Below are 50,613 nucleotides of genomic sequence, written 5' to 3'. Positions count from 1 at the left end.
CCTCGTGGCCAATATCGGCTGCTGCAAGATCGCTCATCCGCTGAATTTACCCGTCCTCAAGGAGCTCACACTAAAATCTGTTTCCATCTCCGAGGATGTGTTCCATGGGCTCATCTCTGGCTGCCATGCCTTGGAGACTATTTTTGGATGCGGCGCTGCTATACGTACTACGAAAATCGTCGTACGTCGCGTACGACGCTGTGTGGCGTCCATATCGATCTCCTTTCCGTCTGTTTCCCGTTCCCGTACCAAGCCTTCGACGAATTTAAGCACAAGCCCATGACGAATCTAAGGTACCTTGCGCACTCAATCTCTGACCATGATCTGTCCGTGCGGGATTACATTTTCCTCTCCAATTAGAGCTACTGATTGAATGAGAATTTCAGAACATTTTTCAGTCATCAGTTTCGTTCAGTCATATATATATTGAACTAGAGAACATAGTGCAGTGCCATGTAGCATACATGCTAATGTCAGTCATATAAAACCACGGTTACATTAATAAAAATAAAATTAGCATCCAGTGCTATCAATAAGGCTGTCCAATCCATTTAGAAGTACTTTGGAGCATGCATTCTCTCAGTCTTTCAGAGTAGCAGATAGCAGATCCAATACATCTTTCTTTCCCTTAAAAATTTAAATGACATAATTAGCCATCAATAAAACCTTTCTATCAACTATAAATAACTAATAGCATAAGTGTAGCACCTGGAGAATATCAATGTAAGAATTGATCTGAATTGGTGTAGCAGGTTCATTTGTTTGGAGTACCTGAAACAAGCACAAGCAGCAATGCTTGAGTATCGCATATATTAGTATAGTAATGTATAATTGCAACTGCTCAAATCAAAGTACCTGAAACTTATTTGGAAAGAAACAAGCACTTTGAGCCTCATATCCTTCACAGAGAGTATTTCCCTAAAGAAAAAGGTTTGTTCATAAAATGAAATGTGCTAAAACAATTTAGTTGCTACATCTGAATGAAATATCACCTTTGTCTGCTGTGAACTCCCGAGATTATTGTCTTTCCCATTTTTAGATTTCTTGCTGCACTTTTGCTATAAGGTAGTTCTTCACTTTAGCATGTTATAACAGCAAGAAATAATATAACAATTTTTTTTTAAACTTTTCGGTACCTGCTGCTTCTTCGCTCTCAATCGTTTGACCACTTGATCTACTTTAGATTCCTTTCTCTTTGAACGAGGGCGACCTACGCTGCGAGCAGAGATTGGGCTGAGTACGATTTTTTCCTTGTTTGACATTGTTTCTTCATGCTTCTTAGTTTGATCCTCCTCCTGTACTTCCTGGCTAGCACGACGTGCATCAATCTTTATTTGCAACTGACCAAGACCATCCATCACCAATGCATACAATGCATCCGACTCTGCCCCATTCTCTGCCACTTCATGGGAACGCTTGCACAGACTATCATAGCGTTGCACAAGCGGTGTATTCAACATATCATCGTAGGAGCATTTAATAAATGTGTGTTTGCGCTTAAAATCCCATCGCTGCAATATATACCTAGAAGGTACTTCTGTGATCTCCATGAGAGCAAGAACAGAAAGGATGTGGCTACACAAGATGCCTCGAAATTCAAAACGCCTACAAGCACACTGCACATCACATTCCCCTTGGTCGAACAAGACAGTGAACTCTGAAATAATCCTTTTGTCTTTAATCTCACCATCCTCTCCTTCAAAAAAAATCTTGCGGTCCTCTCTGACTCTAAATGTAAAAAGTGACCCTTCTTTGTTCACTTGGGTTGGATAGCAATAGATTTTACCTCTCAATTGCTCTTGAAACTCTTTAAATTTTGCATTGGTATATGTTTCCTGAAATTGCCTCTCGAAGTCGTAGTGAGTAATGCATGGAATGACCTCTTGGAACGACTTAGAATCAGCCTTGTTTTCTTTCTCCACCTTGTCCCTTAGTGCATTCTCATACTGCTCCACAAATTGCTTCAGAGTTGTTCTAGCATTGACATAGCCATCGAAGAAAGCATTCACACTCTCACTCCTTTGTGTTGAAGACATTCCTGCCCAAAAAGTATCTTTTACATACGCCGGTACCCATCGATATTTATTGCTGTATAAACCAGCAAGCCATTCATTGTCCTGAAGCTCATATTTCTTGATCATCTTCAGCCAAGCTTCATCAAAATCATGCTTGGTCAAGGAATCATATACCGCATTTGACATCGTATATTTAATGTTCTCATACTTTTCATACCCACTAAGCTTTTCAGGAATCTTCTTCATGATATGCCATATACACCATCTATGACGAGCTTGAGGGAAAACTTCTTCAATAGCATTCTGCATTGCTTTGCACTGGTCTGTGATTATAGCATTAGGTGCTTTGTTTGACATACAACATAACCAAGATTTAAATAACCAAACAAAAGTCTCAGTGTCTTCATTAGACAAAAGACCACAACCTAATAGAACTGATTCTCCATGATGATTTACGCCAACAAAAGGAGCAAACGGCATGCTATATTTCTTTGTCAAGTATGTGGTGTCAAATGTGATGACATCCCAATAAGATTCATATGTAGCCCTGCTTCTTGCATCTGCCCAAAAGACATTTCTCAGTCGTCCATCCTCAGCGACATCCATAACATGGAAAAAGTCTGGATCTTTTGACTGCATACGGAGAAAATATTTATAAACAGCATGTGCATCTCCGGCACCAAGCTTCAGCCTTCTCTTCTCTTGCAAATAGTTCCTGCACTCCTTTTCACTAAATTCGAGTTGTTCATAGCCGCCAGCTTCCATAACAAGAGAACCAAAATTCTTATTCATACGGATTCCTGCTTGATCATTCAATTCTAGCATTCTCTTGGCATGCAAGTCCAGTTTCTTATGACACCTTAGAAATCTGGATTTGCTTGGACTTGTAGGATGATTGTGGTCAAGCGTAACCGAAGTAATGCAGAACTTTTCTCCATGACGAGCAAAATTAACCTTTGCTAGACATTGCATCCTTGTCGATGGATTAGGATTAAACGAGTTTTTTGATGAGTACTGAGCCTTCCCTTGTCTACTACAAGCAAGAGTAAAATAATTAAGCTTTCTGTCATCACCGTGTCTAGCAGTTCTTCTTACTACACCAAAGCCCTTTGTTTTGGCATAACCTTTGTAGAACCTAATGGCATCATCCTCGCTATCGAACATAATCCCCTTCTTAGGTTGGTCATCCAAAGAATCCCCAATCTCTTCCAGGATAAAAGCATCTTCATCATCTTCGTGAAATACTCCATTATGTTGATTTGCTACTTCATCCGAAGGCAAATTTGACTCCATAACTTACCTAAATTTGCCAATAAAAAGATCAAAGATGCTGCTAGCCGAATCCTATAAAAGTATGAACTTTTATAGATTGGATCAAAATAATGCAAAAGAAATCAGGGTATCTGTGAGGACACAAACATACCTCGTTTTGTTTGATCTTTCGACCTGACTTCTCTGTAGTGCCGCAGATTACGCCTTAGTTAGATTGATATGCAGGTCAGCAAGAGATGGATTGTGAAGATGGACCACCATGTTTTGGAGGGAAGAGGAGGAGGCGTGAAAGTTGTGGATGGGAGAGGAGTCGTGGAGAAATTTCTGTTCGGCTTCTGATGCCGATTTTGGTGGGGGCAGAGAGGCCGTTTGGGCTTTGGATGTGGGCTGGGCCTCAGCATGGTAAGCCTAGCAGCGCACGAAGCCGACGTCGTACAGGTATCGGACAAAAATCGTCGTACGTGAAGCAATTTCGTTTTGGATGTACTAATTCATGATGCGGATTGCCTCCGCGTTAGCTCACCAACTCTTAGGAGAATTGGTCTATGTGCCTGGTGTTTGCGCAAAGGAGAATTGGTCATCGAGGATGCCCCTCGCCTTGAAAGGTTGCTACTACCTCGTCCGGGCTTAGGCTGCAAGATAATCAAGGCACCTCGACTGGAGACAGTTGGACCTTTGTCGCCCTGCGTCTCTGAAACCGATATTGCAAACCAACTCTTCCAGGTGAGCAGCCTCTTGACTCCTGCTTTTGAAATTCTTATATACATAACTAGTGTGGTGGCCCACCCGTTTGCGTAGCTAGATTAGCTACATACTGTCATATTTGGTCTTACTTCTTTGGTTAGTTGCCCTTGAGATCAAATGATTCTTCGCTTTAATTGGCTTTATACTAGCATTGAGATAAAATATAGGAAATTGTTTAGCTAAATTGTATGGAAAATGAAACATGATTGAGTTTTGCAGAATATTTGCATTAAGTTTCCACTAAGTTTATAGGTTTATAACCTTGGTGTTTGACAATGAAAGATCACTGGTATAATTATGATTCGCAGTTAGTCATGCAAAACCACAGAGTTTCATGATAATCTCTCTCTTTCCCTTTTCGACTCATTGTGTATGTTCAACCATTAATTTTATGAGGATTTTTGTTCATAAGAATTTAATCTACATGGTGATGGTTTGTAACTAAACCTTTAAGTTCTCTTACTCCACCTCGTCACCATCGAGTGTATTGCGTTTTTCTTTTCTCTTAGTTAAATAAGTTTCTTTGATGCTTCCACACATATGCAGCTTACTTTAATTGCATGAGTTGCTTGCTCTTAATTAAGGCATTGTAAGTATTTGCATATTTTTGATCAAAGGCTTTTTATGGCCCGGCTTTATTAGAAAGCCAAAGAGGTTCAGCTGGGGATACCAGCGATAATTATTGACATATGTTCATAAGAAATCGGTAAATTATTGTCTCTCCATCATTCTCATCATAGCTTGTTCTTTCTTACCATGTCAATGGTGTAAAATTGATTTATACTTTTACCAGAAATGAGATCACTTATACATACCTGGCATTATTTATTGCTTCCGACCTTTAGTGTCATCTTACAATATTTTTTGCTTCTTTCATTAGATACCTTACACGTATCACACTGACATTGGCCTACTGATTCTTAAGCCATACTCCTCATCATGCATGCCAAGCGTACGCAGAGCTTACTTAATTGATTCTCTATTGCACTTTCTGCATGACACTGTATGCATGTGAGGCAGAAGCAGGACAGAAGGAATGGTATATAAAAATGCGGTCTAACACCTCGACTAACTAAAATATGATGGTTTTAGGGAGATAAATAGGAAAGAATCAGATTTTCTGTCCTTGGTACCACACTTACGTGAAGTCCGAAACCTATTTCCCTGGTCTGGTGCATAACATGGAAATATTTTGGAGTTGTATTTGCACGAAAGAATCAGATTTGCTATCCTGGGTACCACACTTACATGATCAATCTCAACCGTTATTTCTGGACCCACTGTAACCAAACATAGCAGATATTTTTTGAAACAGTGGGCCTCCCCACCGATTTCCATTAAAGAAACCGCCAGTTGTTCTACGGGAAGTTCAGAACCAAACATAGCAGATAATTTAGTTTATTTGGACGAACGTGATGGCTTGTTGTCCTCTTGTTTAATTATATAATAGATGCTCCCTCCGATCAGTATTATTCGTCTCAAATTTGCCCAAATACAGATGTATCTATGTGTAAAAAGTGTCTACATACATGTAATATTTCGACAAGTAATTCGCCGGAGAGAGTAGTATTTTTTATTTCTATTGTTTTCTTTACAGAATAATCCCAGCCAGCTTGGAAAATCCGCTATGCACCGTGAAAGTTTTGGCCCTCCAATTTGATGGCCCTGACTTGAATGCAGTTCTCGACATCCTCAGCTGCTTCCCCTGCCTGAAATTCTCTATGTCATTGTGAGTACCCCTCTTTGCCTGCTTTAAATGTTAAATTTTAATATCTGATTCTCGCAAATAAAAATAATATTTATTTCACATGTGTTCTAGTGTAGTTATAATTCTTCAACATATTTTCTTCTTTATTTCCAGTGGGAGAAATACTGGGGGAGAGACATGAACAACTTGAGTCAGTACGACCTACTAGATCCAGTCAAATGCCTTGAGACCCATCTAAAAAAACTGTTGTTGCTTTGCCAATTTCTTTGTTTTGAATGCGAAGGTGTTAAAAGAAGTCAAATTTGGAGTCGCTCAGAAGATCAACAACAACAAGCCATGGGTGGCTAATCAACATAGGCTTTTGGAAGTGGAAACTAGAGCCTCTCAAGATGCTCAATTCGAATTCAGGCGTGTTTCTTTTTCCAAGTACATGGATACATATGACTTGTCAATGGCCGATCCTTTTTCGACCGCTCTTTGGTAGGCGGGCTAGATGCACTTTCAGAAGAAGCATATCCTTGATTTGTCAAAGGCCGATCCCATTGGCTGCTTGTTCCGTAGACAAGATTGATACCTGAAGATTGTATTGCCCTGGCTTGTTTTGTTGAAGGGGCTGATGCTCGATGATCATGTTTTTTCCATCCAATTCTCAAATTTGATGTGGCTATTCTTTTTCTAGTCTGGAGTTCTTTTGTAATCCCAACAGGGCATGTCATGGAAAAACAGTGTAGTGCTGAAAGTTGTAAGTGGGAGCTAGTAAACTCAGCATCAAACTGCACTGATCCTGTCTTTTGTCTGAAAAAAGGAGTATGTATTGTAACTAGTTTTTGTTGCAGTTTCGGTCTGCAATGCAATGCTTGCATTGAAAGATATTCACCTACCCTTTGGCCTCTATTTCTGGCTTCCTGCCTGTGTTTTGTTGTAAAAGATGGTCGCTCTGTTCTTTTGAGGAATGCAGATGCATTTAGGTGGAATGATTTTGTGTGACCACGAGTGAACTAGAGATGATCGGCCAGGATGCGCTGGGCAAGGCGGACTGTACAACTCCTGACCTCCAAGACGCCGAGTGGCTTCAAGTGGGACTGGGACCAATCTAGCTGCGTCTGGTTGCTGGTGCCAAATACCAAGCCGCAGAATTGCATCTGCATCTTGTATAGGTCTCCGATAACTCTGCATATGTAAATATGATGCATCGTATTTTTGTTCCGGATTCCATAATTATATACTCATATTATAAAACTACTAATAGAAATGTTTGAAAAATATACTCCCTCCGTCCGGAAATAAGTGACTTGGATAGAGTTAAACTTAGAAAGAAAAAAACTTTTTTTTTTCTCCAAAATAAAGAAAACCCCTCTATATCACTGGGACATTTTTATTGACAGAAATGTATAATGTGGTGATGAAAACATAGAGACAAAACGTGAAATAAAAAACATGGGGGTATCAATAAAAAGGAACAGAAAGGAAGAAGAACACAAGTAAAATAAATGAATGAATAAATAAACTACAAGAAAGAAAGAGGGAACTACATATTAAAAGTTGGAAAAATTAGGGGGAAACCCCTTAGCCTAATAAGGAAAAAACTGGATAATCAAAGTTTGTTTTATCTTTAATCAAATATATGGTGGTCATATGGAGTAAAATAATCACAACAAGCCTTGAAAACATACATTCTCTAGGACCAGAGATAAGAGACGTCTCCTCTCCTAGGAACAGATACACTAGTGTAAGAGAGGAAGCGTAAAGTATGGTATCCGCTTCATCAGGGAACAAGAACAAGAGAGGTTCGCCTGGATAATTCGATCCGTCGGTTCAGATTCAATTTCTCAAAACAACGCCGACCTAACCCTGCCCGGCGGCGACCCCTATCACGGCGGCGCGCCATCCCGACCCCCATTCGATTCCTCACAAGCGGCCACCACCCGACCACCGTGCCAGCGTTGGAACCCAAGTGTTCAAAGCGACGCTAAAACCCCCAAATTCCTCACACGGGCATGAGGAAGGCGGCGGTACCTGCTACCAAGAAGAAGAAGGGCTCGTCCGGTGGAAGCCGCCGGCGGAGGATACGGGCACAGGATGACGGCGGAGAAGCGGATCTCATAAGAAACCTTCCTGATGCGATCCTCGGCACCATCATCTCCCTCCTCCCCACCAAGGACGGTGTCCGGACGCAGGCCATCGCCCGCCGATGGCGCCCCCTCTGGCGCCTGGCGCCTCTCAACCTCGACGCCACCGAAATAGGCTTCACCATCGTCACCAAGATCCTCTCCTAGCACCCTGGCCCTGCCCGCCGCTTCCACTACCCCCGCATCCGCCTCCTCGATGACGCCGACGATTTGGCTCACATCGAGAGCTGGTTTCTCTCCCGTGCCCTCACCAACCTTCAGGAGTTGGATATCAGCGCCCAGCTATATAGTCCGAAGTCTATTAGGCTTTGCCCGCTGCCATCATCCGTGCTTCGGGTGGCATCAACCCTTCTCGTGGCCAAAATCGGCTCCTGCGAGATCGCTCATCCGCTGAATTTACCTGTCCTCAAGCACCTCACCCTACAACATGTTTCCAGCTACGGGTCAATAAAATGACAAACTATTTATTTTTATTTTCTGTGTAGGCAACTCATAGCGCTGTCAAGGTCGGCATGCAGGTGTGGTGGCGTCGGTTGTAAGACGGAGTAGGAAAAATCGTGAAAAAAACTGGAGGAAAAAAAAATAACGGACAGTGGCATATTGGTTGTAATTTTAACTGGAGAAAAAGAAAATAACGAGCAGTGGCATATTGATTGTAATTTTAACGAAGTTAACCTACGGCGACTGCGACCGCGACCGTACCATCACCACCAACTCCAATTTAATAGATAGTAATAGATATGGATCGCCTCCGTGTTAGCTCGCCAACTCTTAGGAGCATTGTTCTACGCGCTTGGCTTTTGGGCTACGGAGAATTGGTCATCGAGGATGCCCCTCGCCTTGAAAGTTTGCTACTACCTTCTCCGGCCTTAGGTTGCAAGATTATCCGGGTAATCAGGGCACCTAGACTGGAGATGGTTGGGCCTTTGTTTACCAACGTCCCCGAAATCCATATTGTAAACCAAGTCTCCCAGGTAACAGCAACAGCCTATTGACTCTTGCATTTGGCATCCTTATACTTGTATGTATAATGTTATTTGTTTTGTCTATTGTTTTCTTTAGGAAATAATGCCAGTCAACTTGAAAAATCCGATATGCACCGTGAAAGTTTTGACGCTCCAATTTTCTGGCCCTGACTTGAATGCAGTCCTCAGCACCCTCAACTGCTTCCCCTGCCTGGAAATTCTCCATATCATTGTGAGTAGTCTCCTTTGCCTCCTTTAAATGTAAAAATTGAATATCTGATCCTGGCAAATAAAATAATAGTAGTAAGGTACCTGTGCGTTGCTACGGAATAACACACGCGTAAATGTTGGAGGGGTTTTCACCAATCTTCCATTCCGGCAGCCACTATGTTTACTGCACCGTGCACGTGCGATGTTGAATCAGCCCACATGAACACTTCTGGGATGATTCGCAGTCAAATGCTCGCCTGCTCTTTAGGAAGAAGTCTACTGTTGAGCGAACAGAATTACCATCTATGAGTAAAGTTGTATGCAATATCACGTCTTGCAAATAACCACGCAATAACCAACTCCTTGGATCACACTCCAAAATACATGCAACTCAAAAATAGAAACTGAAATTGATGAACCAATAAATGGGGAAAAGAACGCTATTGATGAAAAACAAATAATCAAGCCAGTCAAATTATACCCAATTGCTTTCTGTACCTGGGAAACTATGCATGGAATGTTATGGTACAACAGAATTTTGATTTGCCTTGAGGCCTGATTTTAAATCTCTATCACATATAAATAATAAATTACACAAAAAAATTCCTTGTCTTCCTGAACTGCTCATCTTCCCTGTGGTAGAAAAAAACTGTCCACCTTCCCATCGAGCAGTACTACCTATCTTCCATCTATAGAAATCCAGGGGAAAACAAATCCCATGCTGCTGCTCTCCCTCTGCTGCTTTTCCTCTGCCGCTGCTCTCCCTCAAGCGAGGACGGAAGGACTCTCATCTCATTCACACAACCACACATAGAGACCAGCAAGAAAGATCTAGGAAGGAGAGGTCGGAGAGATGAGAGAGAGACCATGGAGAGCCCCGCTGATGCACGCCCGTCGGCCACGCTAGCAGGAAAGGCCGCATGGCGAGTTGTTTAATCGATGGATGCACTGGACAGGTAAAATCAGTGGGTAAAATTGGGGAATGGGAAAACACAGGGAGGCCAAAATTGGGTACCCTCCCCATCGGCATCCCTCAGGTGGAGGCGAGGTATTTCAGGGGGAGGCGGATGCGGGAGATCACGTGGGAGATTTTCTCCTTCGGCTGCATGGATTTGCGTCTGGTACGCCTTTTATTTTCTCATACGGGATCGACAAGAGGTCACGTGCGGGTGCGGCGGCATACCGTGGTAATTTTAATAAATTGACCTAAAGCTACGCCCAAACATCACCACTGACTGCAAATTAATAGATAGTATTTTTAATAAACCGACCTAAGATCGACGCACAACCATCACCACCGACTGCACATTAATAGATATCCCCTCCTATCCTAAATTCTCGTCGTTGTTTTAGTTCAAACGACGCGAATTTAGGATCAGAGGGAGTAGTATTTTAATAACTGACCTACGGTCGAAGCCCAACCATCACCACCGACTGCAAATTAATAGATAGCAAAGATTCAATTCACATGTGATCTAGTTTAATTATGAAATTCTTAACATATTCTCTTTTTTATTTTCAGTGGAAGAAACACTTTGATAGACACATGGAAAACGTGAGTCAGCCTGACCCACTAGATCCAGCCAAATGTCTTAAGACCCATCTAAAAAAACTGGTGTTGGAAAATTACGAAGGCAGTGAGCAAGAAGACGTTAACTTTGCCAAGTTCTTTGTTCTGAATGCGAAGGAGCTAAAAGAAATCAAATTTGGAGTCTATCAGAAGATCAACAAGGCATGGGTAGCTGATCAACATAGGCTGCTGGAAGTGGAAACTAGGGCCTCTGAAGATGCGCAGTTCGAATTCAGCCTCGGTTCTTCCTCCAACTTTATGGATGCCTATGGGACTATGGGTTATGACTTGTCAATTGCTCATTATTTTTCAACTGCTCTTCAGTAGGCAGGATAGAATTTCCGAGCCGGAGCAGGAAGGATAGATGCTCTTTCGGAAGAAGCATATCATTTTTTTGTGAAAGTCAGATCCCATTTGCTGCTTGTTCTGTAGACGAGGTTGGATACCTGAAGATCGTATTGCCCTTGATTGTTTTGTAGAGGGGACTGATGCTCGAAGACCAACGTTTTTTCATGTCCAATGCTCAAATTTGATTTGGCTATTCTGTTTCTAGTCTGGAGTTCCTTTGTACTAACTCCCATCAGGGTATGTCAAGCAAAAACAGTTCAGTGCCGAAGGTTGTTACTGGGAGTCTGGGAGCTAGTAAACTGTATCAGCATCAAACTAACTGCACCAATCCTCTGTTTTGTCTGAAAAAGAGTATGTGTTGCAACCTTGTCTGTTGTAGTTTGGTTCAGCAATGCAATGCTTGCATTGAAAAGATATTCACCTGCTGCTTTTGCTTGTGTTCCTGCCTGTGTTTTGTTGTACCAGAGTACAAGATCGTTGCTCTGTTCATTTGAGGATTAGGGTTTATTGTATTTTAGGAGGAATAGTTTGTCTGAGATGACAAGTGAACCAGAGATGATGGGCCAGGCTTCCGAGAGAGGAACCCAGGCAAGGCGGCCTTGTCCAGACTCCTGACCTGCAAGGCGCCCAATGGGTTTAAGAGAGGCCGGGAACCTGGGACCAATCTATTCTCCATTTATTTCTTCGCTCAAAAAAAAAAATCTCCATTTATTTCTGTCTTGGGCTCTTCTAGCACTAGGCAACATAGCGCTCCTTGTAAAATCAGTATCTCTACTACTCATTAGGATGCTAGTAATATCTGAAGGTGGTTGGTTCTCTGATATTTTACTCTGCCCACTGGGCAACATGACAATTTCTCAAGGTGGTTCTCTGACACTAATCTTTTTGGGGCGCATCTCTGATGCACTCTTCTTATTTACTCTGCCCAACGAGCCGAACATGATAAAGCACGCTCATTTGACCGGCCGTTTCATTCATTTTCACCCTTAGCTAGCTTGTTGACCTTGCCTCACTTCAGTCGCTATCCCGTTCTGAAGAACCTCATTTCATTTGAATGTGTGCGACATTTATGTGATCAATTAATCAACAGGGCTGCTGACCAGGCATGTGGCTCACATAACGCTCCACATACGCGCGCGTTGACTGACTAGCAGATGTCAAAGCTGGAAAAAAAAACACAACAAAGGGCCATGAACCGGCCACATCACGTGGCTGAATTTTATCTCTTGGGATTTGATGCTAGTAGCACACAAGGTCTGAATTTCTCTCTTTAATATGGTTCCTTCAATGTTTTTTCCTTTGTTTTACCTTTCTTGAACTCCGCAGCATGTCAGTATGCAAAATTATGCATATATACAAGTAAGTAAACTCTCTCCAGGTCTTCCGTGATGGATTCATGGATCGACACTTGATTACCGGCCGGACACTGGAAAACCGTTAGCGCGCGGCCGGCCGGTCGGTCATCACTGGAGGAGCCGGTTTCCGTGCCTCGTGTTGCGTGCTGCACGCATCATACGTACGTACAGTACTCCGGTGATTGATGGATCCATGTCGCCGACCGGATCACTAAACCGGCGATTGACTGACGGCCGTCATTTCGAAAATCAGAAATTAAGAAAAGCACTTCACAGGTTTTATTTGGACGGCAAAAATACAGCAGCAGCTTTTACTTTCTCCGTCTTAAGTGACTTTTTATTACATGTATCTACGTGCCTTTTAATCATAAATATATACATATTTGATCAAATTTGAGTCACTCGATATGAGCCGGAGGGAGTACAAGTTTTATAAAAAGAAAATAAACTTGACCCGTTTGCTACGAATCGATCGACTGTGCATGTCGGCGGGCTGCATCTTTCACTTGCAACCGACGCATACATAGCTACCGCGCCGAACAAAACCCGACCTGCCCCAAAGTTGACCACGCGCAAATGCATGCATATCGTATCGTACGCGCATGGTTTGATTTGAAGTCCCAACGCGCGCCGGTGATGGCTCAGCCTCAACGTCAACGGCCCAGGATCCGGCAAACTTCCCAATGCGTCGTCGATCAGCGGCCGTCCGTCGGATCTCCACCGGGCGGTCAAAACCAAAAATGGGCAGAAAGCCATCGTAAAACCTCGGGTAGTTAAGCAAAGCAAGCAGTTCCGTTAGCGCTAATCATGATCTGGGCGGCCCGCCAGTGCATGTGATGCATGTGCGGTTGCCAATGCTCGCCGTTTCCATTGGGCGGAGAATCCACGGAGCACGTGCCCCCGCATGATTCTGTTCTCACACCTCCCAGAAAAATAAAAATAAAAATATCTTCTTCTCGTGGGACGTCCGTAACCCTACGCGGTGGTGACCCACCCACCGGTGAGTTCCTACGGGCCGTCCGATGAGGCAGCCTTATCTGATCCGACGGCTGCGGGGCGCACGAGACCAGACCACTAGCCGTCCGATGGCCCTAACGTGCGGCACGCTGAGCACCACCTATCCTGTCTTCCGGATCTTGCCTCCTCTCCCCCACCTTCCTCCTCTTCGTTCTCGATGGCCATGGAGATGGATATATATGTATATATATACCACCGGGCTCCCTTGCCCAGAAATAGCAGCCCCCCCGGTTCTCCCCTCACTCTGCAACAAACTCACACAAATTCATTGGTTCGATACGTCCTAGATACTACTAGTAAATCACATACAGAGAACACGGAGATACTCCTACATTAGCTAGATCAAAGGAAGATGGGTTCTTGGAAGCGCACAATCACGTCGCCGTTCAGGAAGGCCCGGACGGCCATCCTCAGCCCGCAGCAGCAGGGGCAACAGAGCGGCGGCGGCGGCGGAGACACGCCGCGGGCGAGGCGGCACAAGGGCTCATCCGCCGCTGCCGTGGTTGAGGAGGAGAGCCCGGCGGCGACGGCGGCGCAGCTGTACGGGGACGTGATGGCGTGCGCGTACGAGGACGTGCAGGTGATGTGGTCCATGCTCGACAACAAGTCAAGACTAGCCCTCCACGCCCACGCCCACGCCGCCGACGACTCCTCCTCCTGACCGTGGCGGGCCGCCGGCCGCCGTCCAAGTTCATCCGTAGAGTACATACGACCGCCAGACGGCGGCGCCATTGCAGCTAGTTAATTAGAGCTTTCCATGGCAGTCTGAAGGCCAGATGATGCCGTGATCGAAGCGCCTTTTCTTCGGTCGATTGATGCGCGAGTACTCTGAGTTACTGAATCCCCGGCACAGGCATGGCCCTTGATTAATTTAAGCTGGTTGATCAAGGTGCTTGCGAGCTTGGAGAGATTCATCTTAATCTTAATCACTTTTGAGGCCCGTATTTTTTGTGTTATTTTCCTTTTTTCTTTTCTTCAGCTTTGCTTTTGGTGGGTGTCATGTCTCTCCATCGGAGAACGCGATGTACTATTCAATTCAACCGCATGAATCATCCGAACCACCAATCAGTATATGCTAGTTTCTCTCTCAATATGTGGGACCATTTTATACATGTATGTGCCTGTACGTAATACTCACTGCACATGCTTTCTCTCTGTCCTACGTACTGGCTAGTTTAGTTTGTCTACATTTCTCGCTTTTATTTGGCAAAGGATGATGCACATCGTTCTTTTACTGCAAATACGTTTTCAGAAAATAAAATCGGCTTGGTTGTATTTCTCTCAAAGCTGCTACTCGTAGCTACATATAGCCTGTTAATGTTTTGAAAACCGTAAAAGAACTCACACACCACTAGAATTCATTCCGGTACTTACTCTGTCCCGAAATAAGTGACGTGGTTCATGTCTTATTTTGAGACGGAGGGAGTATTTCGCTAGATCTGTTAGGGCTGTTCAAACAGGAGTAGGCATCAAGTATGTTGATCGGTTTGACATTTTGGTTACTCCAAAAAATGAATAAGGAAAAGCCACGGGTTTGGGACGGTTTTGATGAACCGATTATGAACACCCCTAAAAAAAAGATCTGTCTGGCAACCCACCATGTGCATAAGCCAATGTAGCACACAATTTAGTGGACGCCCCTCTCTTAAAATGTCTTAAAATGGCATGCTACGACCAATTCTGAAACGCCATTTAATTCAACTGTCAGTATCTGTAAAAATATCCTCAATGGTCGGCTAGGATTCTATTCGCTGATTTGGCACAGATGTTGTACTATCTGTGCATGTGACAAGGCAGTGAGACACGCCTGTAGTTGCATTGGCTAGCTCTTCCTGTGTACACTGTATAGTGCGTTCTGGCTCTTCCATCCCTGTAGCTTTTCTTTGAGAACAGGGCATCTCGATATGATCGAGTCCTTAAGAGGATGATCGAAGAAGCCCACCACTTCATTAATTTAATCGCTGAGAGCGGCTTCTGGTTCGCAGAGATGAATGAATATTGAAGCGATGCATCACCATAACAAACAAACTCTGATGCCCCAGTAAAAAAACAAAACAAAACAAATTTTGATGTAATCACAATCCTATAGAATTCAAATGGCTCTGTAAAGTTTTTCCTATCCTATGAATCAAAGAGACCCTTAATTTATTTGCTATGTTTGGCTAAGAGGATACTTGTGGCTGTATGCAGAAGAGAATGCAGATCCAGGGGAGACACAAGGCTTGTAGTTGGTAGAAATAGGAAATTGCACGGTGGATCCTTAAACTTGGCACGTATGTTCAGTTTCATCCATTAACTCGCAAATATTAAACCTGCCAAGTTTAAGGTCTCATTTTTGAAGTTTTCAAGTTAATGGATGAAATTGAACATACTTGCCAAATTTAAGGACCCGCCATGCAATTTCCTCCCATATACCTCGTCCCCTCTAGCTTTTCTTTGGAAACAGAGCATCTCAATGCCTCACAACACCCACCACCATGACTTCCAGTCATCATCTTTTACCTATCTTGCGTCCGCTAGGAGGAAGAAAACCACCGCTTTACTTGGATCTGGGCTTGCCAGGTTGTTATTGCTGGGAACTTAAATTGTTCCTCACGTCCCCCCCACAGGGCAGGCACCATATGGCAAAAGGCAACACAATTCCATTCTTTACCTGAAAATAAAAACAGATCGTAATATAAATGCAGCAATCATTTGACGACGAAAACAAATGACTGAGCATTATGAAGTCGCAAAGGAATATATAGAGGCAAACAGGTAACACAGATGCTTTTTTTCACATTTGACAGGACAACTGAAATAGGCGATATCATAGTTTACAAGCATGAACATGCAAAAAGCACTGCGGTAGTTGAAGGAAGCAACCCGGAAAGTCTGAGCATGATCGAATCACAATCTGATTGCAGTCTTACAACGAGTGCCTGTCATGACATTCAAAAGCCACAACCTAAAATCCATGGGAAATATAACACTTCACAAAGAAAACCAATATAGTAGTAATCTGGTAATCGTAGTAGCAGCAACAAGTAGTAGCACGATGGGACCGTACTCTTGTCTTTGACAACAGGCGTGGAGTCTCAAAACACTGCGAGGAACCATCAGCAGTATACATGACAGATACCAAAACTGGATACATATACATGCATACATGCATGTCTCTCTCAAAATAATTAAAATGTTTGTCTTGAAATCAATAACTCATTCGGTCCAAGTAATTTTCTTAACCACCAAATAAAGCATTTTTCTTGTGGCGGCCAAAGCAGCAGCCTGAGGCGAGCGCCAGATATTCCGAGCTCTTTCTTCAGCAGCAGATGGTGCTATATCATTTACCTCGGTAATGACGGCGTCAAACGCTACCATCAGTAATGGTGCTGGCTCGGCATGAGACCGTCAGCGGCTCAGCGCAGCGTATGTCGTGGCCTCCAGGTGATACAAAGCAGTCCGCTTCTCTTTCTTTCCGGTAGCACGATGCAGGGGATACAATAGGCGTGATTGGGAGCTTGTGTATAGTACCTTGTAGCATCGCATCAAAATTATCATCACCTTACCCCTTAGACCATATGCCCTTCAAGCCCAGTCATGTCTGTCCCTGAAAACATAAATCATTTCTCAGCTTCCAAGCACTCCAAAGGACAGCAGTATATACGACATACGAGATGTGTAAGCGCACTTTGTTGCGCCGGAAAACAATAGGTCAACAAGGCATGGCATGTTTAATTTATAACATATAGACCATCTGAAACAACAGAAAGAACTTAATTACAAATTAATCAAGAAACATGCACTAAATTACAAATTAATCTAGGAAATACTTCATATTGATCCCTTCCAGCTCCGGGCTCAAAATGAAAGTGTGGAGCACCAGGCTGCAGAACCAGGGTTGCCTGCCATGCAAAACGCTGAAAACACACACAGACCCAGCAAAACTTGAATTCTCATCAAGCTGTGAGCAAATTTACTTGGCCATCTAACAATCAGTGCATCAACCTCTCTATCCTCTGGCCCAGGCTTCTTATGACCAGAGAAGTCACCGAAACAATAACCTGGACCAGAAATTATACATGATTATAATGTTCCACATTTTCTAAGCTAAAGGTCTCTACATATCTGATGAGAATAGGACACATTAGAGAACATAAAAAAATCCTATAGAGCCACATCCTCCCATGTCCAATCCAGTCCTTGGGGTGCCGTTGCTCCAAGAGGGTAAGCAGCAGCCAGCCATGGATGCAGCCGGGGAGCAGCAGGTGGCTGTTGTCGATGAACATCAGACCACATCTGAGGGTTCTGTTCAAGTCCGCCAAAAATCCAAAAAAAGGGTTATTCTCTCTCTCTCTCTCTTTCTCTCTCTCCTTCAATTAAACTTTCCAGTTTGGTGTCTTGCAACTTAAGGAGCCACTGTGCAGATCTAGGAAAGAAGAGAAAGCAAACAACCTGGAAGAGAAGAGGAGGAACAAACAGGAGGAGAAATAACAAGGAGAAGGGGAAAAACTTGGCCTAACAATGCATTCAGAGACATTCCTTGCAGGAGAACCTAGCCAATGCATCAAATTACACAGTTAGAACCCTCGACAGGGCCATATGAGCAAGAATAGATGGGAATCAGCAATTGCAATACATCATATAGATGAGACTATAGTTCCTGATTCTGGGCAGCTACAAAATAATATAGAAATACATTTTAGGGGCCAAAAAAAGAAGGATATATGAAGTAAGCAGTAACTTTCCTTTCTTTAACAATGTCTGACCCTAGTTACTCTGCATAATACAGAATTATCAATGACGGGTGCAAGCAAGAAGTTACCCTATATATAATGGAGTTGGATACGTGCAGCAATCATAAAATGAATTTAAAAAAGAGGCACTAGGAATCTCATTTCAAATGTAATACCTATAGCGGTCCCTGTATCCACAAAAATGACTCTGCATTCTTGTATGATGGGTCATCAATGAGTAAAATCAACATGAGTAAAGTTTCTCTAGTGTATAAATGCAATTTCCTTAGCCAAGCTTTTAGCAATTGGAAGAAATACTCCAACTAAACTTAGAAATGCAATTTTGCTAGGACAACTCTCTCCATATATGAATATGGTGTGCAACTTAATATGGCTAGTGCCTTTTGATTACTGTTAATTGAACAAAGATTAGAAGCTACAAAGGTAGATGACTTACCTTTTTCTCCTTATTTAGCAGGAGAGATGTTGCCGGATCTCAACTTAGTCCAACAATGGAGATGCTTGATCTCAACTTTAGTGTCAAATTATGTTTTGCCTCGAGAGGGAGAGACTGCAAGTGAACATTTCAGAAGTTAAGCTACAGAGAAAATGTAAATGTAAATTATGCCTTTATATGTTCTTGTAGTTTAAAACATGTCAACTAAAGATTCTTGTTAATGGCTATGAGTAACCACTTGGATGGTTTGCTAAACTAAATAAGATCAGAGTATGCATGCACACAGGAGCTCAGTTAACTGCTTCCTTAACCAATGAAGCTATCCTGTTTAAAGAGAAGAAGACATTTGGCCGTTTGAATCCTTTCTTCAGATAGGTACTCCATTCAGTGTCATGTTTCTGACCGACAAGATGCAGATACTCATCCACAATATCTTCAATCCCATACGCGAGCATTCTAACCTCCTCCACCCAGATTCCATATGTCTGACTGTTGCGATTCGGTACGTCCATTCGGCAGAGATATCCATGCATCAGTCTGAGCTCCCTTCTGATGCGGCCCATGCTACCTTGAAGCTCTGTTAGCTGTGTAATGAAGTTACTGAACTGTGAACTAGCCTGGTTCACTGCTTCATTCCCTAGAGCAACACCAATCTTTGTCACTGCTAAGAGAACCACAGCCTCAGCCATTGCTCCTCAAGTCTGAGCTGAGACATATAGGTTGCAGAGGAGGTAGTCTGTTTATCTTCAGATATTTTCAATAGCATCGGATCGAATCAAATCTACAAATTTCATTGGCTAACGGCTCAACGCTGGCAAACCAGATCTAACAACTCAAACCAAGTAAGTTGGGTGGCTTACCTCGTCGCCGCTGCCGCCAGTCTTCTACCTCGCGGCGAGTGAGAGGAGACTTAGCCGGCAGTTGCAGGGCGGTCCTCTTGCCGCACCGTGGGGCGAGATGGACACGAGGCATTCTCCTGCCTCCGTCGCGAGTGAGCACAACCATCTCCTCTATACGGAACTACGGATGGACGGATTCGCTAAAAAAAAATGCACTGGACGGATCCTCTCAAAGAAAAAGAAAAACTGCACTGCAGACGAGGCATTCTCCTGGTTTCATATGAAAATGTGGTTCTGTCTCAGTTATAACCATTCAATTTCCGTTCGGTTTCAGTAACAACCATATTAACCAAAGTTGATACGATTTTAAGTAACACATAAATTTTTTGTGCACATGTTTTAATGTAGTCTGACTCACTCTGTTATACTAGTACACTTGTAGTGGAAAGCACGCAAAATGCAAGGTCACTACTCTGTTGAAGCAATTAACAAGATTGAATACGTACATAATATACTAGGGTCAGTCAATGAAGTAATCAAGCAAAGATGCACTGGCTTATGTAGTAAAGTACTAAAACCACGACCACAATTTAAAAACGGAGTGAGTACTCCGTAGTACTAGTCACTTCCTGCAGTACAAAACCCACAAAACTTCGATCAGTACAAAATGCTCACGCACAAAAGTTGGTTACCGCAGGCCCGTCGATGAGGATGCGCAAGGTGCACGACCGCTCAGGGCCTCCAAAATCGTGGGGCCACCAAATCTGGGATCAGTTATCCTATTAAACAAAAATAAGTCGCTGCTGATCTAATTACGCACGGGAAAAGCGAAGTGTCATGCGAGTCCTGGGATACTCGATTCCTCGGCTCCACCTTTCCTCCGTCTGCACGCGATCGCCGCCTCCTCCTGCGCGCGATCGACTCGCCTGCCCGCCCGTCTCCTGCTGCTGCCCCATGCTGTTGCCTTTGATTTTTTATCTACATACTCCGGCCTCCGGCGGCCAGGCCGGCAAGCCCTGCTCTGCATTGTTTTGGTCCTAAATTCCTAATTCCAAGTTCGGTCAAACCCTCTCATCTATTGTATTGATAAACCTATAATTCATATGATGTTTGAATTGTTTTAAACTATTTTTGTTTGCTATACGGATGATGCTTTTCAGTAGAACCCTCTCATCTATTGCAGATTTTATTTAAAAAAACACTAGGCGGATGATGCTTTTCGGTAGAACATGAGGTCAGTTTATTGCTCCAATACTAGTATACTACCATTACATTTTTGCTATCTTTTTAGATGTTTTAGTAACACGAAGTAGTCCCAATTTTAGAACAATTTTTTCATTTCGCTCCGGGGCCCCCAAATCCTGGAGACGGCCCTGGGTTACCGCCATGCCAGGCCTGATCAAATGTAGCAGGTTCGGTCCGTCCCGTCTGAGAGCCTCTTTCTTTTTAGGGTAGTAAATTTCACAAAACCACACATTTCGGGGCAGTCTTCTCACGCAGCCTCCAGGGTGACACGTCAGACCAACCCGACCCGACCTGAGCAGGGAAAGAGAAGAGGTAGAGTATTGCCGGCCAAACGGCCTATCGGGTCGGGTCGGGTTGGTCCGATGTGTCACCTGACAGGTGGGCCCGACCTGCCTAAACACATCATTTCGGGCTTGTTATTATGTTGGGACTGGAAAAGTGTGGTTTTTCGGACAAATTACCAAAACTGGAGGCTGCGTGAGAAGACTACCCCAAAATGTGTGGTTTTGTGAAATTTACTCTTTTTAGAGAAAAGGGGCCTTTGAGAGCGGTTACCGCTTAGGCCTGAGGGGAGCAACTGAGTTGGGCTACATGGCCTCTTTGTTTTTGCAGTTTGCCACTTATTTTTGTAGATCTATCTACATCTTTTCAAAATTATTTTTAGGGAAAAGGAATAGTTTTTCTTGCTACTCCACACATGTTCGATTTGTGAATGGTTAATTGTCAATCCCATTTTGGCTCTAGGACATTTGTTTGTGCAGAAGTTAGTTCCATATACATGTATAAGTGTGTGGGGCACTTATGTTACTAAATTGTTGCCCGCATGTGTGCAGGCCACTTATTAGTAAGATGTTGCCCTCATAAGTGTACGGGTCACTTGGCTAGCTTATATAATTGTGAAGAACTATATTTTCTATACAAATATACATGGATGCATAGAAGTATTCATATTAAGATACATGTTATGAAAATATTCTGGATTTAAATAAACTTAAGGATCGAACAAGATATTTTTATACGGATATTGAGATCAAATATTTATATGTAGATATACATAATATAGTCTGTATGCATGATCTGTTCTTATAGTTTTGTATAAAAAATACGGTATAGGAGTTGATAGGGACCATCCCGTCTACCAGCTAAGAAATGGAACCGTCGATGGTGCTTAAGGAGAACAGATCATAAATAATTCATATATATATATATTTGTCAAGCCATTATGTCTTTTCCAAATAATTGGCTATATACATATACATGGATGTGAAGAAATATTATTGTTAGGATAAGTAAGACGAAATGTTCTTATTGAGATACATCCATGTGATGAAATATTTTGGATTTACATAAATTTAAGGATCAAAAAAATATTTTTTATTTAGATATCAAGATCAAATATTTTATTATAAGATATACATCTCCAGAGCATATGCTTTTTAATTCATTAGAAGCTGAGGGCACAAAATTAATTAACGTGATAAATATTTCCAACGGGATAAGTGTGTATAATATATTTGGAAATGACATAAATAATGCATATATATAATTGTCAAGCCATTATGTCTTTTCCAAATAATTGGCTATATAATGTGCCCCTTGTTATGAACGCGACAAGCAAGAACGAAGAACGAAGAAGAAATCACATCACAAGTACACACGGATTTAACGTGGAAAAACCTCTCAAACAACGAGAGGGAACACCTCCTCAGGGACATCAGCTTCTGTAGCAACAACAGGAGGAGGTGCAGAACGTTTCTCCTTGATGCGTTCGGCCACAGCCTTGAGGAGCCCCTCCATGACTATGCGAGAATACACCAATGGTGTACCCCCTCCAGTGACGGTTCTGACTGGCCACCCTAATCACTGCCACTGGAGGCTGTTTGGGGGACATCAAAGAGGAAGCTTCCATGGCGGGGCTCGCCATCCAAGGTCATGGGCGGAGCTTCAACAGCGTGTGGCTGTTGCACTTCCACAATAGGAACAGCTGCAGGAGGTGGCTCCATCATCAGTAAAGGAGCAACCATTAGCACGGGAACAGCAGGAAGAGGTTGCACTTCCTCACGAACATCAACAACAGCAGGAGGAGGTTGCACTTCCTCACGAGCATACCTTGCTGCTGCGGCGGCGCCGACGTGCTCCCGAGCGTTTCTCCTTGAGGTGGTCGTTCACAGCCCTGAGCATGCTCTGCAACTTACACTGGACGTCGGTGATAGCCTGTAGATTCATGAGGTACCTGCGCTCGCAGAGAACTTGTGGTGTCAGCGTCAGGCCCCCTGGAGGTTCAAGCTCTTGCAGCGGAGGATGAGGTCATGGATGCAGCGCCTCATGTCGGTAGACTAATGATTTACCATTTTGCCCCCACTTTCTCTCTCCACCAATGGTCGTCATGGTTTTTTGTCATGTACCCCTAACCTATATAAACTCTCCGAAGGGGTAATGTATAATTTACTCTCAATTTGAAGAAACTCAAGGGAAGAGGACTAGCGAAGCGTCGAAGGGGCTCTTTTATAAGAAGCCACAGGAAGTTGTTCCTTTGCTAAAGGTTGCTCCCCCAGTGATGGTAGAGCGACCTCCTGTGCATGAAGCTCTCCCAGTGGTGGAAGTGCAACAGCCAAAAGCTGCTGGAGCTCCGCCCATGACCTTGGATAGCGAGCCCTGCAATGGAAGTTTCTTCTTCGAAGTGCTGGACGCGGTGGACGTTGCTGGCGACAGTAGCGGTCTTCCTACTCCAGCGGAACTAAAGCAAATGGCTAATAACTTGATCCCACGAGAAGGTATTTGAGTCGTGGAAAGAGATCTGGAGGATGTGAGGAGACGGAAGCAGCAAGAAGGCTGGCTATAGCTAGTTTCTGTTTGGTTGGAGGAGAAGGTAGGGACTCAAGGACTTGTTTTATAGCCAAGAATTCTCATTCTTTGGGATACTCTTAAGTGCACCAGAATTGGTGTTAGCTAATGTGTTTCTCGTGTAAATCAAAATTAGTATCAAAATAAGAATATTACAACTTCATATGATGTGTTCTGGTTGCTCAAAAGCTCTTGTGTTTTGTGCATAAGTTAGTTCCATATACATGTATAAGTGTGCGGGACACTTATTACTAAGTTGTTGCCCACATAAGTGTGCAGACCACTTATATTAGTAAGATGTTTGCCCTCATAAGTGTACTGGCCACATGGCTAGCTTATATAATTGTGAGGAACTATATTTTCTATAAATATATACATGGACACAGAGAAGTATTCGTATCTTAAAATTAAGGACCGAACAAGATATTTTTATAAGGATACTGGGATCAAATATTTATATTTAGATATACGGTATTATGATTTTGAGACAGAATGCAGTATGTGCGGTCTTTTATTATAGTTTTGTATCAAAAATACGGTATAGGAGTTAATGCTGCACCACCAGCTCACAGCCGAGGTATTGTAGATGAAGCCTTGCATCCATATGGAGCTTTAGAGCTGCCAGACATTGAAGCAGGATTTTGTCGCTTACCGCTCGGACACAACTTGTAGTCACGAAGGTTATAAACTCAATGCTATGGTATTCACAAACGCACCCGGTGCGCTGTAGAGCCACCAAGAACACATGGTAGTTTGGCGTCGCATTGAACAAATGACCTTTCAAGTTCAAACTTTTTACTACACTGCCTTCATGGAGCGGGCCGCTTACATCCGACCGAAAGGAAACTAGAGTTGAGGGGAAGCCTCAAATAATACTGCCAAATCGTGAACACACTCACGCTGCGTGGCCTCTTATTATTGTGCTAAGCAAGGCCTCTTATTATTGTGCTAAGCAAAAGAAACAGAAGGGATAAGTGCGACAGGATTATGAGCATAACTCACACCTGCTGGGTCACTTAACTCATTATTATTTTTTGGAGAATTTCTTTAAACTTTTTACAATGGTTTTCATTAAGTTTTCACTACTTTCGTGTCATGTAACGTTACCTTCTGAGCATGTACTGAGGCTTCCCCTGTTGATCCTCTTGATATGTGCTTGACAGAGCCAGGAATTGCCGACGCCCCTGGCCAAAGCTGTTTGACAAAAAAGTCAGAAACATGACTTTCCACACTGGGCTTCACAAATACTGACTTTCCACACTAGGTTTTCTTTCCAATTTCGCTTTGCAAGATATCCTTAGTGAGGTCCAGCCCTTGACAAAGGTACCAATTTTAAGAAAAATTTAAGTTTCTACCGGCATTTTTTCTGGAAGCAGCAATTACAATTGATCAAGGGCGCATACCATAGATTTCACTGTGAATTGTCCCAACAAGTGTAACGACCAACGAAAAGAGTCGGGATGATCGTTAATAACGTAGCCGCCGATTTTGATAAGCAAATCATTCCAGGCCACCAGTTTCGCCCCAGCAATCGCCCAACGAAAAACAACAAATATCTCTAAACACTAAAGGGCGGAGAATCTCAGCCCCTCTGACTGCCTCTACGTGATTTTATCTAGGCCGTTGGCATGTTGTGATCCCTGCCGTTGGTTTCTTTTTTCCAAGGCGATTTGGTGCGCTAGCCGTGGCTTGTTGGCCTTTCCGGTCTCTTCTCGAAGCTCGAATAATCTGTTCTTTGCCTTCTCAAAGCGACGCCGACGGGTTCTTGATGTTCAAAGCCTAAAGCCGCCTCAGGCCTCAGCGATCCACGAGCGTCGACGACGAAGCGATTCCCTGGAGGCCTTTCCCCCCAATCCCGACTCAGCGATCCACGAATGGCGACGAGGGCAATGACGAACCGATTCCCCAGCGGCCTTTTCCCCTAATCGAAGTTATCCCAGCGGCGGCAATGGCGGTGGCAAGGTCCGGGCTCCGGCACATGTTCGGCATCTCTGACTCGCGGAGCCGAGTGCACGCTTTTTCTCCTCGGCGTTCACCCCGCCGACGCCTCCCCCGACCAACCTCTTCGTCTCCGGTACAGTTCCTCCTCCTCCCTTCGTTCCATTCCCGTAAACCCTCTCGGGCGTTGCTCCCGTTCAGAGATTCAGCTCAAAAACTCGCTTCTGAGTGCGAGTAAGTGGCCTCGGTCCTGCGGTCTTCAATTTTCGCCCCAAATCAATCAGTTGGGTTTTGGTTGGGGTGTGGATGATGTTCAGTGAGGGCTTAACTATGAGCTTCAGACTGAGAAATTAAGGAGCTTTTATTTTAATGCCGGAGCATACCATGTGCCGTTGCTTATTCAGGAATCAGCGTGATCTTTTATTCGATCTGCTCGATATGCAGGAACGAGTTAAGAGAGATGCTACTGGTTCACTTTTCTGTTCTGTGTTCTGACCTGATGCATTGATGTAAAATTATAAAGTAGGTTTTTGGATGGGAAAAGAAGAACACCGGTGTCGGCTAATCGTCAATGTGTTAAGAAACATTTTGCATCAATTCTGATCATATTTAGAACTTGACGTATGGTGTACATAAATATACATGTATGCACACAAGCACATGCACACTTCTGAGTTTCAGTGTCATCATGAACGTGTACTTGTAATACATGGAGATTAGGAGGAAATCTCAGATAGGATGTATGGAGTCCCCTAGATCTTAAGCATTGCTAACAAATTCTTGATTCTTTGTGTCCCTAGATGACCCTCATGTAAATCCATCAATGAGATAATTCAGAACTTGATTGAATTTTCTTACTCCTTGTTTTTTCTTTTGCTGATTACAGGCATCAATTTAGCTAGAGTTCGTTAGCTGGTCTCTTGCATGTGTATGGATCTTTATTACATGGCATATTTTCTTACATGTGTATGCATATTAACTTTGTATATTTTTAATCCTGTTCGATACAAACATTGACAGCTAGGAGGTTAATAGCGATTTAAAGGACCACTTAAAATACAATGGTTTATAGGAAGTTTAGATTTTTGATTAACCAGGTTTCACTTTACTTTAATTGTGTAGCTGACACTTAATCTGCCTATAATTAGATGCACACATTACAATTTTACATAATTTTTATGCAGATTGCTTCCGGGAATGTTTAGTTCCCTACCAATTCTTTATGAAGTGTGCATTCTTATGCTGCTGCGTACAAGGTACTGGACAACATACTATGATAAATTTGGAGAAGAGGATCAAACTCACTTGCAATTATTGCAGCAACTCATGGTATTGTCCTCCTACAATAGTGATGTATTTTTATTAGTGCAGACATTCATGGTGAGATCGATTTTTCCTTTCTGTTTCTGATTGTAGGTAACTACGTATTGAATATGCAATTGCATGGAGAACTGATTAGTTAATAGTAGCAATTGCACAGTAGATCAAATAAAAGATTCACAATAGATGGGGAGGAGGGTGCCGGCAGTGGAGGCAATATCAGATTGGGCCCGATGTCAGAATATTTGTTTCTTTACATTTTTTGGAGTTTCAGTTCTTCTGGTTTTGTACGTATATGACCTGGAATTCAGAGTAAAATGGTCATCCTGAGACCAAGTATATGACAGCCGAGGAAGCAGTCGTCATTGCCTTCGTTCCCCCTAGGACTGGTGCAGTGTGCAGAAGCAGCGGTTACACTGGACTGCGAGTAGCCGGCGAAGCGAAGGTCACCGAGCAGGAGTGGCATCCATTTTGGTAAGTTGCAGCCCCTTTTTCTAAATGTTGTTTTATATGCAAGATCCAGACCAGTTGTTTTGAAAAAGCAAAACTATAATTTATTTTAATCTTTTATACCCAAGGTAACATTGCATTCATAGAGGGGACCTCTCTGGTTATTTTGTTTTTGATCAGCTACATAACGAAGCTGTCTTTCACTGCAACTACTCATCAAGACAACTGACCTATGATCAAAATAGTCAACCTGCTTGACACCACAGGCCATCCTAATGAAAATAATTTAAATACTTAGTGATAGTGGCATTGTCGTTGTTATGGACCACAAGCCTGCTTTCTGATTGTACTCAACAAATTATAAGACTGATAAAACTTGGCAATCTCCTTAGGTACAGGCGCTTGACTAGCTTTCTTTCAATCTCATTTTAAAGAACTTTGTCTTGATCTAAATAGCAATGAGCTACTGCTTTCTGAGCTATTGCTTAATGTTTGTGTACTTCTTTTGTCTACAGGAGATGGTGAGTTCACAGTTGAGTTGGTGTGAACAAGTATTTGCTTCTTTTAAAATAGTATTAACCATGTTTTTGAGATCTCTCCAGCATTTTGTTAACTCTAAATTTGCCCACTAGCTTACAACTTGCCCAAGTGTCAAGTCATTGTTGAATGTTTGGTGCTATGTACATGTTGCAGTAACCTGACATGGTAAGGTAATAAGTAAGGAGGACCAATGCAGAGACTAACGGCATGTGAAGATGACAACTTTTCCAGTATGCCTTGCTACATCAATGTTTCCTGAATCAACTTTGTTACGTGCAGGTTGCCAACTTTTTATACATTATGACAACTCAAATAACACAGGTATTGAAAATAGATGCTACCTCGATTAATTAAAGATAGCATGACTGCCCTTTCACGATAGTATTGGTGTGTGGCAAGTGGTGAAATTATTATGTTTAGGAATAGAGAGATAGCTTTGTTCCTATATTCCGTTATTTAGTATATCATTAACTCTTTGCCCCTAATTGCATTGATTCAAATTGGTAACACAACCACAGATTTGCAAAGAGATGCTCTTTTCTTTCCCAAGTTAAATTGCAATGCATCAGAGTAGATCTCCAAGTTGTGTAGTTGTCCTGATTCGCATATCCTTTTTATGCAGTACAAGGACTCATTCAACTATGTACCCTTGTTATTTCTAACTCGAACAAGATTGCATGAGAACTGCTAATCTCTTCAACGAAATGCTCTCCTGGACTTGTGTTTTATTTCCTGCAATATTCTTTATTGAGGACTAAAGAGTTGTTTCTACTTTTTATTAACAAAGTACTAATGACTACTCCCTCCGTCCCATATTAAGTGACTCAAATTTGCCCAAATATGGATATATCTATATCCAAAAAGCGTCTAAATACATGTACTCCCTCCGATCGGTATTACTTGTCTCAAATTCGCCCAAATACGGATGTATCTATGTGTAAAAAGCTTCTAGATACATGTAATATTTCGACAAGTAATTCCGGTTGGAGGGAGTAATATTTTGTCACTTAATATGGGACGGAGGGAGTATTATTTTGTATTCCTCAATATTTTCCCTACAGATCGTCAATAATCAGGTGCCATGAGGTTAAGTTTCTGCAGGTCATGCCAAGATGACATTCAAGTGATCAAATTTCAAGAGAAGCTCGCATACAAGCAGTGTAAGTTGTTGAGTCGATGAAGAATTATATGATCAGTTGAGGATGTTACTCAAGTTTCTTGGGTTGCCGGTGTATAATTATTTTAGGTTACGTTCTGTTAATGCTTGTATTTATTTGTGCAAACTAGAAGTTAGCTGGGAGCTGTGCATACTATGGGAATTCCAATTAATGAGATCAAAGTATGTAATATTTTAGCAAATGGGTATATATCTTACGAGTGTCATACTCTTTGCAGTACTTCAAATTCTCAAACTTCTATATCATGATTTCGTGAAATGATTTGTATTTCAACTTCTTTTTCTAACCTGGGCAATCTGGTCTGTTTGAAAATTTCAGGTGCAATATTTGTCAATCACATCTGTATGTTACCTTGCTGTCAGTTTCTGAGACATATGGGGTCGGAGTTGGGCTTGTGGTGAAACTGATGGATATCATTGTTGACGCAGAATGTCGGTCGACAAATGTTTACATTGCTACATGTTCGCTTTTCTATCTATATTTTACAATGAGGCTAACACCCCTTCACAGTCCACTCACACAGAATTCAGGGCTTCACAATTGTTGAACGATGTAAAAAAAGCAACAAAAAAATGTGTCAAACAATTAGCGCCGCAGCGAAGCGCGGTTATCCATCTAGTTATATACTAACTGTAGTAACATCAAACGACGCGGGGGAGGGCACGGGCGTCCCTGATAGGGGATTTGCCTATTTGTGTAGGCAGTCGGAGGAGATCAGGAGACGCGGAGCCGGTGATGGGGGATGGCCGGACGGCGGGTCCCTGATAGCCTGACCCGCAACTCAGGAAGGGAGGCGAGGCCGGCGGAGGCAGGGAACCGGTCAGCGGAGGAGGCGGGCGGCAGCGGCCGTGCGGTGGCCGGCGCTGTCTCTGGCTCGTTTCTGCCCGATACAATACAATAATCCCCAGGTCGAGACTGCAGGTGGAGTCGTGGGCTGTGGCATGAGGCAGGCTGGGCCCGGCTGGTCAAGGGCCGAGGGAGGTTTTAAGGTTTTTTTTGAGCGAGGGAGGTTTTTTTCAAGGCCAAAGCCCAAATATGATACGGTATGGGCTAAAATTTTCCATACGACCCAGGCCGTAGCCTTGGCTACCTGGGGCTCTGGCCTGGCTCCGCCTCCGTGTAATTCCACCTGAGGATGTTCAAATAAAAAAAAACCTGAGGATGTTCAATCTCCTGATCTCCTCAAACAATTTCCTAAAAAAAAGCTCCTAAAACAAAAACCCTGAGGATGCTCAATATTCTCAACTCAAAGAAAGAAAAACGAGGATGTTCAAAACCCTTCTGTTGCATGTTTAACCCATTGTTGGCTTAATAAGCGCACGTAACTTATTGACAACATTATTATGTGTGTTTAAGACATAAGAAACTTTATGTATTTTCGTTGCAGAAGAACTATGACCGCGAGATTATTGATGTTCTTCTCCCTACCAAAGCTATCGTGATGGTCGTACAACACCGTCAGCTGACGTTTGAGGTCGCTACAAACCTCTTGTACCATGCATGTCCAACTACGGCAAGCTCCCCTACTAGATTCTCGGTCACACCAGCGGCTTCTCCCTCCACACCAGTGGCTTCTCCCTGCCTGTTGAGGTGGTACATAATGATGCATGCCACAACGTCGCGGCAGACAATGAGATTGCCACCTTGTTAACAAGACCCGTGGGGCGTTTCTTAGGGTTTCTCTTCCTCTGAATATTGTTCACGATCGATCCATTAATTGGAGCTTCACCCTCCCACGAGAAGGCACTGGAGTCGATGGAAAGACATCTGGAGGATGTGTGGAGATGGAAGTAGGAAGAAGGTTGGCTAGATACATTCTTTGGTCTGAGGAAAAGGTAGCTAGGGACTCATAGACAAGAATTCTTATCTCTGGGATAGTCTTTATTGCACCTAATTGTGTGTGTTAATGTGTTTCTTCAAACATATATATATACACAAATTAATATGAAAATAAAAAAATACCAATTGAATTGGTCAAACTTTGATATCTTTCACTTAAGACAAATCTAGAAGTACACTTATTTGTGGACGGAAGGAGTATATATGTATACACAAATTAGTATCAAAATAAAGAAATTGCAATTGAAAAGTACCAAGCAGTGAAGAAGCTACCAATGTTCAGGCTGAATTTGTTTAGATAGCTGCTAAACGAAATTTAGTTTAAACACGAAATTTTCCACATATATAAAACATCACTTCCTTGACATATGAATTTTCTTTGAGACTTTTTTAAACCTTTTACAGGCTTTCATGGAGTTTTAACTGCTTTGTGTTATAGCTTAACTTTCTGAGTTAGTCATGATGATTTCCTAGTTGATCTTCTATACCACCCTGGCGACGAGAAGCCAACGGTGTCACCGTCGCCGGAAAAGGATTCTTATATGCACAATATTACAATGCTCTACGCGCAGTAATCTGACAAGATGAAGCAGTTCATCGAGTGCTTCCCCTAATAGCCGGTGGACAAATAGAGAAGGTGAAGGTGTTCAATGCCCACCGCCGCAAGAATGAAAGTGAGATCAACCTCAATCCCCATGACTTCTATGCCATGAACACACATTCAGGGAGCACATTCGCAAGTGCATGCCTTTGAGTGGACTTTGGGGTGGAAGGTTCATAAATGCCTTCTCTCTATGGACAAGCATCTCAAGAATTACGTACATACTCACCGAGCATTGTGTTGCAAGAGCCAAACGGTGTATATGCTCTCTGTCCCTCCACCTCCTCCTCATATGTCGGTTGATGCATGCTCCCGAGTGTGGGCCGAGTGATCACTCACTTTCGTGTCAATGTTAGCGTTACCCTGACTTCTGAGTATGTCCTGAGGCTTTCCCTATCGATCTACTTCAGATGTGCCTCCCCCTAAGGTTGTTCAAAACCCGGTTTGTTTTCTTTACATTGCTCTTTTTTTACAATAGTGATCCAATGATTAGAATAACACGAGACGTGTTTAACTTTATGCTATGGTGCGATCGAGTGGCTTCATTTGTGACTGAGCTTAGTGGCCTAGAGAGTACGTACCCACTGCTAATATCTGAATGAATGAATTTATGATATGATACTCGAATGCCTGTATTTCTTCGTTATCGATCTTCACTTCATAATTAAATTTAAGGTCATGTGTGTCAAACTCAGTTTTTGCTCGGGGACAACCAAAGGTCTAAGCATGCGGCACCTGATACATGTATTTTGCGTCATAATAATGATATGGGGATTCTTGCCAAGAAATTAAAATCTCTTTCAGGTGAATGTAAAAAATGTTCTTAAGAGGGGTACAGCTCAATCCGGTTCGCAGCTGCCAGATCTCGCCAAATTTCTTGAACATGAGGGCCACATTCAGCCTCCATTGAGCATAGTACATAGAACGCCAAGAAGCGCCATCAAGGAGCCTGTTCTTTGATATCAAACATAAGATAAATCGATTGCCCAAAGCATCGATCCTCCTCCATGTCTACATCTTCACCGATTTTCGCTTCTGGACCAACAATCCCTCCGCTCCGCCACATAGCCTTCCCAATTGCCGTCTTTTCCAATCAGCGGGGTGAAATAGACTTGCATTGCCAATCATTCGCCCTTCACTTGCTCCACTCCGATGGCAAACACCATGTCGTTGCTGTCAGCAAAGTCCTGCACGGCTTTGTAGTGTTCCAAGGAGTGGGATACCTCGGCCTCATATGTACACGTGTGCAAACTTTGTTGGCATGTTGAGCGAAGTCGACAAATATTTACTTGATTTTTGTCATGCAGGATTCATGCCCTAGCCCATATCAGGGATTTTAATTTACTACTCCCTCCGACTCATATTATTTGTCGAAATAGTACATGTATCGAAACGCTTTTTAAACATAGATACATCCATATTTGGGCAAATTTGGAAGTACAACAAGTTTGAACTTGAAATTTTTCATATATATAAAATATCGATAGCTTATAATCACTTTTTCAGTATTTATTAAAATTTTGACAATAGTTTTCATGAAGTTTTCACTATAAGGTGGTTTTTTTGTGACATATTCCACCGAGTTATAATTTTTCTTTATATATGTATTTTTACTAGCTAGTCATGAACTAAAGAATGATATAAGTTTTGATGTGACCGCCGCCTGCAGAGGCTGCCTGTATTGCACAGTAGTACTACAATGCTCTGCTTGAGTTGGAGAAGATTAAGAATCTGGACTGAAGGGCGGCTTCCCCAACATCAAGTAAACAAGGAGAAGTGGCCCTGTTTATAAGGAAAACTGGGGGCCCTCCGCCTTTGCTCCTCTCATCCAGAAATTTGACAAATACCTCTCCGGGTGGCGTGCCCTCCTCCTCTCTTCTGGGGGCCGCCTTGTCCTCACCAACGCGGTGCCCAACAGTCTCCCTACCTACTTCATGTGCTCTTCCCCCTTAACCCTGGAGTGGTAGAAGCACTTGACAAGAGAAGACGAGCTTTTTTTTGGACGAGTGCGGACACTTGCTCCGGTGCCTGCTGTCTAATGTCGTGGGATCGTGCTATTGTGTCTAAACAGGAGGGCGGCTTCAGCATTAAGGATCTTCGGCGGCAAAATGCATGCCTCCTCCTTGCGTTCATCCACAAGCTTCACCAATGGGAGGCTCTGCCCTGGAAGACTTGGTATGCGAGACAAAGAAGAGGAGACTTCGGTGACACCCAGTCGGTCTCTCTACCGGAGGATCACCAAAGTCGCACTGGGTGGCGGCAAATTCACCTCCTTCTGGTTCGTCGAATGGCAACAAGACGGCTCGAGACTGTGCAACTCGAAGATGGCGCTCTTAATTTACCCACTGCACTCAACCAAACATCTCGGTAGCAGATGCGGCCCGGCCGTCACGGCCTCCCTCTTCGACCAAGACTGACGGCTGCTGTCGCCACAGAGCTTACGATGGTCAACAATATCATTTGTGGCATCGCCCTCAACCACAACGAGGACATGCGCTGCCTTGCTTGGGGACCATGCACTCACTTCAGCTCCGGCGCGGTGTACAAGATGCTCACCGAGACTGGTCAGGTTGACATTCACGCTGCGAGGATTTAATTGGAACTTGGCTCTTCCGTCCAAGATCAAGATTTTCGCTCGCCTGGCAACTGAAGATAGGCTCAATACTCACAGTAACCTCTTCTAGCTACAAGAACTGTGCCCCCTCGGACGAATGCGCCTCCTGCAGTGCACCGGAGACTGGCATTCACCTCTTCTTACGTTGCCCGCGGGCCTCTGCTGTCTGGTCGCATCTTGGAATCGACCAACACTTCGACGCCATGGTTAGGGTCTGGGACCTTGCAGCTCCCCCGGAGATCAATCAACACTCGTGGACTTCCTATATCTGCTCCATCCTCTGGCACATTTGGAAGGCGCGGAATGATATCGTCTTCAACGCCATCACCTGCTCCGTCACTGAGATCATCAGCCGTGCGGCGTCTTACCTGGCTACGTGGAGCCACCGTTTCAAGCCCAAGGACAGGGAGGACGTTCTCCATGCCCGGGCGTTCCTCCTAAATTGTATCTAATTCCGTCTGCCCCCCCCCCCCTCTCTCTCTTCACGGGTAGATCTTCGTCTACTTGTAGTTTGATGCAACCCCCTCGGGGGCTTGACAGCCAACAGGTTGCATTTTTGAGTAATGCAATAACCGGTGGGGAGTAATCTCCCTGTCAATCTCGAAAAAAAAATAAGGAAAACTGGGCAGAAAACCGAACAGAAGATAAACACAGAAATAACAGTAGAGCTTGGAGGTTCCTCTAAAAAAAAACTAGAGCTTGGAGGTAGGGTTCAGAGGATCTAGAAAACTAGAAATACAACGTAAGGGTACATCGTGTGACGACTAGCTGTCGACTAGCTGCATGAGCTAGGTAGCCCTTGCTGCCGTCCATCCTCTTCTTCAGCTTCTCTGCCTCCGACTGGGCATTGTACTTCTTTGCAACACAACCAGCTAGCCTCCAACGGGGATGGGAGTAAACACTACGCCAGAATGGGTTACTGGCGCACGAGCTCCAGTGGCGGTTCCGCTGGTCCAAAAAATTCACCGCCACTGCTAGTAGAGCACCGGTGGTTGTGAAAGCACTCGCAGACCAGCACCGCCACCGGTGCTCTAGCACCCGTGGCGGTGGTCGTTCACCGCCACTGGAGCTCTTTAGTGGTCACCAGCGCACGATCTACAGTGGCGGTTAAAGTGGTCCAAAAAACAAACCGCCACTGGTAAGTCGTTGGAAGAATCTGAAACGAATACCAGTGGCGGTTAGCTTCCACCGCCGCTGATACTGGAGCACTAGTGGCGGTGCGAGCACTCATGCAGCTTTCACCGCCACTAGTCCTCCTAGTACCAGTGGCCGCATCAGTTAACCGCCACTAGTGCTCCTCAGAGTTTCCCATCCCGGTTACCAGTGGCGGGCAGATTCTTTGAACCGCCACCGGTAAGTTATCTATAAAAGCAAAGTTACTGTGGCCTTATCTTCCTCAGCTCCCGCGTCTCTGGACCAGCTGCGGCTCCTCAACACAGGCGACGGTGAAACTCTGCCAAAATTCCATGGCGCCGGCGACCGGAAGGTTGCTTCCTTTCCCTCTCCTTCTTCCTCCTCTCCCTCTCCTTTCCTCTAGCTCCTTCCTCTCTTCTCTTCTTCCTCGATCTGCCTAAAATGGCACCGGCGGCCGGGAGGAGCTCGATCTCTCTCCAGGAGCTGTCCCGGCCGGCCCCCTTGCTCGGGAGCTCCCCCACTCTTCCCCTAGCTCCGTTTCTCCCTCTCTTTCTTGTGCTGGTTGCTGCGCGCCCCCTCCCCTGTGTCTCTCTAGTCCCTTCTATCTCTGTGATTAATTAAGCTCTCTCTCAATAAAATATGTGTTGGATGTGCATGTTCCATGGCCATCGTGCTGTGTTTGTAAATTTTTGTTTGTACATGTATACGGGCCATCGTGCCGTGTGTGTTCACATGTGGGTGTGGGTGGATGTTTATTTGGCAATTTTTTGTAAAATTTGTAAATTTTATAGTAAAGGTCATGCTGAAATTTTGTGTGATACTATATCTAACTTGATTTATGTTCGTTTATTGTGTTTTAGCTCGATGAGCCATGCTTGGATGTACGAGGAGACAAGAAATTGCGAAGATTGGATAAGAAATATGAAGGACTTCACTGATGTCGCCACGGAACATATGCTGAGAAAAGGGGACAACATGACATGTTGTCCATGTAGCAATTGTCGTAACACAATGATGCTTCTGCCAAGCGATGTGGAGTTGCACTTGCTCCTACACGGTTTTGTGTTGGGTTATTCACGCTGGACTTGTCACGGCGAGGATGCCATTGAAGTTGAAAGCGACCCAGAAATGGAGAACATGGAGCATGATGATCCACCCGACGAACCATGCCGTGGCGAAGATCAAGAAGTTCCACAAGGCAGGGTGGACGAAATGCTAGATGATGTGCACCTGCGGAAACAGTTAGATGACGCAGACGATGAGATAGTGTCCCGTAAATTCCAGAAGCTGAGGGAGGACGCAGAGACGCCGTTATATGAAAATGCAGGGCTAGACAAAAGTGTGATGGAAGTAACGCTCGAACTTCTCCGAATGAAGGCAAAATATAACATCGTGGACTCGGGAGTCACAGATATTTTGAGTTACCTTTCTACAGTTCTTTCTGCGGGCAACATGTTGTCTAAGAGCACGTACGAAGCGAAGAAGATTGCATGTCCCCTCGGGTTAGAGGTTGTCAGATACCATGCTTGTCCGTTGGACTGCATCATATACAAGGGTGACTACAAAGAGATGCACAACTGTCCAGTATGGAAAACATCCCGATACAGGAAGAAAGACCCCAATCCTGAGGGCCTCCCGGAGGAAGAAGTGACTCGTGGTCCAGCGGCGAATACGGTATGGTACCTCCCGTGTGGTAGCCGGCTGGAGCGTTGGTTTCAAAACGAGAAGGAGGCCAGGTGGTTCATCTTCCACGACCCGACTCAGAAGGATATCGATCCTGATGGGGTGTACCGTAATGACGATGGTGTACTTAGACACCCCGCTGATGCAGCTCAATGGAGGACCCTGGATGAGGAGTTTCCAGACTTCAGCGCAGAGCCCAGGAACATCAGGTTCGGAGTACGGACGGAATCAATCCGTTCGGAAACATGAGCAGCAAACACAACACATGGCCGGTGATCCTGTTCATATACAACCTTCCTCCGTGGCTTATCATGAAGAGGAAGTACATCCACCTATCCATGCTCATACAAGGCCCTAAGCAACCGGGAGCTGATCTGAACGTGCATTTGGAGCTACTGAAAGATGAACTTTCGGAACTTTGGAGTACGGGCCGAAAGGTTTGGGATGCTCACAAAAAGGAGGAGTTCACCCTTCGGGCAGCTCTGCTGACATGTGTGCATGACTACCCTGCGAACGGGAACTCATCTTGTCAACGCACACATGGGTACAAAGCATGTACAAAGTGCGGGGATGAAACAAACTCACAGAGGCTGCCAGTTTCACAGAAGATTGTGTACATGGGACACCGAAAGTGGTTGCAACCGGATGACCCATGGAGGAAGGACAAGAAAAACTTCAATGGGAGGTCAGAGCCTCGCCCGAAGCCCGGGGAAAAGATTGGGCACGAAATCTATGAAATTGTTAGGAACTTGGAAGTTGTTGTCGGGAAAGCAAATGCGCAAGCGAAAGAGAAGGATGATGATGGACCTGTGTGGAAAAGGAGGTCGGTGTTTTGGGACCTGCCTTACTGGAAATTTTTACAAAACCGTCACACCATAGATGTCATGCACGTCGAGAAGAACGTTTGCGACAGCTTGTTGGGCTTGCTAATGAACAATGCAGATAAGACAAAAGATGGGCCAAAGGCACGGAAGGACCTGGAGTTCTTGGGCATAAGGAAGAAGCTGTGGGCGGTAGAGGAAGAGTCACCGGAAGACCACAATGGTGAAGTCACAGTAACGACACGATGTAAACCTGTGTGTTACACCTTGAGCAAAGCCGAGTTACACAGAATGCGCCAGTGTCTCCACAGCATTAAAGTTCCATCCAACTACTCATCCAGCATCAAGAGACTCGTTGACATGAAGAGTCACAAGTTTGTTGGTATGAAGTCTCATGACTGCCACGTGATTATCACGCAGTTACCTCCGGTCGCAATAAGAGGTGCCATGGAGCCATGGGTCAGAGAGACAGTCATGCAGCTTTGTGACTTCTTTGACACAATCGGGCAAAAGTCCATCATGGTGGAACGCTGCCTCCGGCTGAAGGATTCAATGATACAAATTTTGTGTGAATGTGAGATGTTCTTCCCTCTAACATTCTTCGATATCATGGTACATCTGATGGTCCATATCACCGACGAGATAATCCTACTAGGGCCCTCCTTTCTGCACAACATGTATGGGCCCGAACGATACAACGGGGTGCTGAAGCGGTATGTTCGTAACAGAGGGCATCCGGAAGGTAGCATCATGCAAGGCTACCATGCAGAAGAGTGTGTGGAGTACGCCACTAACTGGTTGGCGGATCAAAAACCCATAGGAGTACCCGAATCACGACATAAGGGCAAACTAGAAGGTTAAGGTGGGCGTGGCCGGAAGGTTCTGGATGTGTATTCATCGGGGAGAGAGGACGACTATATGAGAGCACATACAATGGTGCTGCAACATATGTACGAGGTCCAGCCTTTCATCGACATGCATATGGAAGAACTTGAAAACCGGTACCCTAACAGGAGTATTGATTAATTGGATACACAAGACCCATAATGAAACATTCGCCATGTGGCTCAAGAGTTTTTGGTATGCCAGGGTGGCGGCAAATGAAGAAGAAAGGACCGCTCAAAAGTTCTCGCGGCTACCCGACGTCTGCGTAGTGACTTACCAGTCGTACGCAATGAACGGGTATACGTACTACACCAAGGATCAAGATCGTAAGAGCAGTTACCAAAATAACGGTATAGTGCTGGATGCTGAGACTAGTTCTGATAACCAAGGCACTACAGAAGCGTACTATGGCGTGATCGAAGAGATCTAGGAGCTTGACTACACCTTCACCACCATCGCCATGTTCCGTGTCAAATGGGCATGTGATGTCAGACAAGAAGATCACAGATTACAACAATGACCCTGCCTTGTGAGGTTCCTCGTCATAAAGTGGACGTGAAGAAAATCCCGGCAAGATGGGAACCATGACAGTTTGCTTCAAAATGCAAACAAGTTTTCTTCATCGACGACCTGACAAGCAAGAACCGTGTTGTCGTAAGGAGAAGGAAAGGAAGCATAGTTGGCGTCGACGGAGTTACTTCACAACAAAACTATGAAGGTTTTCCTGATCCAACGTCAAAGCAAGAAGAAGAAGAAGCATCACGGACAATCCAGACAAAGAAGAAGTCAAGGCCTGAGGCAAGAGAGGGGGCATACGCTGGAAGCGGCCACAGCGAGACCCTAACATATAAGAGGAAGGAGAAGACCAGAAAGAAGAAGAAGGACAAGATTGTGGAATAGTTGAATATTTGTGTATCTTTTCGTAGTTGATGTTTAACGATGCTTTTGAATGGAAAATTGTAACTTGTATTATGTCAAATTTGAAATCAAAAGTCTTAAATATGTTCTGAATTTGAAATAACTTGTTCAAATTTGAAATCAAAAATATGTTATGAATTTGAAATAACTTGTTCAAATTTGATAGCAAAATGTCTTAAATAACTTGTTCAAATTTCAAATCAAATGTCTTAAATATGTTCTGAATTTTAAATAACTTGTTCAAATTTGAAATCAAATGTCTTAAGTATTTTCTGAACTTCAAAATAACGTGATCAAGTTTCATGAAAAAAAATTAGTCCACCCAGTCAACACGGCTTTTCGGCTTCGGGCCCAGCCCGGTAAACCAGGGAGCTGCCTACTACCTACTAATGCCGGTTTGACCGGGCCCACAGGGCTTTGACCGAGCCCACCAAGTGCAGTCGGACCGACAACCGGGCCCACAGGCCAAGAACACAGCACAACCGGGCCCATAGGCCAGGAACAGAGTAGAGTACTACGGGAAATTGAATCGGAAGTGATGACCGAGTTGGAGATTCCTATTTATGCTGGTCGAAACGGCTGTAAACAAGCGAGGTGGGACTAAACTGCCAACTCGCTTCGCGGAAGCTCGCGCTGAGGAGCACTAGTGGCGGTGAAAACGAAAGAACCGCCACTGGTGGCGGTCAAATGAATTGAACCGCCACTAGTACTGAGCACTAGTGGCGGTGCGGGCAACTGAAACAGCCACTGGTATGATTTTTCTTTTCTCGCCTCTTTTTCTGTCATTTTTATTTCTGCTATTTTTTCTTTTTATTTCAATAATAGGAAGTTTGAGAGAGAATTTTGGTATAAATTCGTAAGCCGCTGATACGCTTTAACCAGTAGTGGCGGTGAGTACACGGCAAACCGCCACCGCTATTGAGCACCAGTGGCGGTGCTTGCAGCTAGACCTGCCATTGGTATGATTCGCAGGATCATTGGAGACCCTAAGTTTGTGTACCACCTATCAGTGGCGGTTCTCACGACAAAAACCGCCACTGGTGATGAATTTCCAATAAGCTATTAAATTCATATTATATTCCCTCGGTTTTAAATAAATACACCACTTCTTATTTTATGTGTATAATAATATTGTTTATCCTCAATAAACATTTGAACCATAAATTCAAATGTTATATACCATAATTTCTATGATTAAGTGTCATTACTTCTGGCTTTTGTGCTATAAAATATATATAAAATTCAATTTTCCTCAAAAAATTGTCAAATTTGGTGTGGACACTTCCCTATTGCTATAGAACACTCTTAAAAAATTGAAGTTCAAACAAAGAAAACATGTCACATTTGGTTCAAGGGGTTGGATGGTTTCTGAGAGATCTACCCTAGATGATTCCAAAACGATAAACCAAAGTGAAAAAAAGAAGAACCAATGTGCATACTTTTGAATTTTTGGACAAAAATTTATATGTAAGATTGTTGATTGATAGAAAATTTCCATGCAAATTTTCAGATCATTTTGAGCAAAATTCAATATTAAATAAATTAATAACTTGATTATGAACAACATAAACATATAAATTGTTGATGATATTTCTGTATTTAGGTTTGAAATTTTGAGTGGGACATGATATTAATAGTTTACACTCAAAAGGACACGTGTTTTAATTTTTGGGTGGACACAGAATATAATATGAATTTAAAACTTGATTCAGCAATTAGTATTAGTGTTGGTTTTGCAACACCAGTGGCTGGTTTTGCAAATAGACCGCCACCAGTGCTAGCTCCAGTGCTATAGGCACTGAGGAGCACTGGTGGCGGTTGGTGGCACAAACCGGCCACTAGTGCTAGATCCAGGAGCACTAGTGCAGCACCCGTGGCCGATTTTGCAAATAGACTGCCACCCGTGCTAGCTCCAGTGCTATAGGCACTGAGGAGCACTGGTGGCGGATGGTGGCACAAACCGGCCACTAGTGCTAGATCCAGGAGCACTGGTGCAGCACCAGTGGCCGGTTTTGCAAATAGATCGCCACTAGTGCTAGCTCCAGTGCTATAGGCACTGAGAAGCACGGGTGGCGGTTGGCGGCACAAACCAGCCACAGGTGCTTAGCACCGGTGGCTGTTGTGCTTGGTGAACCGCCACTAGTGCTGGCGCAAAAATCCCCTTGGCCAGCACTAGTGGCCGTTCTTTCTCTCGAACCGCCACTAGTGCTGGCGCAAAAATCCCCTTGGCCAGCACTAGTGGCCGTTCTTTCTCTCGGACCGCCACTAGTGCTGCCGTGCAATAAATAGATTGCGACGGGACTTGGTGAAATTTCGAACACTCGCCCGCGCGACTCTCAGACGAGCAGCGGCACAGCTATCCCTAACGCGGGCGAAGCCCTGCCCCGTCACCGACTCATTGCCACCACCGTCGTTCCCCTCCTCCCCCACCCGCCGTTGCTGTTGCCGTTCCCCTCCTCTCCTCCGGCCCCTCCTCTTCCCCTTCTCCTCCCCGACCCGCCATCGCCGTTCGCCACCGCCGCCATGGTCCGCACGCGTGGAACCAGCCGCCGCCGTGGCTTCTCCACGGCGTCGGCCACGGCGGACCTTCCGCCCCGCGACGAGCCGACGGAGGAGGCGGCGGAGGACGATTAGTGTAATTTTTTGATACAATTGAATATGCATGATGTGGGCCCGGCCATCGTGCCGAGGCCGTTGAAATTTAAGGAGCTGGCCATCGCGCCGAGGGGGAATATGTGGATGGGTAATTTTTATGCAGGTTTCATTATCGGGTAGACCAATTCGCTAGCTTTATAGCACGGGTCATGTCGAATTTTTCTAGATTTATAGTACGGGTCATGCCGAATTTTCAATTTTTTAAAGTAATCCATGTAAGGGCATTGTATAGGAAGCTCAGGGTCGTGATGGAGAATACCCTGAGGACTCACCTCAGGGTTCTTCGTCGTCGGGCACACCAATAGCCCATAGCCAAGACGACGAGCCTGAACACGGCGGCGGTGATCCTTCGGGCTTCAATGCAGGCTCTGAGGCTATCACGTCGCAGGCTACTTCGAATAAAAAGAAGAAGAAGGCGCCGCGTGGGTCTAAGAAGCCGACGAAGTAGAAATTCATCGTCACTAGGACTGACGACGTGGAGAAACCCAAATCACCAAAGAGGGCCGCGTCGTGTTTCGCCAACACATGCAATGCAATCGTTCACGAGTTCACGAACATCAATCAAAGATGGACCGAGTTCCTGAGAGCGTAAAGCAAGATTGTTATGCCAAGGAAGGGAGAGGTTCGAGGTGCCTGATCCCGTGCTCCGTGAAGAAGTATTCGGAGCGATGAAGACCACAATGCATAGGGGTCAGAGCAATTGGGTACGAAGGCCAGAGCTTTTTTGAACGAAGATTGGGAGTTGGTGATTCATAAGAAATGGCCAAGGATCACAGAGGAGGAATGGGAGGAGTTTAAGGAGAAGGAAAAGGATCCAAATTTCAAAGCAACCCAAGAGTGGTACGCGGCGTTACGTGCCAAGAGGAAATTTAACCACCACCTTGGCAGTCGTGGTATCGAGGTGTCGTAGCCCGGGGCTTAGACACCGGGGATGCTGGGCACCCCCTTTTAGGTTAAAATTCCGTCCAATTTAGTTAGTAGAAACCTAATAGGTTAAAATTCCGTCCAAATAAACAGAAGAATTATAAATTTCTAAAATGATAGATAGGAATATCGTGACTAAAGCCATTGCGACCCCCATAAAAGGAGTAGTCCCCCAACCTGGAGCTACTTTCCCATATTCCGAATTCAAGGGTTTCAATAAAGTACCTGCACTAGTTCGTCTTGGTTTAGGTTTAGAACTATCTTCAACGGTTTGCGTAGCCATAAATTCGATTTAATCGTTGGTGTTGACTTTGTATACTATTCCGTTGTAGTTGTAAATACACGATCTTTTTGTAGATCCATTGTAATCTTTAAATTCTATAAAAATGGAAACAACAACTTTAGTCGCCATCTCCATATCTGGTTTACTTGTAAGCTTTACTGGGTATGCCTTATATACCGTGTTTGGGCAACCCGGCAGTTGGCGATGGGGATCGCTCCGGCGATCGCTGGCGAGGCCAATGACGAGCGTAGCAATGAACAAGCAAGTTTACCCAGGTTAGGGCCACCCGGAGTTGTAAAACCCTATGTCCTCCTTTTGAGTATGTATTAGCCAATGAACAAGTGTTTACAGGTTGCCGGGGGAGTCCCTAGGCACTCTCTTCCTTTCTGCTAAATGGCTACTTACTACTTCTGGACTAAATCTCTAGGAATCGTAACCCAGCTAGAGTCGACCCCTTTGACCAGTGGCTTCGGTCCTCCTTTTATAGTTAAGGGGATACCACAAGTGTCTCGGTCTGTATGGGGAACGCGCTTTTGCACACGCACCGAACACCTTTGCTGCGCTGGCATGCATGCACGGTACAAAACACTGTAGTTAGGGTGATACGCGCCCTAGATTCACTGCGAGCTACTCACTGTAGGTTGACTAGACAGGAAACCACTTCCCTGTCGGAGCATTTAATGCTCAACTTGTGCCACACTTCAAGCTCCAACAAGCCCTGCACAGAAGGAGCCTGCCGGGCGGCCACGTGGCGTCGATACCCTGCCTGCACTGGGCACTGGCCTTGACGTAAGCGCCTATGTCAGGAGACACCATCCCCGGCAAGTGAGCTTCCCGGAGGGCGTCCTGATGGGGATCTTCATGTTGTCATCCGGGGTAACCCTCGCAGCCCGGCTAGTCCTGCTCTAGGGCAACCCCCTTCTCAGGCACCTGCCGGGCTGGTGGCTTCCCGGGCAGCTCGCGCTGTGCTGCCAAGGGTGCCGTCCTTGCGGGGAGCAAGCGAGGCGACCCACGCGTTGAGCAACGGTGGTACCCCAGGTGCCACCGGTGCGACACGAGGGAAATAAGCCGGTGTGGGAGAAGGAGGACACCGAGCTTGCGGCAAGAGGGATAGTCCCTCCTGTCCCAACAATGCTCCGTCATGACCGGTCCAACACCTTTGTGTGGAGTACCATGACCAAAGAACAAAGGGCGGGCCTGAAGCCTATCCGCGAAGACCAGAAATTTTTAATCGTAAGGCCTCAACCGCCACTTCATTTTGAGTTTAGCTTCTAACACACTCAGTTATAAATTGGCACCGACTTTGTCTTATTTCAGAACAAGGTGATATGGACATGCTAACCATGGATACGACCATTAGAACCATAATTGTTGGTGTATCTAATAACAATTATAATCAGGTGAATTCAATTACAAAATGTTTTCAATATGTTACTTGCAAAGAGGCGGAGCTACTATCTTGTGTAATCTTATTATGTAGGCATCTTATTTAACTTTACAAGTCCAAAGTGAAGATAAAGTGTGATATCCTGCAAAGGGAGATTCAAAGTGAAGCCTATCAAGTCTACTTTCCAACAAATCAAACGGCACATGATTCGGAGCTTGCTAGAGAAAGATATCACGAATTAAAATTGAATCCAATTCGGGTCCGAGCTGTCAAAGACCCAAATTTGTTTTAATCACCCAGGCCGTATCCGGAGTCCAAATCAAGCAAACAAGTACTTGTTGGAAAGGTAATTACAAAACCTTTCCAACGGATCTGGCCCCAGCAAGAGATTCGACTCGTGCTGACCGTGGCGGACAAAACAAGCTGATTGATCTGTTTTTCTGTTTCCTAAAGAGTTGTAGTTTGTTAGGAAAGTTAGAGATAGAGTTGGATTTCGGCCTCCTTACTCAAGGTGGACGAAAATATCTCTCCCTCCTCCTTTATATACCCCATGAGCCCCCCTAAAGAGCCTTGGGTTTTGATTAGATAAAATTTAGCCATCTTTGCTACTTTCGTGTAATCGCGTGTGTCGGTTAGACCACCTGTTTTACCGTCGTCAAGACTCCAACTTATCGTCTCGTTGAGACTTTGGTTTGATATAGTATACTCGCAATTTTAGATTGCATCCGCTATTTATCTTGTTCTTGCTTGTTCTTCGATTGCTTGCAGGAACAAAGACCTTCGTGGTCAGGTTGATCGTGCCCCCGTGTGATCAATAACCCTCTGGAGTTGGTGTATCGATTGCTAAGGCGCTGCCTCCTAGGCCGTAGTCAGATCATCAACGTCACCTCCTACCCAAATCGAGAGTTATCAATCTCATCGAAAGATCGGGCCACCCTAACCCACATCACGTGGTATCAGAGCTTAAGGTTGCTCGGTGAGATGTTTCCAATTTATCCGTAGTTTAGATCTGTTTTTACTTATCTTCCAGAAAAAGCCAAACAAAAATTAGAATTAGTTACCTTGTCCTAGAACCAATCTGAGCCTTGCAATTTTCACATTAGTATTTGCATTGTTGAATCTTTGCTGCATTAATCATGTCGAGTTGCTGGATTAGATTGGATCGTTTTTCAGATTTTTTCTACTAGATCGAACTTGTTTTTGGTTTTCTTGTTCTTCGTGTCACGCAGGTTTCCTTCATCAATCTTCCGCCGCCAAACTTCCTACCACACCACCGCCATAATCTCCTGCCGCCACCATATCTTCCACCGAGTCGCTCTTCGAGTCCTACACCGTGTCCCTCTTCGAGTCCTACATCGAGTCGGCAAGTTATAGTTTTCAGCCGCGAGTTCGAGTCCGAGTCCAATCAAGAGTGCTTTTGGAAAGTGTTTCATAATAGATCAAATTTTGTTTAGAGATCAAGTTGTTCGGAAAGTTGTGAAAAAAGAAAGGAAAGAAAAAAAAAGGAAAGAAAGAAAGAAAAAAAACCGAAAAAAAAGAGAAAGAGTTCGAGTCAGTTTCGGAGTCGAGTCCGAGTAGAATTTTAGTTTCGGGTGGGTTTGACCCGTGTTCAGTAAAACGGACGTATCTTTTGCGTACCAACTCGGATTTGGACGTTCTTGGACTTTTTTTGAAAGCTCACAACGAGGCGCATCAGGAAATATCCAGGGCTCTGCCCTGCACTTTGACCCTCAAATTCGGTTTGAAAGGTGGACTTTCGGAGCTTCCAAGTTTCTGCATCCGTTTTTCGGCGTCGCTGCAGCCCGGTGTTTTTCAGTTTTCTCCACCGTCCGACATCCGTTTTGAGTGATCTTGCCCTTGCTGGAAAGTTTGTGTCGATACGCTTCTAACCCATATTTTTCCATATTTTTCTGAATTTTTCTTACTGCAGCCTTTGCTGTTCTTGGACAAACCGACGTACAGTTTTCCGGTCCTTCTTTTGCGTGAGTTTCTGGGGTTAAAAAAAGAAAAAGAAGAAGAAAAGAATAAGAAGCCAAACAGAAGGCCACAGAAAGAAAAAGAAAAAAAAAGAAAAAAGATCCCAGGGATTTACTTGTTGTGCCATCTTTTGATCTATCTATTTCTACCTTCTTCAGTATCTAGGCTTAGATTATTTCTGTAATTCGTTCTTTTCGACTCCAGCAGCTAGGACTAGCATTATTGAGCATATTTTCAATTTTGCATTGCTGATTTGATTATTTGCTATTCCCTGCTACTCACAAAAGCCTCCAAGCTTCAAAGATTCTACACCTAGGTTGATTTGTTACCGAGGCATCGATACATTTAATCTCCGAAGGTGTTGGTTATGCCGATGGCCATCACCTTCCTGTTTTGCATGGTAAGAACTCGTAAGAACTTGATTTTTAGCTTGAGAGTTGAGCGACTTGTAGCCACATCCTAGTAGTTGATAGGAACATATTACTGTGATTTGTTTCTTGTTTTCTACTAACCATGACAGGACTTACACGAAGCATGGCAACTAGACCGATGATATCCCGTGACCGCGATGAGTGCTTTTCACCACGGCCATCCTCCATGTCTCTTGTTGATAATGCCACGGCAACGGTACAAAACAATCCTTCTAATACATTTAAATTGTGTGTATCTTTCTTTGAGGGAAAAAATGATGCTGAAGCGTATATAGATTGTGAGCTAGCTTTAACTGAACAATTCACATGCTTCCATGCACTTGATAGTCGCAAGGTTCAAATTGCTAGTAGTAAATTTACTTTTGCTGCTTTATCTTGGTGGAATGAGATAGTTAGAGAAAGGAAAATTCCCCACACTTGGGTTGATATGAAGAAAATCATGAGAGAAAAATATGTCCCTTTTAGTTATGCTTTTAACTTGCGTTCAAAATTACGACGTTTGGCACAAGATGATAAAACCGTTGATGATTACTACAATGAGTTCCAAATTATAACCTTGCGATCTGGTTTAGATGAAACCGAACAAAGAAAAATGGATAGGTTTTATTGTGGGATTAACTTTGATATTTCTTACATGATTGAATATGGAAAATACGACTCTCTTTTGTGTTTGCTTAATCTTGCTCGTAAAGTTGAGAGGAAATTACAGTGAGGGTCTACGACAAATGAGTCGAGCCCACAAGGTAATGATACAGAGGATTGTGTTGCTGAACTAAAATGGGCATGTGATGAAATAATTGTGATACCTGTTGAATTTTCTGCACCATGTGAAATTATTTCCGTACATGGTGATTCAAGTGCACCTACTACTGAAATTAATTCTTCTAATGATTTGAGTGCACAAATTAATTTTGATATTGATGAGAACGAATCATGTGAGGAAATAACTAATGTTTTGGGAGAAACAAGTGAGATAGATAAATTTGATTTAGGTTGTGTCGAGTTGATTAGACATGAAGTGATTGATAAGGATCCACCTATTAATTCTTTGTGTTACATTACACTTGATACACCTATGTATTTGTCACATGCAATGGATAAAGTTTCTGAATTAACAATTTCCAAATCTTTTGTTAATGCTCATGGATACGCTATTCATTTAATTGGAGAACATGATGTGAACAATAACTTTTTTGTGGATGAAATTTGCATTACTTGTGATATTTTTCCTTTCTTGAGAGAAAATAAATTTTTGCATATGCCTAATCATTTTGATAAGAGCTCCAATATTGGTGTTGATTATTTGCCAAGTAGTTTTTTACACGATAGTTTGAATATTAGTGCTTTGACATGCTCTAAATTTCAGCATCTTGTAGTAACTAATTTGGATACCATTAATTATTATTCTCCAGTGTTGGGATGGTATAATGGTGAGCGGTGCAAACCAAATACAAGATATTGTTTCACTTATATATGCAAAACATATTGTCAATCTTCTTGCTGGAATGATATTCATGATGATTGTTTGACTAATTATCTCATGAGATTGTGTTATAAAACATTAATTGTGCAACATGAGAGTGGGGTTAAAAATAACGATATATACATATACCATGCGCATACCTTGTCTCTTTTATTAACATATTTTCAGCATAAACGACGCCGCAGACGGCTTTCCTTTCAAGAAAGAGAGGATGATATGGACATGCTAACCATGGATACGACCATTAGAACCATAATTGTTGGTGTATCTAATAAAAATTATAATCAGGTGAATTCAATTACAAAATGTTTTCAATATGTTATTTGCAAAGAGGCGGAGCTACTATCTTGTGTAATCTTATTATGTAGGCATCTTATTTAACTTTACAAGTCCAAAGTGAAGATAAAGTGTGATAGCCTGCAAAGGGAGATTCAAAGTAAAGCCTATCAAGTCTACTTTCCAACAAATCAAACGGCACATGATTCGGAGCTTGCTAGAGAAAGATATCACGAATTAAAGTTGAATCCGATTCGGGTCCGAGCTGTCAGGAGACCCGAATTTGTTTTAATCACCCAGGCCGCATCCGGAGGCCAAATCAAGCAAACAAGTACTTGTAGGAAAGGTAATTACAAGATATTTCCAACGGATCTAGCCCCATAAAGATATTCGACTCGTGCTGACCGTGGCGGACAAAACAAGCTGACGGATCTGTTTTTCTGTTTCCTAAAGAGTTGTAGTTTGTTAGGAAAGTTAGAGATAGAGTTGGATTTCGGCCTCCTTACTCAAGGTGGACGAAAATATTTCTCCCTCCTCCTTTATATACCCCATGAGCCCCCCTAAGGAGCCTTGGGTTTTGATTAGATAAAGTTTAGCCATCTTCGCTACTCGTGTAATCGCGTGTGTTGGTTAGACCACCTGTTTTACCATCGTCAAGACTCCAACTTATCGTCTCGTACGTATGTTAATTTGTTTGTCATGCACAAAAGAGTATTAAGTGCCGGATATTGATGCCATCCACCGGGAATCCGATAGGCGCGCGTGGTATGTTGATGCAAAGAATGCCGGTCGTGCACAACACGCCCATGGCCCCGGATCATGTCAGGGTGCAGGTGGACTACGTGCTCCCGGAATTTGACAAGACGCCGGTCCCTTATCCTCCAAAGGAGGAATCAGTGACTCTAGGGCTATGCCGGGGCAAGGAGGCTTCGATTTCGAATCAGCGCAAGACTGCAGCGATGATGACGCTGCACCAGCTCATGTGCCGCCGCCTAATCCGTCGCCGCCCCACCGTAAAAACAGCCAACCCTCACAACCACCACGACCTGCACCCATGCCACAAAAATCTGTGGCGGGCGCGCTGGAGTACGCGTCTGGCAAGCAGGTCTTCCAGACCTTCAAGGATCAAGAGGAGGCCGAGTTTTTGAAACGCCGGCGCACCAATAAGAGGGGGTCCAAAATCAGCAAGAGATCCAGTGACTCGAAGAGTAAAGAGTTGGACTCAACGGGCAAGCAATCCAGCAATCCGCCAATAATCGAAGGGAATTGGAAAAACCGGCCAGATATTTTGAATATGAAGCCCCCCTGTAGATGGTGATTTAGTCGGCGGAGCCTACATCGTGGCCAGGGAATTCGAAAAAGTGCTGATGTTCTACCCTGGACAACCGATGGTCAGCCTTAAGGACCTAAGGAGCCTGCCGCGAGAGATGCAAGAGCTACATGGCTACTACATGGCATCATTAGCTAATTCTGCACAACATGATCAACAGATGAATGTGAATGTGCCAGAGTATTTTGGCTTCTACGATGCCGAAACGGGGGACCTGCAGACAAAGGAATTTACCTTCAGCATGGACTTCCTTGACTTGTTTCACGTCTTCAACCAAAAGTGCTTAGACAACAACATGTTAAGACTCATACGTTGCCATCGCCGATCCTCTCCTGTTCAGCAAACCAACCATCGGTCTAGAAGAATGGAAACGGGGTTCGAGAGAGAAGGCAATTTCATACCTTGCTAAGTTCTTCGCAATGCACAAGCAACGCCGTTATGTTCTTACACTCTACCATTTAGAGTAAGTTGTTCTCACGACCATTGCTTTCTTTCTCGTTCCACTAAGTTGTT

General features: G+C 44.0%; 2 protein-coding genes and 4 long non-coding RNA genes across 13 annotated transcripts; 2 read left to right on the top strand and 4 right to left on the bottom strand.

The window, feature by feature from the left end:
* Nucleotides 1–579: 579 nt before the first annotated feature.
* LOC112270746 (protein FAR1-RELATED SEQUENCE 6-like) lies at nt 580–3,308 on the bottom strand. The gene is made up of 4 exons (XM_024458829.1): nt 1,137–3,308; nt 856–918; nt 709–771; nt 580–627 (listed from the first exon to the last, which is right to left on the bottom strand). The coding sequence occupies exons 1-4, from the start codon at nt 3,306–3,308 to the stop codon at nt 580–582; spliced, it is 2,346 nt and encodes a 781-aa protein (XP_024314597.1).
* Nucleotides 3,309–13,433: 10,125 nt separating this feature from the next.
* LOC104582761 lies at nt 13,434–14,443 on the top strand. Its single transcript, XM_010233443.3, has one exon. The coding sequence runs from the start codon at nt 13,686–13,688 to the stop codon at nt 13,992–13,994; it is 309 nt and encodes a 102-aa protein (XP_010231745.1). The 5' UTR covers nt 13,434–13,685; the 3' UTR covers nt 13,995–14,443.
* Nucleotides 14,444–15,380: 937 nt separating this feature from the next.
* Nucleotides 15,381–21,416, bottom strand: LOC106865955. 7 transcript variants are annotated; one of them, XR_002963006.1, is made up of 4 exons: nt 19,366–21,416; nt 17,146–19,286; nt 17,004–17,069; nt 16,312–16,922 (listed from the first exon to the last, which is right to left on the bottom strand). It is a non-coding gene; the product is annotated as an uncharacterized LOC106865955 (long non-coding RNA). The 7 variants fall into 7 exon arrangements; XR_001405810.2 differs by adding an exon at nt 15,381–15,986 and having other exon boundaries at nt 16,664–19,286; XR_002963005.1 differs by having other exon boundaries at nt 17,004–19,286.
* A 677-nt stretch (nt 21,417–22,093) lies between these two features.
* LOC106865962 lies at nt 22,094–23,835 on the bottom strand. The gene is made up of 2 exons (XR_001405869.2): nt 22,699–23,835; nt 22,094–22,573 (listed from the first exon to the last, which is right to left on the bottom strand). It is a non-coding gene; the product is annotated as an uncharacterized LOC106865962 (long non-coding RNA).
* Nucleotides 23,836–24,194: 359 nt separating this feature from the next.
* LOC106865963 lies at nt 24,195–26,716 on the bottom strand. The gene is made up of 2 exons (XR_001405870.1): nt 26,677–26,716; nt 24,195–24,627 (listed from the first exon to the last, which is right to left on the bottom strand). It is a non-coding gene; the product is annotated as an uncharacterized LOC106865963 (long non-coding RNA).
* LOC104582760 lies at nt 24,948–29,373 on the top strand. Of its 2 annotated transcripts, XR_002963001.1 has the most exons (4): nt 25,034–25,507; nt 26,556–26,700; nt 26,788–28,841; nt 29,178–29,373. It is a non-coding gene; the product is annotated as an uncharacterized LOC104582760 (long non-coding RNA). The 2 variants fall into 2 exon arrangements; XR_730748.3 differs by lacking the exon at nt 29,178–29,373 and having other exon boundaries at nt 24,948–25,507; nt 26,788–29,104.
* The last annotated feature ends 21,240 nt before the right edge of the window (nt 29,374–50,613 follow it).

The sequence above is a fragment of the Brachypodium distachyon genome, chromosome 2 (assembly GCF_000005505.3).
Source record: "Brachypodium distachyon strain Bd21 chromosome 2, Brachypodium_distachyon_v3.0, whole genome shotgun sequence".
Taxonomy (NCBI): Eukaryota; Viridiplantae; Streptophyta; class Magnoliopsida; order Poales; family Poaceae; genus Brachypodium; species Brachypodium distachyon.
Note: the sequence above shows the minus strand (reverse complement) of the source record. Positions and strands in the feature narration are given on the sequence as shown.

Coding starts and splice junctions, on each gene's coding strand:
- LOC112270746 (XM_024458829.1), bottom strand. CDS start 3,308: ATGGAGTCAAATTTGCCTTCGGATGAAGTAGCAAATCAACATAATGGA. Junction 919..1,136: donor TGAGAGCGAAGAAGCAGCAG/GTACCGAAAAGT, acceptor CTTTTTCTTTAG/GGAAATACTCTCTGTGAAGG. Junction 772..855: donor TCTTTCCAAATAAGTTTCAG/GTACTTTGATTT, acceptor TGCTTGTTTCAG/GTACTCCAAACAAATGAACC.
- LOC104582761 (XM_010233443.3), top strand. CDS start 13,686: ATGGGTTCTTGGAAGCGCACAATCACGTCGCCGTTCAGGAAGGCCCGG.